Source organism: Nicotiana sylvestris, chromosome 9, assembly GCF_000393655.2.
Source record: "Nicotiana sylvestris chromosome 9, ASM39365v2, whole genome shotgun sequence".
Lineage (NCBI taxonomy): Eukaryota > Viridiplantae > Streptophyta > Magnoliopsida > Solanales > Solanaceae > Nicotiana > Nicotiana sylvestris.
The window spans coordinates 37640672-37711946 of NC_091065.1; the positions used below are offsets into that span (position 1 = coordinate 37640672).

Here is a 71275-nt window from a genome sequence, read left to right on the forward strand (position 1 = left end):
TTCCACTGTCGATCAGCATTGTTCTTGCCATTTCTTCCAGAGTTTTGTTCTTCCTTTCTTCTACTCTATTTTGTTGGGGATTTCTGGGAGCTGAGAAGTTGTGAGTGATGCCATTTTTATTGTAGAATTCATCAATTTTGACATTCCCATGATCTGATCTAATGCATGTGACTCTAGACTCCATTTTCACCTGGATTTTCTTCACAAAGGCCACAAACACCTCAACAGTTTCATCTTTGGTTATGAGAAACAGAGTCCATGTGAATCTGGAGTAGTCATCTATTATCACAAAAATGTATCTTTTTCCTCCTCTGCTTTGCACTCTTATAGATCCACACAGATCCATATGCAGAATCTCTAGTGGCTTTGAGGTGCTCACATCTCTTTTAGACTTAAAAGAGGACTTCACATGTTTTCCTCTAGCACAGACATCACAGACTTTTTGCATCTTTAATTGTGACATAGGCAGAGGCAGACCATAGACCAGGTCCTTCTGAATTAGTTTGTTTAGAAGAGAAAAACTTGCATGGCCCAGTCTTCTATGCCATAGTTCAGCATCATCATCAACAGCTTTCCAACAACTCAGATCACCACTCTGTAAGGACTCGAAATTAGCGACATAGATGTTCTTGTATCTTTTGGCCACAAGTACGATTTCACCAGTCACAAGATCAGTGACTGCATATTTTTGACAAGAATTCCACCTTGTTTCCTTTATCGTAGATTTGAGAGACACTCAAGAGAGTGTACTTAAGGCCATTGACATAGTACACATTTTCAATAGAATGAGTGAATGACTTCCCGACTTTTCCAACTCCAAGAATGTACCCCTTTTTACCATTGCCAAAGGATACACTCCCTCCTTGCTGGGCTTTTAGTGAAAGAAAGTCAGTTGTATTCCCAGTCATGTGCTTTGAACACTCATTATATAAACTATTATTGACCGCTTCCTTTCACTGTTCCCTCTTTATTGCTATTGTCTTCATTATCATCTGATTGAGCTATCAAAGCAAAAGTTGAGTCATATCCAGTCTCCTCGCCTTTAACTACCATCATGGAACTATCACCAGTATCAGGTTCATCTTCAGATTTACCAGAGGAACCCCCCCATGCTACAAGAGCCTGCCTCATCATATTGTCAGCGGATCTTTTTCTCTTGAAGTCCTTAAAGGAACCGGGTTCGTCTTAGCTATTTTCCCATGGTAGTTCTTGGAGAATTCTTGTTTCAAGAGAGGACAGTCTTTCATGAAGTGTCCAAGCTTTCCACACTTGTAACAAAGATCACAGTTTTTGGGACTGTTAGAGCTGTCCCTTTTTAGCATTTCTCCATTTCTTCTGACCATCTTCTAAAATCTTTTAGTTAAGTAAGCCATGTCACTATATTGCTCACTTGAATCATTGTTATCAGCTTTAAGTACCAGGTTCTTTTCCTTCTTTAGTTCTCTTCTTTCATAGTTTATCTTTCTCTTCAACTCATAGGTCTTCAAGTTTCCGATCAGCTCTTCTATGGTCAGCTCCTGTAAGTCCTTTGATTCAGTAATATCATTAACTTTGCTTTCCCAAGAGCTAGGCAGAAAGCTGAGGATTTTCCTTACTAGCTTGTTTCTGGGAATAGTTTCACCAAGTGAGTGTAACTCATTTATGATGTAAGTGAATCTTGTGTGCATATCTTGAATGGATTCATCATCCCTCATTTTGAAGAGTTCATACTCGGTAGTGAGCATATCAATCTTAGACTATTTTACTTGTGTAGTTCCCTCATGAGATGTTTGCAAAGCTTCCCATATCTCCTTGGCAGTGTCACATGTGGAGATTCTATTGTACTCTTCAGGTCCTATTCCACATACAAGATTGTTTTTGGCACGAAAATTCTTCTCCACAACTTTCTTATCTGCTTTAGTATACTCTTTGCTGGTTTTTGCCATTGAAAATGGAAGTTCCTCTAGTACCTTGGTTTGAGCGTAAGGACCATCGCATATGATATCCTATAACTCACAATCATCAGCCATGATAAAATCGTGCATTCTTGTTTTCCACCACCCATAGTATTGTCTATTAAACTTGAGGGGTGGATATGTAAATTGACCTTCTTCAAAATTTGGTGGAGCAGCCATGAGGATCCTTCCTAGGTGTTAGCCTGATAGGAGGAACCTGCTCTGATTCCAATTTTTAGTTTATATGAGTCCACCAAATAGTAGAGTACCTGGTCATCTACAAGATTCTGCTAAGAATGCTAATAAAACAGTACGTAAATAAGACAGAGGATTTTTTACGTGGAAAAATTCCACACAAGGGGATCAAAAAACCACGACCTACACCTGTAGCCTTTCAACTTCACTAACTTGTAAAGAACCTATTACAAGCCACTTTGTGACTTCCTAGTTACAAAAACTTTTACTAACTTGTGATGCTCTCACCATAAGCCACTTTGTAACCCTACAATTATAAAGACTTTTGCTTATGACTGAATCTAGTCACAACATAAACTCAAGGAGTTTATGGATTTACAAGAGGATTCCTAATCAAACGCTTCTAGCTAAGCAGCTAAGGAGATACAATAAGTACAATTACAAAGTTATAACTCAACTAGGACAACAACAAGCTATCTTTTAGGAATTGGTCCATAGTTGCGTTCAACTTTGTTCTTCAAGCTTGTGAGGATTGATTATGTTTTTGGCAAGAAGCTTGAATGAGAAACTGAAACCTTCAAGTGATATTTTGTATAAACTCATTGTAGGTAAACCTTGATCACATCACTTGAAATAATGTGAGCACTTTATTTGGTTAGAGAATGAGTGGGTACTGGAGATAGTGCAGTGCGGCAGAAACAGTACAGTCAATCACTTCATTTCCAGCTATGACCAATTGACTTGTACTGTGATGAGAGAACCACAAGGGTATTAGATCCTTGTTTGGGTTCCTAGCTCCCGAAGCTGTAGCAGTTCACCTTTAGCCTGGAATTCGTTAAGATTGCAGTATAGTCCAAGTAGGTCAGGTTCCCTATCTGGTTCTTAACAGTAAGTTTGTTAGATCATCAAAACATTAGGCAAGAACATTTAAAACCTATCAATTCTAATATATCATTAAGCTAAGAGAAAGAATTGAAAAAGGTACCAAAATATTATGATATATGATATAATTATGCAAGTGATGTCTGGATATAATTATATATTTTTAGTGCATTACTTACCATACATTTTGGTATTTTAATGCTAAATTGTACTGTGTTTGTGCTTAATTGAGTTTATTTTATGTGTAGTTACTTTGGAGATAAAATTGGGAATAAAGTATATTATGTATATTTTATACACTATAACAATGGATTCATGATTATTTAATTATTATATATATAATGATTACAGTTTAATATTTCAAAAGAAGACAAAAGAAACAATTGCAAAGAATAGAAAAGTTAAGGAAAAGAATGAGAAATGAAGCAGAAGTTAGGCAGCAATTGAAAGAACTCCCAAGCAGACATGAAATGTTTTTGGTTTTAGCGCCAGGGCTAGCACCTCATGGTGGCCTGGACCCTGTGTGCTTGATTTTTCCTATTTCGCCCGGGACAAGGTTATTTCGGTCTTATACGGTCCCAACTCGTATAAAATGGGTCCCAAACCTAATTTGGAGGATATCTAACATACTTTGAAGGCAAATTCACGTGGAGGAACATACACCACGCTTGGAGGAGGCTTCTAACTAGTTTTTCTTCTCTTCTCTTCCTTTAATATCATAGTTTATTAGTTCTAGAGTTTTGGGTGCTACATAAACATTGTAGTTTGAAACTTGAATTGTTCTTGTTATTTTATCATATTGGTTTATTTATTCAATCTTGAACTTAATTATTTGATTGCTTGATCACCAATTGAATACTATTTACAAATCTAGGATTGAACGCGGGAGAGAGAATTTTACATTGCATATAAGATTGAGTAGAGCAAGATCTTGAACTTGAGTATCGAGAACGGATTTGCGGTTAGGATAGGGATATACCTAATCGCCTTGCTTGGTTACTATATAGGAATTATTAATGCGTTCTTATTAATCCTAATTCCATAGGAATATAAGTATTAGGTTAGCTTGAATAGAGGAGTAGTACTTCGGGAGAATACTACGAGTAATATTAACCTTGTCAATCAATAAATCAGATAAATTAATTAGACAATTTAAGTGGAAGAATCAATGGGATTGTTAGCTAACTCATAACTCTATAATACTTTCTCCCATTGAATTTGTATCTAAGCTTGTTGGCGTATTTTCTTTAATTTCTTAGTTTTTGACTCTAGATTAGTTGTATTTAATAATCTTTAGAAAAGTGCTTGAATAGAATAATTGTCTTAGTTTAATTTAGTAAACAGTTAATCACAAGTCCATATGGGTATTATATTTGGACTTACAATCCTTTATTACTTGTCAACCATGTATACTTGCGTTGGTACTATGATGAATATTTCTGATTAAGGGAATATGTGAAACGACGTTGTTTACTAACAACGTTGGTGAATGATTGGTCTAAGAAGAGAGTTGATCTTGCACAAGAATTTAATAGGTGTGGCTTGGTTTTGCGCAACTTGGATGTAGATTTGAGTCAAAGGTTGATGCGTATAATGCCCAACAATTTAGTGATGAGTTGTGTGAAGCTGAAAAAGATCTTCTAGACCAAATTGAGGAGCTAAAATAAGAATACCAATCATTAGACCATGTTCTTGTTGATGATCCGAGGTTGAGGGAGTATATATTATTGAGGATGTCAAAAATAATGCAGTTTTAGAGTTGGGGCATGTTGGTCCTCATTCTAAATATTTTTCGACATTATGTTTGGATGGAGACATGAAGATTAAGCTTTTGGAGAGATGTATAGATGAAGAAAAAGACCTGTATATTCTAAAATTTGCAATATTAAGAAGACAAAATGACATACCTCACCTAAAGGCTAAGAAGTGAAAGATGTGATATCTATTGCTTGGTTCCCTTATTTTCACACTATCGCCCCAGGAACGTGACAGAAAAATTGATACAAAACTGGGGGCGCAATTCATATCCTCAAAGGGGAAGAAAAAGCGGTGAAAGTGATTGTGTCATGCCACAATGTTAAATCAAGCACTTGTTGGGAGGCAACTCTACTGTTTCTTTTTTTTATTCTTTTTTTGTGTTATTTTTGTGTTTTGTAAGAGTAGGAGCATGGAATCAAAGCTAGTGGGCATATGCATAAACGAGCAGGAGGTTGAAACTAAGTATGAGGTACCCACACAAAGGATCATACTTGGGAGAAGTCAGAGTATCCTGTGAACTGCTAATGCTCCAGCCTTTGGCCTACTAGGGAGTTTTTCTTTACACCTCACTTGTTTTTCATTATTTTATATGCATTGAGGATACTGCATAAATTAAGTGTTGGGTGGTGTACCGACTTGGCTGGTCGTTTCATGAGTTACCGCTCCGTTTCCCCCATTTCTGCTTCTTTATATGTTGTTTAGTTATATTTCAGCGCATCGTGTTAGTTAGTTTGGGTTCGGAGTTGTTTTGTAGAAAATTAGACAATTAGTCTCTTAAGTTGGCCTTTTAGTTGAAAAAGTCAACCGGAAGTTGGCTTGTGAGTAAACAATATCGGAACTTGGTTTTTATGATTTGGATAGCTTCGTGAGGTGATTTGGGACTTAGGAACATGATCGGAATGTGTTTTGGAAGCCCGGGGTAGATTTAGGCTTGAATTGGCAAAATTAGAATTTTGGCGTTTTCTGGTTGGTAGTGGAGATTTTGATATCGAGGTCGGAATGGAATTCTGGAAATTGGAGTAGGTCCATTGTGTCATTTGTGACATGTGTGCAAAATTTCAAGTCATTCGGATGAGGTTTGGTAGACCTTTTGATCGAAAGCAAAATTTGGAAGTTTTGAAATTTCTTAGGCTTGAATCCGATGATGATTTGATGTTTTGATGTTTTTTGGGCATTCCGAAGGTTGGAACACGTTTGAATGATGTTATGGGATGTGTTGGCATGTTTGGTTGAGGTCCCAAGGGCCTCGGGTGAGTTTCGTGTGGTTACACGGATCAAATTCTTGTTTTGAAAGTTGCAGATTTCTTCAGTTCTATGTTGTAGAGTTTTGCTCTTCGCGTTTGCGAGAGGGTCCTCGCGTTCGCGAAGAGATATTGAGTGAGGCAGGAGAATTTCCCTTCATGTTAGCGATGTTGGTCCCGCGTTCGCGAAGGGTGATGCGGAGTGTGCATCGTGAACGCGAAGTAGGTCACGCGTTCGCGTAGAGTAATAGGAGCAGCTGGGTCCCCAAGATTTTGTGCTTCGTGTTCGCGTAGGTGTAGTCGCGTTCGCGAAGGCTTGGACGGTTGAAGTATCGCGTTCACATGGAGTATGTCGCGTTCGCAAATGAGGAATAAGTGGTCAACGGATTTTTGTGCTTCGCGAACGAGGCTTTGACCGTGTTTCCGAAGAAGGAAATTTCACCTGGGCAAAATGTTTAAATAGCCATTTTCGCGATTTTTGGTCTATCTTCTACCATTATTGGGCGATTTTGAAGCTTTTTTTGAAAGGGATTGAAGAGGGAATCGAAGGGTAACACTTGGAGGTAACATTTTTTGAACTCAATACTCGACTCTATGATAATTTCTAGCTAATTAGACAAGAAATTTGTGGAATCTAAAGCCTAAAATTGGGGAATTAGGGCTTGAAATTGGAGACCTTAATTTGAGAATTTGAGGGGACGTTTATGGTCGGATTTTGATGTATTTGGTATGTATGAACTCGTGAGAGTGTAAGGATTCTAGTTTTGTGATTTTTATCGAAATTCGAGACGTGGCTTCGGGGGTCGGGTTTGGCCAATTTTGGGATTTTTGATGTAAATTGGTTATTTTTGCTTGGGCTTTGTTCCTTTAGCGCGTATTAATGGTATGTACTGTTTTTGGTTAGATTTGGAGCATTCAGAGGCCGAGTCGAGAGGCAAAGTCATAACGAACTAGAGTTTGGACCAGATTGAGGTAAGTAATAATTGTAAATGTTGTCCTGAGGGTATGAAACCCCGGATTTCACATTGTTGTGCAACTTTAAGGTCACACACACGCTAGATGACGAGCATGGGGTCGTGCACCATTGGGGATTGTGACCAAGTCTGTCCCGTACGACTGTTAAGTCGCGTATTTGATTGAAAACTGTTTGATATCACTGTGTTTTGGAAAGTATTACCATGTTTTGGGCTGAATGCCATATTTGGGCCTCGCGCCAACTGTTGTGGACCCTTAGGGGCTTTTTACTACTATTCCTCACTGTTTTAACTTTATATTTTTACTCAGTTATGCTGTATTCTACTATTTTCATAACTCAGCCGTATTTACTCCATTTTGATATTTAAATGATATTTTGGGCTGAGCATCATGTTTTACTGTTGCCCAAGGGGCTTGAGAGATTTCTGACTGAGTAAGGCTGATGGCCTATGTTGTGAGGATATTATGGGATCGGGTTACGCGCCGCAGCATGTTGTTACTGATTCATGATTATGAGGCTGAGGGCCTGATTTGTTATGCCACGAGATGGCTTGTGATAGCGCTTGGGCTGTAGGAGCCCCTCCGGAGTTTGAACACCCCCAGTGAGCGCGGGTACCCAGTGTGAGATGTGATATTTCCCGAGGGGTTGTTGTTGTTTCATGTTATTACCCGAGGGGTTGATTACGAGTGATTGTGAGATAGCCCGAGGGGCTGGTTCTGTTGATATTTTGCTCGAGGGACGGTTGTGGTACATGTTTTGCCTAAGGGGCTGTCTACGCTTCTACCATTTTCTCACTGTTTTCATCACTCGTTTGAAACTATTGAAAGATGTTTTAAAAAGGTTTTACTGAACTGAGTTGTTTTTATAAGTTTTATTGCTTTACTGCATTGTTCTGAACATATATTGTTTTGTTGTAGCGTTATGACATGGTTTACGTATTTTCTTACTGCCCAGCTACTTTTACTTTTATTACTTACTGAGTTGGCGTACTCACATTACTCCCTGCACCTTGTGTACAGATCCAGGAGTCTCGGGGCGTGATAGTGAGTGTTGATCAGTCTTCCAGCAGGTCTCCCGAGTTGACTAGGTAGCTACTTTGGCGTTCGCAGCCCAGTGCTTCTCCTTCCTACCTTATCTAGAATGTCGTAGAATTTTATTTCAGACTATGTTGTCCTTTCCTATTCCTAGATGAGTTTGTAGTTGCTCATAACTGGTGACACCCTGATGTCGGGATGTGTTATGTTTTCGCACTGTTTATTTTAACTTATATTATGGGATGTTTGCTAATTAATGACTTAAAATGACTTATTATAAATGTCTGGTTGGTTTTGGGGCTGTGTCGGCTGACCTAGTTTCACGATAGGCGCCATCACGACCGGGTCAGTTTTGGGTCATGACAAGTTGGTATAAGAGCCTAGGTTACATAGGTCTCACGAGTGATGAACATGTTTAGTAGAGTCTCGCGGATCGAAACGGAGACGTTTGTATTTATCCTTGGGAGGCTGCAGAACCTTTAGGAAAACTTCATATTCTTGAATTCTTATCGTGCGAATCTGTTGATCCTAGTACTAAACTTCTGTTATTTTATTCTCTCACAGATGGTGAGGACACGTGCTACCGATCAGGATGGACGACCACTAGTACCAGCAGCTGGGGCCACCAGAGGCCGAGGACGCGGTAGGGCAGGGGTGTAGCCCGCACAACAGCTAGGGCAGCACTTACAGATCTACCAGCCACTCCAGTTCATGATCAAGTCCTAATTGTGGACGCTCCAACAGCACCAGCTCAGGCACCGCTTGTGCCTACTGTGATTCCAGGCCTTCAGGAGGCCCTGGACTAGATTTTATCAGTATGCACTGGCCTAGCTCAGTAGGTCTCAGTTACTACAGCCGCAGCTACTTCTCAGGCCGGAGGAGGCACTCAGACTCCCACTACTCGCACACCTGAGCAGGTCGTGTAGGGACTTCAGACATCGGGGGTTACCTCCAGCCCAGCCGGTTGTAGCTGCTTAGAACTATGTAGCTCATGTTATGCCAGAGGACGAGCAACACAGATTGGAGAGGTTTGGTAGACTTCAGCCTCCGACTTTCAATGGTGCAGAGGGCGAGGATGCCCAAGGCTTCTTGGATAAGTGTTAGAGGATGCCTCGGACCGCAGGTATTATGGAGACCAGTGGGGTCTCATTCACTACTAAACAGTTCTCTGGGGCTGCACTTAGTTGGTGGAGGCTTACGAGAGGCATAGGCCAGTTGGCACATCACCCCTTTCTTGGCAGCAGTTCTCCGCTCTCTTTTTGGAGAAGTTTGTACTAGAGTCTCACCGAGAGGAGCTGTGCAGGTAGTTCGAGCAGCTTGTTAGGGTGACGATATGTTACATAGTATAAGATGCGGTTCTTTGAGTTGGCTCGTCATGCGGTCTGGTTGGTTCTCACAGATCGAGAGAGGATCGGGAGGTTTATAGATGGCCTTGCTTTTCAGCTTCGGTTTCTTATAACCAGAGAGAGAGTATCTGGTGCTACTTTTGATGAGGTTATTGACATAGCTCGATAGATCAGAGTTCATCCCGTGCTCCATCAGTTCAGGGCTTTCCTATGCCAGGTTCTTCTGCTAGTCATCCCGGTACTAGGGGTTCCCTTCAGTCCCCATCTCCAGCACCAGATGGTTGTTATGAGTGTGGAGAGTTGGGTCACGTATGGAGGAAGTGTCCTCATCGTCTTGGGGGTTCATCTCATCAGAAGAGTTAGCCATTGACTTCAGCACCAGTTACCTCACCACCCACAACCCAGCCAACTAGGGGTGGAGGAAAGTCAGCTAGGGGTTGCCCCAAAGGGGGAGGTCGATCAGGTGGTGGTCAGGCTCGTTTCTATGCACTACCAGCTAGACCCGATGCTATTGCTTCCGATGCTGTGATTATAGGTATTGTCTCAGTCTGCCACAGAGATGCCTCTGTGTTATTTGACCCCGATTCCACTTTTTCATATGTGTCATCATATTTTGCTCATTATTTTTATACGCCCCGTGAGTCTCTTGTTTCATCTATTCGCGTATCTACTCCGGTGGGCGATATTATTATTGTAGACCACGTATATCGGTCGTTTGTGGTGACTATTGGGGGTTTGGAGACCCGAGTGGATGTTTTGTTCTTTGTATGGTGGACTTTGATGTGATATTGAGCATGGATTAGCTATCTCCCTATCGTGCTCTATTGGACTGTTATGCTAAGTGACGCTGGCTATGCCGGGTGTACCACGGATTGAGTGGCGAGGTTCGACTGATTTTGTCCCCAGTAGGGTGATTTCGTTCTTGAAGGCCCAACGGATGGTTGGGAAAGGTTGTCTTTCATACTTAGCCTTTGTGAGGCATGTCAATACAGAAACTCCTAGTATTGATTTTGTTCCTGTAGTGAGGGATTTTCCCAATGTGTTTCATGCAGCCTACTGGGTATGCCACCGGACATGGATATTGATTTGGTGTCGGGCACTCAGCCTATTTCTATTCCACCATATTGTATGGCACCAGCGGAGTTGAAGGAGCAGCTTCAGGAACTCCTTGATAAGGGGTTTTCGGCCTAGTGTGTCGCCTTGGGGTGCGCCTATTCTATTTGTGAAGAAAATGGATGACACGATGAGGATGTGCATTAATTACACGCAGTTGAACAAAGTGACAATCAATAACAAGTATCCTTTGCCTAGTATCGATGATTTATTTGACCAGCTTCAGGGAGCGAGAGTGTTCTCCAAGATTGATCTCCGTTTAGGGTATCACCAACTGAAGATTAAGGACTCGGACATTCTTAAGACAGCTTTCAAGACCCGTTATAGTCATTATGAGTTCCTTGTGATGTCTTTTAGGCTGACCAATGCCCTAGCAGCATTTATGCATTTGATGAACAGCGTGTTTCGGCCTTATCTAGACTCGTTTGTGATTGTTTTCATTGATGATATTTTGGTATACTCCCGTAGGCAGGAGGATCTTGCGGAGCATTTGAGAGTTATGTTGCAGATATTGGGGGAGGAGAAGCTTTATGCAAAGTTCTCCAAATGTAAATTTTGGCTCAGTTCAATGGCTTTCTTTGGGCACGTGGTGTCCAGTAAGGGTATTCAGGTTGATTTGAAGAAGATAGAGGCGGTTCAGAGTTGGCCCAGACCGTCCTCGTCCACGGAGATTTGCAGCTTTCTTCATTTGGCGGGTTATTATCGTCGGTGCATCCATGGATTTTTATCTATAGCATCACCCTTGACCAAATTGACTCAAAAGGGTGCTCCATTCAGGTGGTTGGATGAGTGTGAGGCGAGCTTTCAGTAGCTTAAGACTGTGTTAACCACAGCTCCAGTGTTAGTTTTGCCATCAGCTTCAGGTTCATATATAGTGTATTGTGATGCTTCGAGAGTGGGTATTGGGTGCGTGTTGATGCAGGAGGGTAGAGTTATTGCTTATGCTTCTCGTTAGTTGAAGCCCCATGAGAAGAACTACCACGTTCATGATTTGGAGTTAGCTGCCATTGTTCATGCGTTGAAGATTTGGAGGCATTATCTTTATGATGTGTCTTGTGAGGTGTTTACTGATCATCGTAGCCTCCAGCACTTGTTCAAGCAGAAGGATCTCAATTTGAAGCAGTGAAGATGATTGGAGCTGCTAAAGGACTATGATATTACCATCTTGTACCATCCGGGGAAGGCCAATATAGTGGTTGATGCTTTAAGTAGGAAGGCGGTGAGTATGGGCAGTCTTGCATTTATTCCTGTTAGGGAGAGACCTCTTGCAGTTGATGTTCAGGCTTTGGCCAATCGGTTTGTGATGTTGGATATTTCATAGCCCAGTTGGGTCTTAGCTTGTGTGGTTTCTCGGTCTTCCTTCTTTGATTGCATCAGAGAGCGTCAATATGATGATCCTTATTTACTTGTCCTTAAGGACAGAGTTCAGCATGATGATGCCAGAGCTGTGACTATTGGTGATGATGGGGTGTTGAGGATGCAGGGCCGGATATGTATGCCCAATGTAGACGGGCTTCAGGAGTTGATTCTGGAGGAGGCCCAGAGTTTGTGGTATTCCATCCATCCCGGTGCTGCAAAGATGTACAAGGATATGAGACAACATTATTGGTGGAGGAGAATGAAGAAGGACATTGTGGGATTTGTAGCTCAGTATCTCAATTGTCAGCAGGTGAAATATGAGCTTCAGAGACCGGGTGGCTTGCTTCAGCACTTAAATATTCCAGAGTGGAAGTGGGAGCGTATCACTATGGACTTTGTGGTTGGGCTCCCACGGACTTCGAAGAAGTTCGATGCTATTTGGGTGATTGTGGATCAGCTGACCGAGTCTGTGAACTTCATTCTTGTATGTACTACCTATTCTTTGGAGCGGTTGGTAGAGATCTATATTAGAGAGATTGTTTGCTTGCATGGTGTCCCAATTTCCATCATTTCAGATAGAGGTACTCAATTTACTTCACAGTTTTGGAGGGCCGTGCAGAGAGAGTTGGGTACTCAGGTCGAGTTGAGCATAACTTTTCACCCTCAGACGGACGGGCAGTCCGAGCACACTATTCAGATATTGGAGGACATGTTGCGCGCTTGTGTCATTGATTTTTGAGGGTCATGAGATCAGTTTCTACTGCTCGCGGAGTTTACTTATTACAACAATTATCAGTCGAGTATTCAGATGGCTCTATATAAGGCTTTGTATGGGAGAAGGTGTAGATCTCTAGTTGGTTGGTTTGAGCCGGGTGAGGCTAGGCTATTGGGTACAAACTTGGTACAGGATGCTTTGGACAAGTTGAAGGTGATTTAGGAGCGGCTTCATACAGCGTAGTCGAGACAAAAGATTTATGCAGACAGGAAGGTTCGTAATGTGTCCTACATGGTTGGGGAGAAGGTTCTATTGAAGGTTTCACCCATGAAGGGTGTTAGGAGATTTGGGAAGAAGGAGAAATTGAGCCCTCGGTTCATTGGGCCTTTTGAGGTGCTTCGGAGGATTGGGGAGGTGGCTTATGAGCTTGTTTTGCCACCCAGCTTATCGAGTGTGCATCCGGTATTTCATATTTCTATGCTCCAGAAGTATATTGGTGATCCGTCTCATGTTTTAGGTTTCAGCACGGTTCAGTTGGACGGTGATTTGACTTATGATGTGGAGCCAGTAGCTATTTTGGAGCGTCAGATTCGAAAGTAGAGGTCAAAGGATATAGCTTCAGTGAAAGTGCAATGGAGAGGTCGACCCGTGGTGGAGGCTACCTGGGAGACTGTACGGGAGATGTGGAATAGCTATCCTCACCTATTTGAGGCTTCAGGTATGTTTCTTGACCCGTTCGAGGACGAACATTTGTTTAAGAGGGGGAGGATGTAACAACTCGACCGATCGTTTCATGAGTTACCACTCTGTTTCCCCTATTTTTGCTTCTTTATATGTTGTTCAGCTGTATTTCATCGCATTGTGTTGGTTAGTTTGGGTTCAAAGTGGTTTTGTAGAGAAATGAGACACTTCGTCTCTTAAGTTGGCCTTTAGTTAGAAAAGTCAACCGGAAGTTGGCTTGTGAGTAAACGATCTCGGAAGTTGTTTTTATGATTCGAATAGCTTCGTGAGGTGATTTGGAACTTAGAAGCATGATCGGAATGTGTTTTGGAGGCACGAGGTAGATTTAGTCTTGAATTGGCAAAATTTAAATTTTGGCATTTTTCGGTTGGTATTGGAGATTTTGATATCGGGGTGAGAAAGGAATTTTGGAAAGTAGAGTAGGTCTGTTGTGTCATTTGTGACGTGTGTGCAAAATTTCAGGTCATTCGGATGAGGTTTGATAGACTTTTTGATAGAAAGCGGAATTTGGAAGTTTTGGAATTTCTTAGGCTTGAAACCGATGATGATTTAATGTTTTGATGTTGTTTTGGGCGTTCCGAAGGTTGAAACAAGTTTGAATGATGTTATGGGATGTGTTGGCATGTTTGGTTGAGGTCTCGAGGGCCTCGGGTGAGTTTCGGGTAGTTAAACGGATCAAATTCTTATTTTGAAAGTTGCAGTTTTCTTCAGTTCTGTGTTTTAGAGATTTGCTCTTTGCGTTCGCGAGAGGGTCCTCGCATTCGCAAAGAGATATTGAGTGAGGCAGGAGAATTTCCATTTGCATGTGTGATGCTGGTCCCGCATTCGCGAAGGGTGAGGCGGAGTGTGCATCGCGAACGCGAAGTAGGTCCCGCGTTCAGTAATTGGAGCAGTTGGGTCCCCAGGATTTTGTGTTTCGCGTTCGCGTAGGTGTAGTCGCGTTCGTGAAGGCTTGGACGGTTGAAGCATCGTGTTCGCATGGAGTATGTCGCGTTTGCGAATGAGGAATAAGTGGTCAACGGATTTCTATGTTTCGCGAATGCGAGGCTTTGACCGCATTCACGGAAAAGGAATTTTCACCTGGGCAGAATGTTTAAATAGTCATTTTCGCGATTTTTGGTCTATCTTCCACCATTGTTGGGCGATTTTGAAGCTTTTTGAGAGGGATTGAAGAGGGAATCGAAGAGGAATACTTGGAGGTAATATTTTTGAACTCAATACTCGATTTCTATGATGATTTCTAGCTAATTAGACATGAAATTTATGGAATCGAAAGCCTAAAATTGGGGAATTATGGCTTGAAATTGGAGACATTGATTTGATGATTTGAGGGGCCGTTTGTAGTCGGATTTTGATGTATTTGGTATGTATGCACTCGTAAGAGTGTAAGGATTCTAATTTTATAATTTTTATCGGAATTTGAGACGTGGGCCCGGGGGTCGGGTTTGGCCAATTTCGGGATTTGTTTATGTAAATTGGTTATTTTCACTTGGGCTTCGTTCCTTTAGTGCGTAATAATGGTATGGTACTGTTTTAGATTAGATTTGGAGCATCTGGAGGTCGAGTAGAGAGGCAAAGGCATCGGGGCTAGAGTTTGGACCGGATTGAGGTAAGTAATGATTATAAATGTTGTCCTGAGGGGCTGTCTACGTTTTGCCCGAGGGGCTGTCTACATGTTTTTCCTGAGGGGATGTCTATGTTTCTACCTTTTTCTCACTATTTTCATCACTCGTTTGAAATTATTGAAAGATGTTTTAAAAAGATTTTACTGAACTGAGTTGTTTTTAAGAGTTTTATTGCTTTAATGTATTATTCTGGACATATATTGTTTGCTTGTAGCGTTATGACATGGTTTATGTATTTTCTTACTGCTCAGCTGCTTTTACTTTTATTACTTACTGAGTTGGCGTATTCACATTACTCCCTGCACCTTGTGTGCAGATCCAGGAGTCTCGGGGCGCGATAGTGAGTGTTGATCAGTCTTCCAGCAGGTCTACGGAGTTAACTAGGTAGTTGTTTTGGCGTTCGCAGCCCAGTGCCTCTCCTTCCTATCTTATCTAGACTATCGTAGCATTTTATTCAGACTATGTTGTCCTTTCCTATTCCTAGATGAGTTTTTAGTTGCTCATGACTGGTGACACCACGATGTCGGGCTGTGTTATGTTTCTGCACTGTTTATTTTAACTTAAATTATGGGATTTTTGCTAATTAATGGCATAAAATGACTTATTATAAATGTCTGGTTGGTTTTGGGATTGTGTTGGCTGGCCTAGTTTCACGATAGGCGCCATCACGACCGGGTCAGTTTTGGGTCGTGACAGGTGGGGATTCTCTGGATCATGTATATAGTAGGTTATTGCTATTCAGTATTTTTTTTAAGTTGTAGTAATTTTTAGCTTAGCTTCTTATTTTTTTAGTTGTATTTACCCTAATTGAAAAAAGTATAAAATACAGAAAAAACAAAAAAAAATTAGACTTTTCCCGACGATGGATCTCCTAGGCACTTTCCTTGAGGGATTAAAGTCTAAACAAAAAAATTGAAAAAATAAAAAAAATATATCTTTTAGTTTTTCTTAGGTAGCAATAATCCCTCGTAGTTTTTCTTTGTGCCTCAGTTCTTTTTCATGGGATGTAGGTTGAATCGGGTAGTAATTTTTTAATTTTTAGAGTAAATTAGGGTTTAGGAAATAAATGGAGGAAGAAAGATGACATTCCTAGGCGCCTTGACTTGTTTGATAGTAGCATATTTAGGCTTTGACATGTGTAGTATCTTCCCTATATTTTAAAATTGATCATGACGCCTTTATATATTAGATAACATGGTTTGTGACGCCTATATCTTGTTATCTTGACTTATATTCACTTTGTGCTAAATGTTTAATATCTTGTGGCTCTGTGAATACTTGCATTGTCGAAGAGTTAGAATGAGACCGTCCTTATTGAGTCACATGCTATGTGTGAAGTGAGATTTTGTGTAGTTCATATTACTGTGATTGAGTTTAGAGCTTACCCGGTATATGAGTTGAAGCGCAATTTTAGGTGCTCGATTTGAAAAATGATTTTAGGCTTCTTTGTTCTTTTTGAGCGTAACTGCTTATCACAAATAAAATCTATCTCTAGTTAGCCTTTTTGAGCCAGCAGACCATTTATTTGGCACCCACATTACGAGCTTATACCTTTTTGTTCTTAATTGATTTATTTTGATCATATTACCTCTGAAAGCACTTTAATTGTGAAATGAGCGCTAGAAGTAGTAAGGACTAAGTGTAGGGTGACTTTTGAGTGGAACCAATGAAAGAAAGAAAGATGCACTTGTTTTATAAAGGAATACACCACTAGCAAAAATTGTAGAAGAAGAGAAAATTGTTATTGAAAGAATAAAATGTTGAAAACAAATATATAGATGAATAAAATGAGATCTTGTCTTTGCTAGTGAGTGAACTAAAATAGTGCTTAAAGAAAGAGGGAACGTTCGAGGTGATTTTGCTTATAAAATTGAAGTTGGGATTGAAGAATATGCACTAAAACTGATTATGTGATGTGTTAAAGTGCTTAAGAGGGTGAACCATTATTCCTAAATATATCCTAACCGTCCATTAGGCCACATTACAATCATGAAAAGTCCTAATTGATTTTAGATCGAGTGAGCCTACATTAGTGGAGATTTAAATTATGGGCAAGCCTATGGTATTAATTGCATGCATATGACTTTTTTGTGAGAGTAAGCGAATTTCTTTGATGTATGTGAGCCCTTAAAATATATTGAGCATGTGATTTGAATGTGTGGATTAAACTTACTCTCTTGTTCTTGTTTTGAGGACACATGGTTTCAATAGGGATAGGTAACATTATTAGACTTCTCTATGATGTTGGGTATTTAAGCCATGAGCGCATAGTGACATTGAGTCAATTTTTCAGGCTAGGATGGTTATGAGAATGTTGTCTTTATTTGAATATTTTAGAAGTATTGCATAAGTAAAAGGGAGATGTGTTTTGAATGGATATGCTAAGGTTTAATTGTTGCTATCAATCATAGTCAATATTAGTATAGCGTACTTCTATAATTATGTGTAAATTATTGGTTGACTTGAGGACGAGCAACATTTAAGTGTAGGGTAGTGATGTCTGGCTTGAAAGTACAAGAGGGGAGGGGTGAATTGTACGCTTGTTAAAAATTTGGTCGACTATGGTATAGACTTAGTCGACTAATGCGGAGACAGCCTGCACAGAACTGTTAGTCCTTTCGATTTAAACAAGTGTAAATTACAATAAATAGTAAAGGAGCAGAATATAATATGACAGCAATAAAGTAAATGATACCAGAATTTTTATATTAGTTTGGAACCAATTTGGTATCCTAATCCAGTCCTCTTGGCTTGCAAGAGTGTTAACTTTAGATTTCTTTGTAAATTGAATTGAGTACAACCTTGGTGGTTTTCAGCGATCACCACCAACGTAGACAAGGCTGGTTTTCACTCGCTCACCAAGAACGAACAAAGGGTTGGTTTTCACTCGCTCACCAACAACGACACTTTGGTTTTCACTCGCTTACCAAAAAAACGAACAAGGACACAACCTCTTAGTATTTTTTCCTTTATCTCTATCTTTAATGCACTAGTAAACTTAAGAATATAGTACTTGACTAAGATGTAGAAAGAGTAGGAATGTTGTCTGCAAAGCTGGTACTTTTCTTCTTTAATAGAGCTCCTTTTTATAGCCTTTTCAACTTGTTCTAACTATTGCATAACTTCAGAGAATTTTGAGAATTCTTCCAATCTTCCTTGTATCTATTTGATGATTGTTTCCTTGAATCTTGGGGTAATATCTTCTTTCAGATCTCTAGACCGTTGCTCGGATATCTCCTGCCAATGTAAGCTTTCCTTTTGAAATGGACCATTTTAATTAAGGATCTTTTGCATTCTTTGGAATACTATAAATATCTCTTGATTGCCGCTCCATTGTACTTCCTTAATTAGCACAGTCACGATCCACCACTACCTTCACTTCCTTGTGCAATAATTTTTTTATTCAATAAGCCTTCTTTCCTTCTAAGAGAGTTCATAAGAACAACTTGTGTAGAGTCATGTACTATTTTGTTGCATTTGAGATCTATTGATATTTTGAATTACTTCAGACGTGACATTTCCTTGTAGATAATCCATAAGACTAGTCTTCTAGCTGTAGCTCCTCATTATGGAATAATCTTAGATAATTCTTCTTTATTCTTTGATGAACTTGGACCTTTTCATGTGCACTACATGAATTTGGCATTCCCTTAATTTAAGGGAAATTTTCTTTCCTTCATAGAGTAGGTACTGGAAAGTTTTCGAAGTCTTCTTTGGTCTTGCTATTAATTTTCTCCATATTATATATAGGGTGATGCCTTGTATCACTAGTAGATATTTTCCATCCTTTTGATAGTCACAATATTCCTTGATCAACGTAGCACATTTTCTTATTGAAATATTCCATGTTATCTCCTTCAATCTTCTGATTTCTTTTTTTTTTGTTTTTCTTGTACCAATCTTCTAAAGATCTTCTATAATTCTTTTTCATATCTTCTTCGATATATTTTGAACCTTTTTTCCAGCAAGGTAAATCATCCCAATAAATCTCAATAATATCCTCTATAAAAGAGTGTGCATTGTAGATTTTTTCTTCCTCAACTTTGTAGTAAATTAACCATCATTCTTCCATCTGCTTTCCATAATAAACCTGTACCAATAAGATAAATTTACCATAAATATTTTTTGATTAAAACTTATGTTGGTTTGGTATCATCAAAATCAATACGTGAAACCTTGGGCCTAACAATCTCCCTCTTTTTGATGATGGAAAACCATTGAGTATAAAACATGAAACTTAATCAAAGACTTAATTAAAGCGCAATAAAAGGATAAGTTAGATAAATTAGTTACTTCCCTAAAATATCGAGCTAATGTTGAGCTTTCTCTTCCACGTATAAATGCCATGGCAAGTAAGTGCTCCCCCTTACTATTAGGGTTCTTTAGTTATGCTCTCCCTGCCTTCAAGTATCTTATCTAAAATATTCACAAGGAAAGTTTTGTTTTGTACAATATATTTTCTCCCTCTTTTGTCATCATCAAAAGGGTGGAACCAAATATTCAATCCACAGAACATAGTAAACCTTAGAGATGCACAGTCTTAGCAAAATAAAAAAAACCATACAAGCAATCATGCCATAATTATCACCTATAGAATCTCAAGTTAAAAACTTAAAAAATGTTTAAGTAAATTGAAAACTCTTATCCGATCAAACAGTCAAAAGTTTTATTCCAAGACTAAGAGATTGCACGGTCTAAAAGACAAGTTTTTAAACAACAAAGGAAAACTATTTTCCTTAATAAAAATATAGAGTAGCATAAAATACTTTGAGTCCATTAAAAAGTTTCGTGACTCGCTCAAATATTATCAAAGACTTGCAAACTCACTGCCACGAAAGTATACAAGATGACATCATTACCATACCAACTTCTTTCATAAATGTGAGGAAATATCTGCAAGATGATGGTCAATGTCCTCCAGACAGATTTTAAAACTTTTTTTTCCACAAGCAATCTAATGACATGTGTTATATCTTGTGCTCTACTTTTATCTTTTTCATGACATGAGAATTTAAAATAAGTTTCCATGCCATTTTTTTCTATTTCAGTCCACTTGTTACCTGCAAGGTTTGCGTCTGAAAATATCCTACTAGATCAAAGCAATTAGTTCTTGCATACAATAATCCATAATTTAAAATCAACCAAAGATCTTTTGTGACACTATAAAGAGATATTATGGGATCAGGTATACCAAAATATTTGTCATAAAAATACAATAGAGAGTCGGTCATACCTTGGTACTTTATTCGATCGTTGGACTTACTAATTTTTTCCTTGCTTCGCATTATATGAAGATGAAGGTTAATTCTCCATCATACTCATTTTCAAACCGATCATCTTCTAGAGGCTTAAAAATGCTTGACATGCTTTTGGTTAGTATTACCAAAAAAATATTCTCTTGTAGATGCTTCTTTGGAAGAAATAATCGTCAGATGATAAACATAAATTTGTTTCAAATGATAACTAGTCTTGGTCACAAGAATGTGATTAAAAAAATCTTCAATTCTAGATAGAGGCTAGAGAATTATGTTATACAATTTTGAAACAATTTAAAAAAATATTTCAACATCAATACAAAAATAGTTTACAAACTTCGTAATATGCACATGAAAAACGATGTTCCAACAAAACTCTCTAGGAAGAAACAAACTTTCTTGTTGTGAAACCTTGGGCTACAAGTTTACACATAATTTTCACAATCTTACCAATCTTATCAGGCTTTAGATATCCATGATTGCAGCTCCTTTGCCTGGTACTGGATTCCCATACTTTTGATTCTTTCAGCTTTTCTCAACAAATCTTGCATTGCTAGAATGCAACATTCATCATTTAATGCTTCTTCATGACTGTCTAATTCAACTAGTATAGCAGTTTACTGCAAGTTCTCCCTCCTTATACACAATTTGCTTAGAAAGGTATTAGTGTAAAGAAAAAAAATACGCATGTTGAGATTTCTCTACAACAATTATTCTGAACTTTATAAAATCGTAAGTAGTAATGAATAAGGAACATGTCAATTGTCTTACCCAGACATTTACAACGAAAGAAAATAAAATAATTTAAAATTAATTTTTCTTCCTTCCCATAGCTCAGACAAAATTTCATTCAAGATAAGATCCAGTAAAAAATATTAAAGCATATATAAGCCAATGATGACAATTTATGCAAAAAAAATTATGCTTTCTTTTCAAGTCAGCTTTCAACTGAGACGCCAAACCAAAAATGTGAAAGATCATGCTTGTTGCAAGAAAGTGTTAAACAAATACTATTAAAACTCACATCGATTATCACTGCAAATGCGTCATTTACGTATTAAAAAATACAACCTACGCAAAAGTAAGGATAATCATCAATAGAGACATATATATGTACCTTCCAAGCTTTTGAGTCTTAGGAATAGTTGAGTATCTCCACATGCACAAGTTACCGAGGCATTAAGGTTAAACAATCTTCTCAGATTTGAATGAAATATTAAAACTTTCATCGGGAGAATGGATATAATAAGTAACTCTCTTCACAAATTATCTTAATCTTACAACTACATGAAAGGAATGCATGCATGCTTGCTTATCCTAATGCTTATACAAATGACATGGTTCATGCAAGATATAAATTCGTTCTATTCAAAATCTCAAAGTCAAGGATAAGATTAACACCAAACATAATAGTAGTATGTTGCAGCTAGTCGACTCAAGCAATATGTAGTTGTACATATCATATTATACTTAACCACAAAAATATTACTAGATACGTATCACCTTATAAAGAATCCGAAGGAACTTGAATAACCTTTAGTGATATCAATCACTTAAGCTTTACCATCGCGTGTAATAGTTCCTTCATCATTTATAGAGTATGTATTGAAGCATCTTTAAGCATGTTCCTTGACTAGCCATTATGCAAATGTCAATTATCTCTTTTTATGGCTGGACTCAAAATTTCTGCAAAACAAATTAATTTATTTTTGGTACCCAAATCTTTTTGGGTCCTTCATGGTTAGTAGATTGTGTAATTCAAGGTGCATGTAACTGTTTAGGTCTCCAAATATATTTTAATGTAACATAACTTTGGCATAATTGCATGCAAATACTTTATGTCCAGAATTGCCATAATAGTGGCATGTAATATGAGAAGAGGAGTGTTTACCTGCAGCTGCCTTATTAGTTGACTTGGAACTTTTCTCAAATAACTTTTTCAAAGTAGGACATTTACCAGTAGATCCCTTTTCAGTCGACTTATAGCTGTTAAGCCAAGGAGACGATTTTGATCGATCAAAATAATGGCTGGAGGATTTGTGCAAGCTGCCTATTTGTTTGCGAAGCTCAAAATTTTCTTCTTGAAGTAAGTTGTTCTCCATCAGATATTCTTTAAGCTGAATATCCCAGTCTTTCTTTTCATTTTTCAACTTGTTATATTCTTCAAGTTGGATCTCCCAATCGTTTTTCTCTTGTGTCAACTTGTTATATTCTTCAAGTTGGTTCTCCCAATTCTTCTTTTCCTTCCTCAACTTATTATATCCATTTAGAATTTTCTCAAGGTCATTGAGAACCAATATGATATTATCCTGCAATTCATCACATTTATCGCAATACGTAATAGAAGTGGGACATACCTTGTTAATTTCTCCCATTGCCATGAAATATTGATTCTTCATTCTTTCGTGAATATTTTCTTCTTCAGATTCATCCTCGTTGCTCTAGTATTTGTGATTCTTTTTCTTGAGATCACAATCCAGAATAGCATTAAAGCACACCTCGTCAGTTTCTCCTTTTTTCTTGAGACATATGTTTGTCATTTCTTCTTGATCATCCTCGTCGCTCCAAGTTGAGATTCTATAATTTTCTTCTTGAAGCTAGGACATTTTAATTTCATATGTCCAGGTTTACCACATTTGTAGCAGCATATGTTCTCTTGTTGTTGAACCTCATTCTTCTGATTCTTTTGATGATTCTGGATGGATTGAGATTTTCTATTCTGATTCTTTCTACTCTTCCTTTTTCCCGTCTTGAGTATCACAGCCAAGTCTTCTCGATCTTCATAATTTTTGAATTCTTCAAGAGTTGACGTTGATTCAATTTCCTTAACCTTTTTGGTGTCCCCATGGATATTTTTCAATCTGTCCCATATATCTTTAGTTGTCTCACAGGTGGATATTTTCTCATATTCTTCTTCACTAATCGCACAATAGATCATGTTGATTGCTCTAGTATTTGTTTGCATAATATCCAACTGTTCTTTTGTGTGGTCAAATATGGATGCCCTTTTTACAAGTTTCTTTTCATCACTGTTGTTCGAAATAACTCTTGGTCCACTCTGAATAACTAGCCAAGCTTAATAATCTATTTATTGAACACAAAACTTCATTCTTTCTTTCCAATGGCTATAGTATTGACTATTGAAGTACGGTGGCCTTCTTGTTAAGTATCCCTCTTGAAGTACGGTTCCAATAATTTGATGACCTTTCATGGATGTTTTCTCACTTGCGGTTAAGCAAAAAAAAAATATGTGAGACCTGCTCTGATACCAATTGAAAGTACAAGAGGGGAGGAGTGAATTGTACGCCTATTAAAAATTTGGTCGACTATGGTATAGACTTAGTCGACTAATGCAGAGACAGCCTGCACAGAACTGTTAGTCCTTTCGATTTAAATAAGTGTAAATTACGACAAATAGTAAAGGAACAAAATATAATATGAGAGCAATAAAGTAAATGACACTAGAATTTTTATACTGGTTCGGAACCAATGTGGTATCCTAATCCAGTCCTCTTGGGTTGCAAAATTCTTGTCTTTAGATCTCTTTGTAAATTGAATTGAGTACAGCCTTGGTGGGTCTCAATGATCACCACCAACATAGACAAGTTTGGTTTTCACTCGCTCACCAACAACAAACAAAAGGTTAGTTTTCACTCGCTTACCAAAGAAACGAACAACGACACAACCTCTTCGTATTTTTTCCTTTCTCTCTATCGTTTATGACACTAGTAAACTTAAGAATACAATGCTTGACTAAGGTGTAGAAAGAGTAGGAATGTTGTTTGCGAAGCTGGTACTTTTCCCATTTAGTAGAGCTCGTTTTTATAGCCTTTTCAACTTGTTCGAAATATTGTATAACTTCAAGGAATTTTGAGAATTCTTCTAATCTTCCTTGTAGTTGTTTGATGATTGCTTCCTTGAATCTTAGGGTAATATCTTCTTTTAGATCACTAGACCATTGCTTGGATATCTCCTGCCAATGTAAGCTTTCCTTTTAAAATGGACCATTTTAATTAAACATCTTTTACATTCTTTGGAATACCATAAATGCCTCTTGATTTCCGCTCCATTATACTTCCTTAATTAGCAAAGTCACGATCTACTACTACCTTCACTTCCTTGTGCAATAGTTTTATATTCAATAAGCCTTCTTTCCTTCTAAGAGAGTTCGTAAGAACATCTTGTGTAGAGTCATGTATCATTTTGTTGCATTTGAGATCTATTAATATTTTGAATTACTTCAGATGAGGCATTTCCTTGTAGATAACCCATAAGACTAGTCTTCTAGTTGTAGCTCCTCACTCTGGAATAATCTTAGATAATTCTTCTTTATTCTTTGATGAACTTTGACCTTTTCATGTGCACTACATGAATTTGGCATTCCCTTAATTTAAGGGAAATTTTCTTACCTTCGGAGAGTAGGTACTGAAAAGTTTTCCAAGTCTTCTTTGGCCTTGCGATTAATTTTCTCCATATTGTATATATGGTGATGCCTTGTATCACTAGTAGATATTTTCCATCCTATTGATAGTCACAATATTCCTTGATCAACGTAGCACATTTTCTTATTGAAATATTCCATGCTATCTCCTTCAGTCTTCTGATTTCTTTCCTTTTGTTTTTCTTGTACCAATCTTCTAAAGATCTTTTATAATTCTTTTCCATATCTTCTTCGATATATTTTGAACCTTTCTTCCAGCAAGGTAAATCATCACAATAATATAATATCCTCTATAAAAGAGTATGCATTGTAGATATTTCTTTTCTCAACTTTGTAGTAAATTAAGCATCATTCTTCCATCTGCTTTCCACAATAAACCTGTACCAATAAGGTAAATTTACCACAAAAAAATGTTTTTGATTAAAACTTATGTTGGTTTGGTATCATCAAAATTAATACGTGAAACCTTAGGGCTAACATGGCTATAATTATATATTTTTAATGCATTACTTATCTTATATTTTGATATTTTAATGCTAAATTATATATGTTTGTGCTTAATTGAGTTTATTTTAGGTGTAATTCTTTTGAAGATAAAATTGAGAGCAAAGTAGAGATTTTATGTGTATTTTAAAATTACAAAAATGGATTCATGATTATTTAATCATTGAATATATAATGATTAAAGTTTAATATTACAAAAGAAGACAAAAGAAACAATTGCAAAGAACTGAAAAGTTAAGGAAAAGAATGAGAAACGAAGCAGAAATTAGGCATCAATTGAAAGAACGCCCAAACAGACGTGAACGTTTCTAGTTTTAGCGCCAGGGCCAGCGCGAGCAAGTTAGGCAGCAATTGAAAGATCAGCCAAGTAGACATGAAACGTTTCTGGTTTTAGCGCCAGGGCTAGCGCGGATTTAGGCATCAATTGAAAGAACGCCCAAACAGACGTGAACGTTTCTAGTTTTAGCGCCAGGGCCAGCGCGAGCAAGTTAGGCAGCAATTGAAAGATCACCCAAGTAGACGTGAAACATTTCTGGTTTTAGCGCCAGGGCTAGCGCGAAGTTAGGCATCAATTGAAAGAACGCCCAAACATACGTGAAACGTTTCTGGTTTTAGCGCCAGGGCCATCACGAGCAAGTTAGGCAACAATTGAAAGAACGCCCAAGTAGACGTGAAATGTTTCTGGTTTTAGCGCTAGGGCCAGCGCCTCACGCTGGCCTGGACCCTGCGTGCGGCCCGGGACAAGGTGATTTCGGTGTTACACGGTCCCAACTCGTATAAATGGGTCCTAAACCTAATTTGGAGGATATCTAACATACTTTGAAGGAGAATTTACGTGGAGGAACACACACCACATTTGGAGGAGGCTTCCAACAAGTTTTTCTTCTATTCTCTTCCTTTAGTCTCATAGTTTATTAGTTCTAGAGTTTTGGATGCTACATGAACGTTGTAGTTCGAAGCTTGAATTGTTCTTGTTATTTTATTATGTTGGTTTATTTATTCAATCTTGCGCTTAATTATTTGATTGGTTGATCACCAATTGAATACTATCTAATCTAGGATTGAACTCGGGAGAGAGAATTTTAGATTGCATATAAGATTGAGTAGAGCAAGATCTTGAACTTGAGTATCGGGAACAGATTTGTGGTCAGGATAGATATACCTAATCGCCTTGCTTGGTTACTATACATGAATTATTAACGTGTTCTTGTTAACCCTAAGTCCATAAGAATATAGGCATTAGGTTAGTTTGCATAAATGAGTAGTACTTCAAGAGAATACTACGAGTAATATTTCAATCAATAAACCAGATAAATTAATTATACAGTTCAAGTGGAAGACTCAACGGGATTGTTAGCTAACCCATTGCTTTTGAATATTTTCTCCCATTGAATTCAAATCTAAGCTTGTCGACATATTTTCTTTAATTTCTTAATTTTCGATTCTAGATTAGTTGTAGTTAATAATATTTAGAAAAGTGCTTGAATAGATTAATTGTCTTAGTTTAATTTAGTAAATAGTTAATCACAAGTCCATGTGGGTACGAATCTTGACTTACCTATATTACTTGTCGACCACGTATACTTGCGTATGCATTTTCGAGCAACAGCAAGCTACGAATAAAGCGATGTAGTCAGGGGGAATTTTGAAGCGAAGAAGAAGGAGCAGATCGGTGTTGTGATGGTTGCTCAATTGGGCGGATTGGGCTGGTCAAATGGATGTGGGCTTATATTGCCACCTCTAGTCAATTTGATTACTATTTAGAGCTCAACGTATTTATTCGGAACCACCTTTTACAGAGGAATTTCAGTCACATCAGTTGTAGAGTTTCTAAGTGCTTGACGAAATATTAGTATTAGATTCCATTCCAATAAGTTATTACGATTCAATTATTGTTAGAGCATCTTGTTTACCTACTACCATAAAGCCAAATTGGCAGTTAGTTAACAGTAAATGTTTTTCTCCCTACTGCCGGCTGCCAGCCATCTGCATGTATAAATTGTATACCGTCCCCTATATATTACTTGAGCCAATTTGAAATTTCATCTTCGCTTTTTTTGTTCTTTTCGAAATCAAGAAACTTCCTGGCTAATTCCTATATTTTGAAAAATCAATTCATCGACATTTACTCACGTTTCATTTCCAGAAATTGCAATTTAGCCTCCGTCCATCTTTTTCCTGGTCAAATATAAACCTCACCTAAAACCCCCAGACCAAAACCTCATAGAGTAATACTATAAATATGCATGGATCACCAAATAATGAGAAACTATTCGCTAACTACCAAAACAAACGAACTCAATCCTAGTTTAGTGTATACTTTCTCATAATTCTTCAACAAATGGCTAGGATGTCCGGATTCATGGGCTTCATTTTCAACCATAACATGTGACAGACAATCTGAATATGGGGCATTTGTTCTAGTAGCATTTTCATTGTTTGATTTGACAATAATCTGTTGTAACGATCCGGTCGGTCGTTTAAGAATTAACGCCCCGAGCCCCTATTAAATGCTTTTCTCGTGTTTGTTTTTGCTATTTGATTTGCCGGGATGATTTGTTTTGAGTTTCGGAGTGTTTTTGGGATACTTAGTCCCTAAAAGAGAGTTTAAGCTTTAGAATTTGGACCGTAGTTGGAGAAGTATGTAGACGGCCTCGGAATGGAATTCCGTCAGTTCTGTTAGCTCCGTTGGGTGATTTCGGGCTTAAGGGCGTGTTCGGATTGTGTTTTGGAGGTTCGTAGCTTAATTAGGCTTGATATGTCGAAAGTTGAATTCTTGAAGTTTCCGGTTCGATAGTGAGATTTTGGTATCGGAGTTGGAATGGAATTCCGGAAGTTGGAGTAGCTCTATAGTGTTGAATGTGACGTGCTTGCAAAATTTCAGGTCATTCGGACGTGGTTTGATAGACCTTTTGATTGAAAGCGGAATTTGAGAGTTTTTGGAGTTCTTAGGCTTGAATCCGATGTTAATTTGGTGTTTCGATATTGTTTTGAGCGTTCCGAAGGTTGGAACAAATTTTAATGATATTTTAGGATTGGTTGTCATGTTTGGTTGAGGTCTTGGGGGCATCGGGTGTGTTTCGAATGCTCAACGGGTCATTTTTGGACTTAGAGAATTGCAGAAAATGCAGCAGGTCTCCAGTTCTGGTTTCCTTCTTCGCATTCGCGAGTGGGGTCTCGCGTTCGCGAAGAGGAGCTGGGGCTGGTGGAAGCTTAACGCTTCGCGTTCGCGATGATGGTCCCGCGTTCGCGAAGCTGAGAGGTTATATACCTACGCGTTCGCGAAAAGGGTCTCGCGTTCGAGTAGGAGGGGGAAAGTTGCTTCCACGTTCGCGACAGGTCATCACATTTGCGATGAAGGAATTCTGGGCCAAGCGAAGTTGTGCTTCGCGAACGCGAGGGGCCTTCCGCATTCGCGAAGAAGGAATTACGTGGGCAGATTATATAATTTCAAAATCGAGGGTTTAGCCATTTTTATCAAAACTAGAGTTTGAGAGCTCGGATTTGAGCGAGATTTTGAGGGATTTTCAGAGATATCAATTGGGTAATAATTCATAACTCCTTTTTACTTATAATCCATTAATCTAAACGTGAATTCATCATCTAATTTCGAATTTGGGGTGAGAAATTGGGAAAAAATTGGAAAAGTTCTTAGGCCTAATTTTGGGGTTTTGATTAAGTTTTGGCATCGGATTTGGATAATTTTGGTACGAGTGAACTCGTGAGTGAATGGGGATTTATAACCCGTAACTTTTACCCGATCCCGTGGCGTGGGCCCGGGGGACTTTTTGGGCATTTTTCTTAATTTCTCGTGTTAGCTTCGAATTAATTAGTGGAATTAGTTACCTGAAGTTATATTTACATTATGCAATTGATTTGAATAGATATGGGCCATTTGGAGTCGAGTACTCGTGGCAAGAATGTGATTTCGAGTTGATTGAGCTGGTTCGAGGTAAGTGGCCTGCCTAACCTTGTGTGGGGGAACTCCCCTTAGGATTTGGTATTGTTGATATATGAAATGCCTTGTACGTGAGGTGACGAGTGCGTACATGTGCTAATTGTTGAAAATCCTGTTTTCATTGAGTAACTATATATTGTTTTTTCTTCCCTGTTTATACTACTTGTAATTTAAGCCTACTGTTAGGTTAGGGAAGCATGTCTAATTGACTTAATTGTTTTACTTGCTCAAACTGTTTTATTTAAATTCTGTGCAGCCCGCTAGGTTAGAAATACCTATTTTACCTTGGTATGAAATTGGTTTGAATTGAATATTCTTTGTGTTGCTGTTGTGTGTTTACTTTGGGACTACGGGCGATATCCCGGTAGATCTCCCTTGCCTGTTTATTTAGGACTACGGATTGATATTCCGGTAGTGTTACACCTCGTAAGCTTAACAACCTTGATACCGTTATATATGTACATTTAGTATGGTATTTTGAGTGGAATATTTTTGTAAAATAATAATAATAATAATAATTTGAAAAATATGATTTTATATAGTTATTAATATTACTACTTTCGAATATGTTTTAAATTATACACATAATATGAGAAATGTTTACGAGATTCTCTTTAATATAAAGATAGAAATTATTTTGTCACAAGAAAAGAAGGTTATTTTTTTTACCATTTAAAAAAAATTATTAAGCGTACGAAAAAAAATTGTACTCTTTATATGAAACTAGAAAAATTAGAATAGTGAGAAAATATATTTTTACATGGATGTTTTAATAAATAATAGTGTATGTATTTATTTTATATGGTACCACATGATCATGATAGTATGGTGTATAAAGTGTATTAAAAATAAGTAGAATTTTAAGTAATTTGAGATAATTCTTAATTAAGCGAGTAATTAGTTAATTACCGGGTACCGAGGTACTATCAAATTAATTAATTAATTAATTAATTAATTATTGGATAAGCTAAACCCCTCCCTTTTAACGTGGCAGTATTAATTAGGTGTCAAGCTTTAAAGAAATGTGGGCTAGTCTTGAGTTCACATCGATACAAATTGTCATGTTATATCTTAGAGGGTGTTTGGCTAAGCTTATAAGCCAGTCAAACTGGCTTATAAGCACATTTTAACTTATTTACGTGTTTGGTAAAATTAAAAGTGCTTATAAGTCAAAAATAAGTCAAAAGTCTTAAGTTGGTCTTCCCTAACTTATCAAATTTCAGCTTATAAACACTTTAGGTTTGACCAAAATATTAACTATTCTATCCCTAAAATACTTCTTTTTAAAATAAAACTCTTTGCATACCCAATTCTTCAGCTGCTTATTATTAATTTCAGCACTTTTATCCAAACATATAACTGCTTATTTTTTAAATTAATTTCAGCACTTAAAAGTGCTTTTCGGCACCTAATGCTTATCAGCTACTCTAAATCAGCTAAGCCAAACGGGCTCTTAGTCATATATATGGGTGTTTCCTATATTTGATACTCTCTGGAAATTGTTCCTTTTTGGAACCTTCATGTCCCGCCGAATACCTTTCAGGTCACCTCTCTCCTATTTGTGTGTACTTCTCCATCTGGGATGGTTGATTCTTGGATTGTATGAATTTATATAATATATGTCAAATTTCTCGTAAGAGTGATAATGGATATACTATATCAGTTTCTAGATTAGCAATTAGTGATACGTCTTTGAGAATTTTGCGTAGTGTGGTGTGACAGATCTCTACAAAAGTCCCATGGGATTGTCTGTACTAATTGATTAATTGATATTTATAGTATTAATGCTTCTGATTGTGTCATTTTGCACTTTGATGTTTGAAGGGGGCCGGGGGTGTACATTTTATTCAAATTGTCATCTTAAATATTAGTCTTTGGATATGACAAGATATGGGATAAATAATCCATGGACTCTATATTGCTAATTCTCGACAAATCTTGCTCTTGGGATTTATCTGAAGGAAAAGTCTCATTTTATCTTGCTGTTACTTTCTATTATTTCATAAGTAGTTAACTCTTCTTCGGATTGATTATAATTTGCTTTTCTGCGAATTGTATTTGCGAGATGTGATTTTTTTTTTGGAATTTTCATTTGATTACTGAATACAAGCATTTTGTTGTGATATTATGTCCACACTTGGATATAGTAATTTTCATTTTCATGAATACTAGCAGAGTATGTTCTCAGTTGTTCCCCAAGTCTTTACAAATTCTCGATGAACGTCACGCCTCCACAAGACCCTAATCTTGGTGCCTTCGATCAGGAGGAACCCAACTCCCCCTCCTCAGAGAATGAGGGACAATGGTAGCATGCACAACCCTAATCTCCTTGATATGATGCCTTATCCAGTTAACTTTATCATTTGGAACATAAGGGGTGGTAATATCGATGCTTTTAGGGTAAATTTTAGAAAAATGATTGATACCCATAAACCTAGTGTTGTGACTCTACTAGAGACTCGCATGGAAAACCATGTTTCTCTCCTTAGTGATTTTCCATTCACACAAATGATTGAAGTCCTAGTTGAGGGACAATCTGGAGGAATGATCATCCTTTGAAAATCAGATATGGTTACAGTGAAAGACTTTGTGAGAAGGAACCAAGAGATTCATGCTAATATTGAGGTACGTCCATCAAATTTTTCTTGGCTTTTTTCATCTATATATGCTAGTACTAAAGGTAACCTTATATCTACTGTTTTAAATTTTCCTTATCCAAAAAAAGGTTGAAGGTTCTATATCTACTGTTAAATGTTTGAAATGAGATATTTATACGGTCGCTAACCTTTAAACCGCTCCCTCCTATTTAAAAGGAAAACACACACACAATTGTGCTACTTTGATTATTTAGCCCCGTTAATCGCGAGCTTTTATAATGTAGTCTCGTTATTCGTCCTGCATATGGATAAAAAATGATCAATGAAATCACGAAATCTGCACTCTTGTTAAAGTTAACTACTAAACATTGTTGTTTATAGTACTATGTACTTTCATTTAGTTTCTAAATGTGCAAATTTTTTTGTGTCCTATTATTTTATCATCTGTTCGTGAGTCTCAGGATAATACACAGTTGAAAAAGGTTATCCGGAAGGAATATTGAGATTATTAAGTATTTTTCATGCATTTCACCTATTTATACATGTGCATTGACCTATAACCAGATGTCGTTATATACGCGTATATATATATATATATTAAAAGTGGGAAGAGTTTGAGTCAAAAGTTAATTTACGAATTTACCCATTAAAAATTTGAGTGACAATTTTGCCCTTGAGCCAAAAAAAGCCTTCTACTATATTAAATGAGAAAAATCACCGAGTAAATTGGGGGGGGGGGGGGGGGGATTGTTTCATCTGCCACTAATTATTGTAGGTTACAAATTTTCTTAATCATTATTTAGAATATCGCCTTTTCATTTTCCAACATTTACTGGTTTGGTCCTCTGAGCAACCTGCGGATGAGATTTAACTCAATTATTCTTCACAAACCAGTAAACTAAATTAGTACATTTAACCAAACTTACGTTAGCCTATCTCTTCATTGCTACTAAATATATTTGAAGAAAGGAAGAGTTGCATTCCAGTGAATTAAATGAATACATTAACGAAACGAATCTCTTTGTTGCCACAAAGAATATGAAGAATTTTGAAGAGTTGCATTAAATAATTAATTAGACTAATTCAATTAATTAGACAAGTGAAATGGTAGCTCAAGGAACGTAACCAAGGAAGAACTATAAGAAGGCAAGAAAGGTTTCCATTTCCCTCAAGTCTTCCCCTCCATCTTTATCGACTCTAACGAATGGGATGTTTTTTAGCAGATTTTCTTTAATCTTCCATTTTATTTTCTTTTTTCTTTCCTTTCCTTTCTTTTTCCTCGAAGGGAAGATTGCAAAAAAGAAGAGAAGATTGAGAGATGGGCGAAGTACATAAAGTAGTTGTTGGATGTTGAATTCAGAAATGAGAATAGTAGTCATATTCGTTCTCGCTACCCTCTCTTCTTGCTAGATCATTAGAAGTGTAGAACAACATTAGTTACGTTCTAAGACATGCAGCGATCTTTATATATCATTGTCGATGAAAATTTAAGCATGTTCCATTAGCCAGCATTAGCTTTTTTGAATATCTTTATTTTGGATTTTACTATAATTGGAGAGGAAGCATATACAAATGGAGAAAAAGTAGTATTGTTGTTTCCATGTTTGGATTGGTAAAGAAATCTTATATTTTAGTACTCCAAGCTATTGTTAGATATTGATATTGTACTAAATAGTCTTGTAGTATTGATGAATTAGTATATCCTATTAAATTAAAACAAAATAGACCTTTCAGTATTAATATGCAGAATGTAAAAGCGCTTGGATTCAAAAGAGTGCAATTCGACCTTTTTTATTCGAATTGGAATCCCTTTGTTCGACAAATATGGAATAAGAGTAGCTTGACTTAAAAATAGAAAAATATGGATATGTAATGAACATTTCGACCTAATTTGTCTGTATTATTCCTTTGTAGTCAAATCTAGAATCCTAAAATTATTCTCTCACTATATCTCTTCTATGTGTTTGATTTGAAGATATCTAAAAATTGTTGTATTATGAAATGACAAACTGGAGGTATAAAATATAAAATACTAGATATTTTAGATGTACAACAATCATTTTTATATTTTGATCTTGCAGTTTACATTTTATATATTATTTCTATCTCACATATGTTATTATTGTTGTGATATCGAAAATGTTTATACCGATTGGGATGAAATATACGTGCAGTGCACGTGATCAAAATTATATACTACTATTTTGCCTTGTACTTGAAGACTACTCATGTAATTATTGTACGAAAAAAATTTTAATCTCCAATAAATGGTAAATAAATAGTACATATACAAAAGTAGAAGGTGAAATCAATTCATGCAGCTTGCTCAATTCCTTATCATTGTGACGTTTTAATTCTATATATGTAGGTTTCATATTTTTTTAAAGCTAATTCCTTTAAGGCTGAGAGATTCAATTTATGTAGCTTATTCAATTCCTTAAAATTATTTTCATCTTTCAATTCCGTATTATAAATGTATATTTTATCTCAATCATTTAAATGTTCATTTAAAATTTATTTTTTCCAGTTTCAAAACAGTAATTATGTATTCATGTATATTAGCCTTTTTCCTTCTATCTATTTGTTAAATCTTGAGAAGACATGACCTCCACTAACTAATTCTTTTATGTCAAAATCATTGTCAATGGAAAAAAATTCTTTCCATGAAAGAACATTGTTTTTTATACTGCTTATCTGATCATCATCTCCAACACGCCAAATCCATCCGAAAGTGTTAAATTAGGTATGTTCATTTCTTTTCCAATTAATTTCTGCGGATGCTTTAATAATTTCATAACTTTTTATTTCATCCATTTGACTATATAGGGTAGTTACATAAGACTAAAAATTTTAATATACTGGTTGTCATATTTGGACAATAATTTTGAATATCAAAAAACAAAGGCAGACCAATTTTTTGGGACTGAATTAGTAGGAGAAATAATTAATTAATTATCAGCTTCATGATATTTTAATGTACTGGTTATCAAATTTGAACTATATATTCGTTATCAAAGAAGTAAAAGTCGATCCCATACATAAATAGCTGTCTAATCTTCTTATTCCTACACATATGTCTTGGAATCAGAATTTGAAGATTCCAATAGGTTCGCATAATATGTATGTATGTTCGGATCAAATCTCAAGTTGCTCAGAGTTGATTCAAAATTTTTACTCGGGGATATATAGGCAGCCTGAATCAGTTCAGTCATATCACATCAATTATGTCATTTTATTTTTTCACTATATCATCAACTGCATTCTGACATGATTTCTGTTTCAGCATACGCCGGCAACCTAGAAAAGTTCGATCATAACCAATAGGGAAATCCATTTGTTTTGTCGTCTTCTTCCCTTAAATTTATGATAGGAAAAGCTGTAAATTTATATATTCAACACTACAAGTTTAGAAGATACCTAATCTTTGTTTTCAATAATCAAGTCGATCAAATAGGATCAACCTCAATCATTTTGAACTTGTATTTTTCTTTTAAAATTAGTATTACTTAATACAAAAATGTTTTAATATTATATTATATATATATTATTTTATACTGATTAATATGGAACACACGTGCAATGCACGTGTCCAAAAACTAGTATATGTAAATATACACATATGGGATATGGGAAAAGGTTAGGCGTTATATACGCACCACCACCTGATCAGCTGGTATACGTTGATGATTTTGTCCACAGTGGCACCAAATGGTGTTATATATATATATATATATATATATATATATATGGGATATGAGAAAAGATTACAGCGTTATACATACACCACCACCTGATCAGCTGGTATACGTTGATGATTTGCCTACAGTGGCCGAGATGATGTGATGGGGTGCCTAGAGGCTTTATGATGTTATGAACACATGTACCTATGCACGACATGACATACATACGCATATGCATGATACTATGAGTATTTCATTATTTATAAAGTTATTCCAGTTCTAAAAATGAAGTTTGTTCTCAGGCAGGTTCTTTTATTTCTATGGTTTGCCAGTTGATGTGATTTCAGATATATGAGTTTCCTTGTTGCAAGATAACAGAAAATACATGACTGATAAAGAGAATAAATTTAAATGTGCATTATAGTATTGGTAAATTTTTCTAATGAAAAGGGAGTAGTAGTTGTTGAATAGTAAGTATAGGAGATATAACTTCCAAAAGTGCAAGTGTTGATTTTAAAATTTCAGTCTTTTTTTTTGTGGGATAATGCCTTTAATAAATCATTATGATAACGTTGCAGACCGAATTAGTAATTTAGGTCTTACATGTTAGCCAAAATTATTTGAAGCTTTATTCTGTTGTCCATAGTTCCATTTTTAATATTCTAGATTATTTTGCATAGGCCTGAATTTTTGTCATAATATGTCTTCTATTAATGTTGAATTATGGTTATGTTTTAGTTCTACCTTACGTACTCAGTACATTATTCGTACTGACGTCCTTTTATTGGGGATGCTGAATTCATGCCTGCAGGTATAGATAATCAGTTTGACGAGCCCTCATCGTAGACGAAATTGGTATTCAGCGAAGGATCGGTAAGACTCCACCTCATTCGGAGTGCATCCGAGTTTTATGAGTCATCGTGTCAGGATATTGCTACACACTTATGGGTAGGCCAGTACCATGTCCTATTTGATGTCAAATAATCTTAGAGGTTTTATAAACAAAGGTTCAGTTTGTACAGTATTGTCAGAGGCCTCAACTGCCCATATATATTCATGTTTTTAAGAACGGTAGTTTCATTAATACAGAGTTGTGGCCATGTGAGCCCATGATAGTTACAAAAGGAATGAGTTCAGCTAACTCGACCTATATATGTTCCAGTTTTGGTCGGACGATCATGAGTTACATAGTGGTTCGCTCGGGCCAGCACAACACCGAGTGCCAGCCATGCCTCCCCAGGTTTGGGGCGTGACAGGTAGATCCCCCTGCACATTATATTGGAACTACATGATTGCACCCGGTAGATTCTCCCAGTACTGGGTATTTACATTTGGGACTACGGATTGGGATTCCGGTAGATCCCCGTGCACTATGAGTCGGACTACGGGACGACACCTAGGAGATCCACTAGATATTTATATTTGGAGACTACAGGACGGTATCCTGGGAGATTCTCGGTTGCTATCTCTGTGTGGAGTTACATTCTTATATGTAATTTTCTCTCCGTTGTATTTGTTATTATTCTTATTATCCCGTGTTACTTCATACTGTTAGCATTTAATTATATTGCCATATTCTATACTATTTTACCTTATTTTTTCAGCTAAAATCAGTAGGGCCCTGACCTTCCTCGTCACTACCCGATCGAGGTTAAACTTGGCACTTACTGAGTACCGTTTGGTGTACTCATGTCGTTCCTGTGCATGTTTTTCATGTGCTGATCCAGGTTCTTCGGCTCAGCCCTACTATCCTTGAGGCGATGCGATTCTTCAGAGACTTCGAGGTATTTCTGCTGCGTCCGCAGACTGAGGAGTTTTCGCTCCCCTTTTTTCTCGCGAAATTTGGCTTGTGACATTTGGGAGGACAACTCGTTCCCTTTTGGGAATTCGATTTTGGAATTTGAAGAGTCGCCACCTAATGATTAAGTGCATTAGGACACTAAGAAGGGTTTGAGTTTGAAGAACCAGAGTTTGGGTAAGGGCTAGAAATTATCTCGAGGGAAGGTGTTAGGCACCCCTCAAGATCCACTAGTGTGGTTCCCGACCATGTTACAATTGTGACTTCACATAATCAAATAAACAATTAAGGGCTCAAGTAAGAAGGGGTTCACACATTATTGCAAGCAAATTGAAAGTTTGAAGAGAATAAAGAAAGCAGAAATTTTAAGGAAATAGTTCGGACAATAAAACAAGTTAAAAAGAAAGGGGGTCCTAGGTTTACAAACAATATGGATCACATCAATGGAATACCCGGTAATCACTCCTCAAAAGAGGGGTTACACGTGGTATTAGCGCACCGGTCATCAAATCCATATCTACCCTTTCTCACCCCGTTAAGGTATTAAGCGCGGAATATTATCATTACTTATTACATGCTAGTACCCGCCCCAATCCTATCAGTCCCGGAGACATTTGGGACTACTAATCTTAAAGGGGAGGGAGATTTGGCTTTTCAGAGTTTTAAAAGGATAAAATTCTAGGGTGATAATCAAAACATATAAGGCAGGTATGGGAGAACACGTAACAGTTAAATGGCTCAAACAGGCCTCCTCATTTAAAGAAACAAATTGGCTAGCATGACTTACAAGTATTGGTTATGGTCTGAATTAAATTAAAGCGTAGGATAGGCTGATTCATCACATATTTCTCAGATAATGAGTCCGAATTAGCCTTTTCTGGTTGTAATTTATCAAAGACTGATGAAGTTAATTACTTACCTAATGGTTTGCCTAAGTGAGATCTATAGTCATGATATCTAACAGAGCTATATTGATTTTAAGGAAAAGTTTGCTAGTTTTATGAAAAGGATCTGCAGACTTTAAGACTGGTTTTAGATTCAAAACGGGACTGGTTCAGTTGATTCATTCCTATAAGCATGATCTCTAAGTGTCATTGGTTTTAAAAAAAAGCTACATAAATGCAAGAACCCTATAGCCATGATATCTAGAATGGATTGGTTATTATTAAACCTAAGATTGTTTGCCTAATGGCGGGTATATGCAGAAGTGCAGAAAAACTTATAGGCATGTTTTCTATATGCAGAACCTATAGGCATAATCTCTAAGATGCAGAACTTATAAGCATTCTTTCTAAAATGCAGAAATGCAGGACTTATAGGCATGTTTTCTAAATGCAGTAATGCAGAAGTTATAAAGACTTATAGGCAGGGTTTCTAAATGCATGATGAAACAATCTTATAGGCAGAATTTCTAAATGCAGATATATAAACGAAAAATGTTGTGATTGCAGAAATAGAACCTAAAACATGATATCTACCCCATATGCATAACATAAGAGACCCTCCCCCCATTCTTACTATACACCCCATAGTTATTACAAAATATTACAGACCAGAATGAATCAAGAAAAATAAGTAAAATTACATCAGAAGTTCCAGCTACATCTAAACAGCCTAATTCAGACTCGAAGTCCAACAATATGAGATGAACCAACTTTCAGGATCAGATTTCCAAAAGACTTTCTTATATTTGGAGTGTGTCAAAGTTTGGGACTCTGGGCAATGCTTACACCCCAAAACATTGCAAAATTAAGAACATAGTGCAGTGTGGAAATGTCAGCCCTCAGATGTTCAAGTTCAGGGGGAACTCAAGGTCCCCAAAGCAAGGCTCATAAGAGAGGGGCAGAACTTAAGAGTCTAAGAATAAGTGTAAGTGCAAAGGGGGAAAGGAATTAGGGAGAGACATGGAAGGCTGGTGGTCATGCCCAGCAATTGGAATGCTGGCACACCCCCTGACCAACCTGCTAGCCAAACATTGAGAGTTAGGATCCATTGTGGATCAGGTTATGGCTTAGACAGTAATTAGGATACTGTCAGGTCAAGACCTTAACTCATGCATATAGAAGGGAATAGGGGTAGGGATTCATAACAGAAACAGAAGCAAGGAAGAAATATATTTAGCACAAATTACTAAACATGAGCAGTAAAGTAAACCAAAGTCTGAAACAGTAGAGTGAACACATAGGGGTGAGGCCGAAAATTAAATAAGAGACATACCAGTTTCAAAGGAAAATAAATAAGAAAATAGTAGCCTTGAGAGAGCCAAGTTGCAAACAAAGTAATTCCAAAAGATCTCAAGAAAAGCCAAGTATTGAATTCAAACAGTATTGCAAGACAGTAAGTAATTAGAAGTGTTTTTATTCGTGTGTATTTCTGTGTGTGTTTCAGTGTGTATTTCAGTGTGTAAAGAGGGAAGACTAGGTCTTTATATAGTTTTGAAAACAAGTAATACATAGGCAAAAGATGCACAAACATGGAAATATCAATCAATTAGTGTCAATTAAGACAACTGAAATCCTTTAATTAAGGAGTCTAGCTCAAACGGTTAGTCAAGACAGAATAAGGAAAGAAATTAGTTCAATGGGGCTAATTAGGGCACAGAAACCACATAGTGCATAAACAAGGTCAAATACATAATGGGTAATTAAGGAAAGTTGGAATAATAGTGTATTTATAAGTAAAAATAGGGCATCAGTTCGAAAATCAATCAAGAGGATCCCGGATTCAATTGTAATCACAAGGAATCAAGGTAATAAAGGAAAGAATCATATAAGTATAGAAATAATTCAAACATTGGTGCAGAATTACAGAAGGAATACACGAGACCATGTATTTAAGGAAATTATCACAAGCATACAATCTCTACACAAAAATATCAAAATAAATAGCCAGTAGGGTAAATGAGGTTCAATCGAAAGAAATCAGTAAGGAATCATTAGCCAATCACTTGGTTGTGAAAACCCTTTGAAAGAGGAGTTTTTATCCTATATAAAGCACCTAAACCAAACAAAAGAGTCGTTTACCCTAGAAAAGTGTTACTGAAAGTTTCAAAGTCACAAACAAAAGGATTCTAGTTCGATTACAGGCTTATAGTGAGTCTGCAAACCTAGGGTCCCAAAGTGGAACCCTAGTGCCACTTATCAAAGAAAATCCCCAAATCTTTAAGGTTTCAAATAGAATCAGAGGTGAGAAATCAAAGTCATTGAGAGAGGCTTAGAAGCCCCTTTCAAAGGCTTGTGAGAGGCAAACATACACAAACGAATTCAGAAGAAAGAGAAGCTATGAGTTTTAAACAAAGTAGGTAAAAACATGCTTAGTAGGAACATAAACAAAATTTAGTAAGATGAAACAAAATCAAAGAGCTCAAACTTAAACACATATAGCAAAGAATGAGGAACAACATACCGAGTTAACATGTGAGCATGAGAGTGACAAAAAGAACAGAAAGGTCTTTCATAATCAGAAAAGAAACAAAAGAGAGCAAACTCGAGCATAATAAGAAATAAACATACGAGTATAAACACACATAAAGAGAGAACAAAGGAGTCAGAAAACATTTAAAGAAACTTTCTAGAAACCCTAAAAATCGAATTTGAAAAGGAAATTTTGGGGAAAATCTTAAGACGTCAAGTAAAGACCAGGCATGGCACAGATCTAAGAAAAAAAGTAAGTATAGAACCTTAGACGGCTTAAAATCAATAGAGAAAACCCTAGAATGAGAAGGTCTTAAGGAAAGTCGGATCCTGAGTCGAAGAGACTCATATTGCTCGAATACGCCGGAAAATGGCCGGAGAGGCCATAGATCTTACAGATCTGAGACAGATCTAAAGGGATCCATTGAAATCAACCTTCAAACCTCGAGTGGCTTAGGTTTAATAGTGAGAGAGAGTGAGCACAGGCCATCCATGGCCATAAATGCCATGGATTCCGGCGGAAACATGACAGAAGTAGGTGGGAGTCGATTAGGGTTTTGGGGAGGGATATAGAGGATCTGGGAGATGAAGAGAATTCAAAGGCGGCGACTTTGATACAAATGAGTTAGGGTTAGGTGGTATGGGAATTAAAAAAGGAAAGAACAAATCACGACCGTTGATCAAAATGATCAACGACCAGAATTAAAGGGGAGGCCGGGCGGGTCTGAAAACGGGTCAAGGGGTCGGGCTAAAATTGGAATTGGGTCGTTTTTAATTGGGTTGAATTGGGGATTAAATTGAGGTTAAAATTGAAATAGAAATGGCTATGTGTTAAATAGCCAATTTTCCCCTCTTTCATCTTATAAAAATAGCTAAATTGATTTAAAAACAAATTAAAAGCACTGAACATAGTTAATAATATATAAATAATAATCTAAAAATATTGGAAACGATTTTATAGTTTCAAAATGTTATCAATCGTAGAACAAGCTATAATTGCAATTATATGCAATTTAGTTTTTAAAATACCAAATAAATTTGTAAAAAATATGCAACAATTATATTAACTATATTTTGGTCTAAATATTGGAATAAAAATAAATTATTCACCAAAATTGATGATTTTGGGAATAATTATGGATTTTGTACTGCTAAAATGGATAGTAAATTGATTTAAAAACTCTTCAAAAGATTGAAAAAATACTAAAACACTTGGGTATGCTTATGTATGCATATATATGTTATTTTGAAAGTATTTTGTATATAAAAATACGTAGGGAAAAATTGGTTATCAACAGCTGCCCCTCTTTAACCGGGAAGGATGAAAGAGTTGCCGGGTAAAGATATGATGACCAATTTTGACCGAATGAAATGATTTGAAGAATTTTGACTGATCTGTGGTTCCTGAGCTGCCTACATATCTTTTGTCTTACAGGAATCAGGCCATATATAGTTCAGGATCCATTGGCGGAATATACCGATAGAGATTTCGAAAAGCGGACGCGATGTTTGGGTTGAGAAGGATGGTTGGAGTCTGATAAGCTGCGGGAACTGGAGAGAGATCTCCCCTGCTGAGACGGCCGTTGCTAGCCGGTTTACCTGCAAATGAGCATATATTGTGCATAACTTTAAACGTGATGCAAGTTCCCATTGGACCATGAATGTTATCTTCGGACGGTTAGGATGACATCCTCGGACTATGACGTCCTGGGCCATGAAGTGTATGATGAAGGATTCGCAGGCTATGAAATGATGTTCTCGGGCTATGAGAATGATGCCTCTGAACTATGATGCCTTTGAATAATGATATGCAAGAGATAAAATGGGGTCCTCAGGCCATGGCTTGGCGTTCTCGGGCTATGCAAATGGTCCCTCCGAACAATGACGCCTTTAGACAATTTGGCGATCTTTCAGCCCATAAAATGTAGAAGGTGGCAATATTTCAGCCGATGCAAGACGTAAATAAAAGGTGGCGATATTTTTGCCGATGCAAGACGTAAATAAAAGGTGGCGATATTTCAGCCACGCAAGAGTGATAAAGTGGCGATATTTCAGCCATGCAGGATGGAGATAGAGCTTAGTCTCAGAAGGCAGAATGGTAGCCTTATGCAATGCAGAAAAATGCAGATGGAGAAAATGCTTAGTCTCGGAAGGCAGAACAGTAGCCTTATGCAATACAGAGCAATGCAGGATAGAGACAGTGCTTAGTCTCGAAAGGCAGAAAGGTAGCCTTATGCAATGCAGAGAAACACAGATGGAGGTAGAGCTTGACCTCGGAAGGCAGAAAGGTAGCCTTATGCAATGCAGATGGAGACAATGCTTAGTCTTGGAAGGTAGAAAGGTAGCCTTATGCAATGTAGAGAAATGCAGATGGAGACAATGCTTAGTCTCGGAAGGCAGAAAGGTAGCCTTATGCAAGGAGTAAAAAGGAAAAATGATGATAGAATTTTCTTAGCTAATAGCGGATCGAGATATTGTGACTGCTGGGGATACTGTGTCTGCTGTGAGCACTGTGTGCGGATAGCAGCTGTGAGTAAGTGCAACGGTTCTGAGAGTTATATTACTAAGCAATGTGAGTCTCGTGAGTGCATAGTATATTTGATGATTTTGCAATTCAAGTGCATGTATTCAAAGAAAAATCGTGAGTTTTGTATAGAGGGGAGGTTAGTTCGTATTCTCGCTGGCTCTGCTTGACCTGCTCGGCTCCGTTCCGATGATGTTGGGCGTATCATTGGGGTAGCGTTGCTAAACAAAGCAACTTCCGTAACAGACATGTATGATTTAGTGACAATAAATACATAATTAAAAATAGTTTTCTTTAGATGAACTAACGACTGCGATGTGGTCCAAGATACTGCAACTTCTCTCGCTCCGGAATTTTGAGGGTCCTCCTCAAAATTCTGCCCCAGTTAACTGGGCTGCTGCTTCCGACGACTACTTGCATCGAATGGCTGAAATCACTTCGGAATTTTGAGGGTCCTCTTCAAAATTCTACCCCAGTTTCCAATAGGGGGGGGGGGAAAATGAAATTTTTATTGAATTATGACCGAACCTATAGGGCTTCCTACATATCCCCTCTTAAACGGGAATCAGGTCAAGCGTAGTTCAAATTACATCATATGAGGAAAGCATAAAAGTTACACATAGTATCGCTTTACTGCATCTGAATTGATTGGCTTCGGCTAAACTTCACCGTCCATTTCTGCAAGTATGAGGGCTCCTCCGATGAGGACTCGGTGAACCATGTATGGGCCCTGCCAGTTGGGAGAGAACTTCCCTTTGGCTTCCTCTTGATGTGGGAAAATCTTCTTTAACACCAGCTGTCCCGGTATAAACTGTCTCGGCTTGACTCTTTTGTTGAAGGCTCTGGACATTCTATTCTGATAGAGTTGACCATGGCAAACCGCATTCATTCTTTCCGTCTATAAGAGGTAGCTGCTCGTAGCGACTCTCTACCCACTCTGCATCGTCAAGTTAGGCTTCCTGTATGATTCTTAAGGAGGGAATTTCTACCTCGGCAGGAATGACTGCTTTTGTACCATAAACCAACATATAGGGAGTTGCCCCGGTTGATGTGCGGACTGTGGTGCGGTATCCCAACAAGGCAAATGATAACTTCTCATGCCACTGCTTATTCTTTTCTATCATCTTCCTCAGTATCTTCTTGATATTCTTATTGGCGGCTTCTACAACTCCGTTCATCTGAGGTCTGTAAGTTGTAGAATTCTTGTGTTTGATCTTGAAGGTTTCACACATGGCTTTCATCCGGTCACTGTTGATATTGGAACCATTATCAGTGATGATTGACTTCGGAATTCCGAACCGACAAACAATGCGGTCGCGGACAAAATCTGCTACCGCTTTCTTAGTCACTGCTTTGTACGATGCTTCTTCAACCCATTTGGTGAAATAATCAATTGCCACCAGAATGAACCTGTGCCCGTTTGATGCGGAAGGCTCGATAGGTCCGATAACATCCATTCCCTAAGCGGCGAACGGCCATGGCGAGCTTGTTGCCATAAGCTCGTTTGGAGGCACCTTTATCATGTTTGCATGTATCTGACAGCGATGGCATTTTCGGACATACTGGATGCAGTCCATTTCCATAATCATCCAAAAATAACCAGCTCGAAGTATTTTCTTGGCTAAGACAAAGCCGTTCATATGCGGACCGCAGGTCCCTGCATGAATTTCCTCCAATAGCCTGGATGTTTCCTTTACGCCGACACACCTTAGTAATCCCAAGTAGGAGTCCTCCTATACAGGATTCCTCCGCTATGAAAGAAGTTGTTAGATAATCTTCGAAGTGTGCGTTTATGAGTAGGATTTGCGAGTTCGGGATATTCTTCTTTCATCAAATATTCCTTGATATCATGAAACCAAGGTTTTCCGTCCACTTCTTCTTCTACATGAGTGCAGTAAGCTGGCTGATCATAGATCTTTACTGGAATATGATCAATGAAGTTCTTGTCTGGGTGCTGTATCATGGACGATAGGGTAGCCAATGCATCAGCAAATTCATTCTAAACTCTGGGAACATGTTAGAACTTTATCTTTGTGAACCTTTTCCTCAATTCCTGTACATGATGCAGATAAGGGAGTATCTTGGAGTTCTTGGTTGCCCATTCTTCTCGGACCTGATGTATAAGCAGGTCTGAATCTTTGATCATTAGCAATTCCTGAATGTTCATGTCAAAGGCCATCTTGAGCCCTAAGATGCAGACTTCGTACTCGGCCATGTTGTTGGTGCACGGGAACCTGAGCTTGGCAGACACCGGATAATGCTGGCCGGTTTCTGATACTAGGACCGCTCTTATGCCAATTCCTTTGAAGTTTGCTGCTCCGTTAAAAAACATTCTCCAACCATCATAGGATTTTGCAATATCTTCTCCTATGAAAGATACCTCTTCATCAGGAAAATACGTCTTTAGAGGCTCGTATTCTCCATCCACGGGATTTTCAGCAAGATGATCAGCTAGTGCTTGCCCTTTGGTTGCCTTCTGAGTCACGTAAACAATGTCGAATTCACTCAGCAGGATTTGCCACTTGGCTAGCTTGCCAATGGGCATGGGCTTCTGAAAGATGTACTTCAAAGGATCCATTCTTGATATGATGTAAGTGGTATAGGCATAGAAATAGTGTCTCAACTTCTGAGCTACCCAAGTCAGAGCACAACAGGTGCGTTCCAATAGAAAATATCGGGCCTCGTACAGGGTGAACTTCTTGCTAAGATAATAGATGGCCTGCTCCTTTCTTCCCGTTTCATCATGCTGCCCCAGAACACAACCGAAAGCTCCATCCAATACTGCGAGGTAGAGTAATATAGGTCTACCAGGCTCGGGCGGGACCAAAATTGGCGGCGTTGACAGGTATTCCTTGATTCTGTCGAAGGCTTTCTGACAATCATCAGTCCATTTGGTAGCGGCGTCCTTCTTCAACATCTTAAAGATTGTCTCACAAATGACAGTGGATTGAGCTATGAACCGGCTGATGTAGTTAAGTCTTCCCAAGAAACTCATAACCTCTTTCTTGTTCTTCGGCGGTGGAAACTCTTGGATGGCTTTGACCTTTGACGGATCCAGTTCTATTCCTCGACGACTCACAATGAACCCAAGTAGTTTTCCGACAGGAACCCCGAATGCATACTTGGCGTGATTCAGCTTCAAGTTGTACCTTCTTAGTCTGTTGAAGAACTTCCTCAGATCTTTTATGTGGTCAGTGGCTCTCTTGGATTTGACGATGACATCGTCTACATACACCTTGATCTCTTTGTGTATCATGTCATGAAAAATATTAGTCATGGCCCTCATGTAGGTGTCCCCAACATTCTTTAATCCGAACGACATCATCTTATAACAATACATCCCCATAGTGTAATGAAATCCGTTTTCTCCGCGTCTTTCTTATCCATCCATATCTGATGATACCCAGCAAAACAATCAACAAACGACTGCAGTTCATGCTTGGCGCAGTTGTCAACTAGAATGTGTATGTTCGGCAAGGGGAAGTCATCTTTCAGACTGGCTCGGTTGAGATCCCGGTAGTCGACACAGACTCTAACCTTCCCATCCTTATTTGGCATTAGCACAATATTGGCTAACCATGTTGGATACTCTACTACCCTGAGAACCTTGGCTTTGACTTGCTTGGTGACTTCTTCCTTGATTTTCAAACTCATGTCAGGTTTGAACTTCCTGAGCTTCTGTTTTACTGGTGGACATGTCGGATCGGTTGGCAGTTTGTGAGCTACAATAGATGTACTGAGACCAGTCATGTCATCATAAGACCAGGCAAATATGTCCTCATATTCTCTTAGAAATTCCGTATACTCTTTCTTTTCTGATGGTGACAGATGAACGTTGATTCATGTTTCTTTGACATTTTCTGCATCTCCCAGGTTGACAATCTCAGTTTCGTCCAGGTTAGACTTAGGTCTGTTCTCAAAATCCTCAACCTCTTTAATAACCTCTTCTGGTATATCATCTTATTCTGAGTCCACATACATTTGTTGCGTTGCCTCGTCGCACGTCACAATCGTTGGTTCATCAAGATAAGTAATAGTAATGTTGTATAAATAAAGTAAACGATAAAAAGTAATAAGAGCAAGATTTATAAGAAACTGAAATACTTTGATAAATTTCATAATTGTTTTGAACATTGGAGCTCTTATTTCAATATTAAAAATGCGGAAAGAAAGTCAATTAGTGAAAAAAAAAGATAATGCATGGTGCTTTGTTCAGCCTTGCTACCCTGAAGCTTTCCGGGTCCTGGTAGTTCTGATGGACCAATTATTGAGGCGTGCTCCTCGGCTCACGGCTTGTATAGAAGGGCTTTCCTCCCCCTCCTCCTCAAAAATGACACAACAATCCATATTATCATCTTCCAAAAACAAATTCCTCATCGCCGCCAGTGCTTCCTCTTCTCCCGACCCATATATGATATTGGCGGGCTGGAAAGTCTGTTCCAAGCGAGGTATTGGATGCTCCAGTGGGTAGTAGGGACTGCGCCATGGTGGCAACCAGTGGTTGAATTCCTCCCAAGTGTATTCATATCCCAAACCGAAAGTGGTACCGTGTTTCTTCAACTTGATAGGCTTAGCGATTCCTTGGAGATTCTTGCCAAGTCCCTTTCCAGGTTCGTATCCACACCAATTCAGTATATCCCACCATTTGTCCTTGTCCACGGCGTTGACTCGCTCAATGTGATGGTAGGTTTCTCTGCCTATCTTCCTTCTTCCTCCAATTGCTGGGATGGTCTGGCGACTGTATATGGGATTGCTACTGTCGCCGTGAATAATTACCTCTTGCTGTTGCGCCCCCTTTTTCTCGCGAAATCGGGCTTGTGATATTTGGGAGGACAACTCGTTCCCTTTTGGGAATTGGGTTTTGGAATTTGAAGAGTCGCCACCTAATGATTAAGTGCATTAGGACACTAAGAAGGGTTTGAGTTTGATGAACCAGAGTTTGGGTAAGGGCTAGAAATTATCTCGAGGGGAAGGTGTTAGACACCCCTCAAGATCCACTAGTGTGGTTCCCGACCATGTTACAATTGTGACTTCACATAATCAAATAAACAATTAAGGGCTCAAGTAAGAAGGGGTTCACACATTATTGCAAGCAAATTGAAAGTTTGAAGAGAATAAAGAAAGCAGAAATTTTAAGGAAATAGTTCGGACAATAAAACAAGTTAAAAAGAAAGGGGGTCCTAGGTTTACAAACAATATAGATCACATCAATGCAATACCCGGTAATAACTCCTCAAAAGAGGGGTTACACGTGGTATTAGCGTACCGGTCATCATATCCATATCTACCCTTTCCCACACTGTTAAGGTATTAAGCGCGGAATAGTATCGTTACTTATTGCATGCTAGTACCCGCCCTAATCTTATCAGTCCCGGAGGCATTTGGGTATACTAATCCTAAAGGGGAGGGAGATTTGGCTTTTCAGAGTTTTAAAAGGATAAAATTCTAGGGCGACAATCAAACATATAAGGAAGGTATGGGAGAACACGTAACAGTTAAAGGGCTCAAACAGGCCTCCTCATTTAAAGAAACAAATTGGCTAGCATGACTTACAAGTAATGGTTATGGTCTGAATTAAATTAAAGCATAGGATAGGCTGATTCATCACATATTTCTCAGATGAGGAGTCCGAATTAGCCTTTCCTGGTTGTAATTTATCAAAGACTGATGCAGTTAATTACTTACCTAATGGTTTGCCTAAGTGAGACCTATAGACATGATATCTAACAGAGCTATATTGATTTTAAGGAAAGGTTTGCTGGTTTTATGAAAAGGATCTGCAGACTTTAAGATTGGTTTTAGATTCAAAACGGGACTGGTTCAGTTGATTCATTCCTATAAGCATGATCTCTAAGTGTCATTGGTTTTAAAAAAAGCTACATAAATGCAAGAACCCTATAGCCATGATATCTAGAATGGATTGGTTATTATTAAACCTAAGATTATTTGCCTAATGGCGGGTATATGCAGAAGTGCAGAAAAACTTATAGGCATGTTTTCTATATGCAGAACCTATAGGCATAATCTCTAAGATGCAGAACTTATAAGCATTCTTTCTAAAATGCAGAAATGCAGGACTTATAGGCATGTTTTCTAAATGCAGTAATGCAGAAGTTATAAAGACTTATAGGCAGGGTTTCTAAATGCATGATGAAACAATCTTATAGGCAGAATTTCTAAATGCAGATATATAAACGAAAAATGTTGTGATTGCAGAAATAGAACCTAAAGCATGATATCTACCCCATATGCATAACATAAGAGACCTCCCCCCATTCTTACTATACACCCCATAGTTATTACAAAATATTACAGACCAGAATGAATCAAGAAAAATAAGTAAAATTACATCAGAAGTTCCAGCTACATCTAAACAGCCTAATTCAGACTCGAAGTCCAACAATATGAGATGAACCAACTTCCAGGATCAGATTTCCAAAAGACTTTCTCATATTTGGAGTGTCTCAAAGTTCCCAAGAGTCTCAAAAGGACTCTGGGCAATGCTTACACCCCAAAACATTGCAGAATTAAGAACATAGTGCAGTGTGGAAATGTCAGCCCTCAGATGTCCAAGTTCAGAGGGAACTCAAGGTCCCCAAAGCAAGGCTCATAAGAGAGGGGCAGAACTTAAGAGTCTAAGAATAAGTGTAAGTGCACAGGGGGAAAGGAATCAGGGAGAGACATGGCAGGCTGGTGGTCATGCCCAGTAATTGGAATGCTGGCACACCCCCTAACCAACCTGCTAGCCAAACATTGAGAGTTAGGATCCATTATGGATCAGGTTATAGCCTAGGCAGTAACTAGGATACTGTCAGGTCAAGACCTTAACTCAGGCATATAGAAGGGAATAGAGGTAGGGATTCATAACAGAAACAGAAGCAAGGAAGAAAAATATTTAGCACAAATTACTGAACATGAGCAGTAAAGTAAACAAAAGTCTGAAACTGTAGAGTGAACACATAGGGGTAAGGCAGAAAATTAAATAAGAGACATACCAGTTTCAAAGGAAAATAAGTAAGAAAACAGTAGCCTTGAGAGAGCCAAGTTGCAAACAAAGTAATTCCAAAAGATTTCAAGCAAAGCCAAGTATTGAATTCAAACAGTATTGCAAGACAATAAGTAATCAGAAGTGTTTTTGTTCGTGTGTATTTCTGTGCGTATTTCAGTGTGTATTTCAGTGTGTATTTCAATGTGTAAAGAGGGAAGACTAGGTCTTTATATAGTTTTGAAAACAAGTAATACATAGGCAAAGGATGCACAAACATGGAAATAGCAATCAATTAGTGTCAATTAAGACAACTGGAATCCTTTAATTAAAGAGTCTAGCTCAAACGGTTAGTCAAGACAGAATAAGGAAAGAAATTAGTTCAATGGGGCTAATTAGGGCAGAGAAACCACATAGTGCATAAACAAGGTCAAATACATAGTGGGTAATTAAGGAAAGTTGGAATAATAGTGTATTTATAAAGTAAAATTAGGGCATCAGTTCGAAAATCAATCAAGAGGATCCCGGATCCAATTGTAATCACAGGGAATCAATGTAATAAAGGAAAGAATCATATAAGTATAGAAATAATTCAAACATTGGTACATAATTACAAAAGGAATACACGAGACCATGTATTTAAGGAAATTATCACAAGCATAGAATCTCTACACAAAAAGATCAAAATAAACAGCTAGTAGGGTAAAGGAGGTTCAATCGAAAAAAATCAGTAAGGAATCATTAGCCTTATTAAAGGGATTTCGGAATCAATCACTTGGTTGTGAAAACCCTTTGAAAGAGGAGTTTTTCTCCTATATAAAGCACCTAAACCAAACAAAAGAGTCGTTTACCCTAGAAAAGAGTTACTGAAAGTTTCAGGGTCACAAACAAAAGGATTCTAGTTTGATTACAGGCTCATAGTGAGTCTGCAAACCTAGGGTCCCAAAGTGGAACCCTAGTGCCACTTTAAAAAGAAAATCCCCAAATATTTAGGGTTTCAAATAGAATCATAGGTGAGAAATCAAAGTCACTGAGAGAGGCTTAGAAGCCCCTTTCAAAGGCTTGTGAGAGGCAAACATACACAAATGAATTCAGAAGAAAGAGAGGCTACGAGTTTTAAACAAAGTAGGTAAAAATATGCTTAGCATGAACATCAACAAAATTTAGTAAGATGAAACAAAATCAAAGAGCTCAAACTTAAACACATATAGCAAAGAATGAGGAACAACAAACCGAGTTAACATATGAGCATGAGAGTGACAAAAAGAACAGAAAGGTCTTTCATAATCAGAAAAGAAACAAAAGAGAGCAAACTCGAGCATAATAAGAAATAAACATACGAGTATAAACACACATAAAGAGAGAACAAAGGAGTCAGAAAACATTTAAAGAAACTTTCCAGAAATCCTAAAAATCGAATTTGAAAAGGAAATTTTGGGGAAAATCTTAAGACGTCAAGTAAAGACCAGGCATGGCACAGATCTAAGAAAAAAAGTAAGTATAGAACCTTAGATGGCTTAAAAACAATAGAGAAGACCCTAGAATGAGAAGGTCTTGAGGAAAGTCGGATCCTGTGTCGAAGAGACTCATATTGCTCGAATACGCCGGAAAATGGCCGGAGAGGCCATAGATCTTACAGATATGAGATAAATCTAAAGAGAGCCATTGAAATCAACCTTCAAACCTTGAGTGGCTTAGGTTTAATGGTGAGAGAGAGTGAGCACAGGCCATCCATGGCCAGGAATGCCATGGATTCCGGTGGAAACATGACAGAAGTAGGTGGGAGTCGATTAGGGTTTTGGGGAGGGCTAGAGAGGATTTGGGAGATGAAGAGAGTTCAAAGGCGGCGTCTTTGATACAAATGAGTTAGGGTTAGGGGGTATGGGAATTAAAAAAGGAAAGAACGAATCACGACCGTTGATCAAAATGATCAACGGCCAGAATTAAAGAGGAGGTTGGGCGGGTCTGAAAACGGGTGAAGGGGTCGGGTTAAAATTGGAATTGGGTCGTTTTAAATTGGGTGGAATTGAGGATTAAATTGAGGTTAAAATGGAAATAGAAATGGCTATGTGTTAAATAGCCAATTTTCCCCTCTTTCATCTTATAAAAATAGTTAAAATGATTTTAAAACAAATTAAAAGCACTGAACATAGTTAATAATATATAAATATTAATCTAAAAATACTGAAAATGATTTTATAGTTGCAAAATGCTATCAATCGTAGAACAGGCTATAATTGCAATTATATGCAATTTAGTTTTAAAAATACCAAATAAATTTGTAAAAAATATGCAGCAATTATCTTAACTATATTTTGATATAAATATGGGAATAAAAATAAATTATTCACCAAAATTGATGATTTTGGGAATAATTATGGATTTTGTACTGCTAAAATGGATAGTAAATTGATTTAAAAACTCTTCAAAAGATTGGAAAAATACTAAAACACTTGGGTATGCTTATGTATGCATATATATGTTATTTTGAAAGTATTTTGTATATAAAAATACATAGGGAAAAATTGGGTATCAACAGGAGTCTCTCTCCATTCTCTCTTGTAGTTACAGCCCTTCCGTATTTACTTTAATTTAGACATTCTGGAGTTAGAGCACTATGTAGTATCCTTAGCATGTGATTTTATGAGATTCCGGGTTTTGGGAAGTTGTTCAGTTTTTGAGATCTTGTATTAGTATATGCCGAACGGCATCTTAAACGCTTCTATATTCGTTTATCTTCAGTTTTTATTAGTTTTCCGCATTTTATTTTCTTTTTCCACAATTGTTAGGCTTATCTAGTCGTAGAGACTAAGTGGTGTCACGACAGTTCACGGAGAGCAAACTTGGGTCATGACATCTGCAAACTTTATTCCTTGCAATTCCTATACCTTTTGGGCATTTCTCTAGGTTTCTTTTGTTAGGAATTTTTGTACTCTATTCATGTATTATTTTGTTCTTTGATTACCTCTAATAGCACTATTATTCAGTGCTGTTCCAACAAATTGAATATCTTTTATCAATTGGTATTTCCAACTTTTCACCTGATCACTGGTACCGTGTCAAAGAAGGGTTCCTTGTGACCCTGTGAAAAATGGGATTAATATACAAAATTCAAGGTGTGATCTGGTAAAATGTTCATTGAAGCCTTAAAGAACTTCTCCTTAGCCACAACTCATACATAACCATATAAAAGGCATCAAAATCTACAGGGGACATATGCCACTGGAAGTGTTTTCTCACCTTCAGAACATTGCTATGCAACATCAAGTACTCCTGCTGAGTTATGCCTTGAAGGATTTTCTTCAATAAAGGGATGTCTAACGTGGCAACGATGACTGAAAAATGCTTCCAATCTAATATGTCTGCAAATGGAAGATCATAATGGTTCGCAATGATCACAGGTACACAGCCATAGAACAAGGCATCAGCAACGCGAGCGGTGTTCACTTCATAGCCTTTGACATGAAGGCAGAATTTGCTATCAAGTAGTTCTTCGGTATAAGATCTTTCAAGGCGACCAAAGTGCACAAAGATGTCAGAATCATTTCCCCACCACTCTAGAAGCTTTTCACGTACAGGAGAATTTATTGTTCCAGCAAAAAATCCTAGCTTTTTCCTGAAAACATTCAATAAAATGAGTATATTGATCTCTACACAAGAAGAAGCCCCCCACATGGCAAATAAAGATCTGAACAATATATTCATCCAAAAGCTTCTCTAACAGTGCAAGTGATTATTATCTAAGATAGTGAAATCTAATAATTTTTACTGACGGCAAAACCAACAGAAAAAAAAGAAACACTATCAAAGAAGTTTCCGGTGAGTGGTAAACAGCTGAAACCTTCGTCCATGAGCTTCCTATCTAGTAGCTACACGGCACCATATTCATATATACACATTTTCAGGTCAGGAGTTCTTACTGGTGGTCACTAGAGCTTCAACGTTCTTTAGTCTAGCTTGAAGCATACAGCTTAACACAGTCAACTGAATGTATAAAGGGCAAGTTAAAGGAAACCTTCTCAAGCTTGGATTAGCCCCCTCCCCCCTTCTTTTTGTCTTCCGTTACCTTTTTTCACTGTGTGTACAGAATCACACTTCTTCAAACAATATGAAGACGGCTATAACAATATCGGAGAACTACCAGCCGACTCAAACTGCTTGCTCATCTACCAAAGGTTGCTAGGAGGAACAGCCTCTTGCATACACCACAACAAATCAATTGTACCTTGTTGAATGGAATCCTCGAGCAGAAGGAGAAAAGAGGAAAGTATGAAGAAACCAGGTGCGACATACAAGCGAAACAGTGCTAGCCAGGAGCAGAACAAAGAAGCGGCACTTACCACTGACCAAGTTCTGAGTAAATCTTTCTCTCATCAAACAATTTACAAATGAGTTGGTGATTGTTTAAACCATCCCATAAGATATTTGAACTGCTTAGTCAAGAACAGGAATACCGAACTTAACCAAGAGACAACAAAGGTAAATCAAAAGGGAAAATAAATTGGAGTACCTAACAACGCGTCTTCACAGACCAAGAACTACGAGATCACCCCTTTCATTCTTCCCTTCTTTTGTCCGTCCACGAGGCTGTAAAAAGAAAGAAAGGGGCGGCTATCTAGCGGGAGTTGTTTTGGTCAGTGTTGTCTAAGGCGCGCTTAAGCCCTAAACCGAGGCTCAAAACATATTGAGCACTTCGTCTCGCTTTGCGGGCGCTTCAGTGTTGCATCAAGGCTCCAAGGCATACTTTCCTAGCCAATGAGTGTAATCCTAAAAATGCAATACTGAACAATTGATATTTCACTTTATCGTTATTTTTTCTTCAATTTTTTTGTCCATATATTTGTTATTCATGCTTATAATTATTGGTCTTGGACTACATATATATATTTTTACTTTTTCCTCCAGTTGCACCTTTTTTCATTAAAGCCCTCGCTTTATTTGCGCTTTGCGCTTAAAGCCCCAACGGACCTTAGGGCTTTTTTGCGCTTTTCGCCTTTGATAACATTGGTTTTGGTTGTAATTCTTTTATGATGTACTTAATAACACGTCTCTGTTCAATAATTTCCACATTTAAGATTCTTATCTTCTCTTTTACCTAAGCCATTGTATTCTCATTTACAGCCAACTACAGAGTTTAGAAAATCTCTTAACAGTAAAATTTGCCCTTTGTCTCATCTGACTCTCATATCTACTCTATTTTCCCCATGAATCTCACCTCCACTGCTCCATCTTTCTTCCACAGCTACATTCTTGTCAAAGATATCTGACATTTATCATTCAGAAAAATAGTGCTTATCTGGTGGCAGCAGTGTGTATGGAGATTCCATTACAAAGCATTTGGGTGATGGTGCAGGGCCAACAATGTCACCAGGATTCTTTGTGCACTTGTGTCAAATAGGCAGGACCATGGACACAAGTATCACTACCTCTAATGAGTTCTGCAAAATACACTTAAACTTTCTATAAATTGGTCCCCCTATGTTCGATATCCTTACAGGTTCAGCGAACTATCCAAGTCCAAGTAATATATGGGAATAGTCACAATAACTGATGAAACGAATATCCCTTTAGGCTCTGGTGGGAAGTCCAGACCTAACTAGTTTCTTTAATATGTAGTAGAGATATTTCGTACTAATATGCAGACACCAAGTGGTCGCCGACCCTGAATGAAAATCTAAAAGACCAAAAGGAATAACCAAAAAGTCTTTACAACATAGACCATATTTAACCACGGAATTGGAATTAAGAATCTAAAAAGGTTAAACCTATAAAAACATCTAGTTGGCAAATGGATTTGATTACCTCAAAGTTTTTTGAACAGGCTCCCGTACAAGACACGTCAATTTGCAGGTTTCACATGAGGTATACAATCTATTACGATTTAATATGCACATGGGAGCACAGAAGAAAGACATATGATGAATGCCAAAAAAAGCTTTCCAAAGGATGGGCATATGATGAATGCCAGTAAAAGCTTTCCAAGATACACGAGAAGATAAACAAAATTATCTTGTAAGATTCCATGTGCTTATCAATAGACAGGTCATAATTTGGAAATTAACCCCAGCTAAGTAGTCCGATTTCTGAAATACATGCAGTAAAATAAGCTAATACAATTCAAAAAGACTCAACTGACCTTTTATAAGGTGCAAGATTTGGTTCACTTCCTAGCCTTGGCCAAATCTGGGGCAAGGATGCATCTTTATGTGGAATATATGCTGATACGAAATAACTTGAAGAACACACAACTTGGATCGCGTTAATCTTAACATCAATTGCTTTCTCCATGGCAAAACGACCAATGGAATGACAGGCAACATAGAAATGGTCAGCCCCATTGGAGTAGTTCCAGTAAGGGTACTTATGACTAATATTGAAGATGTAGCTTTTTATGAAGTCTTTAATACCATCAATCCCCACTCGTGGATCATGCCGCAATCGTGCAATTGAGAAAGGTAGAAAGAAAAGATCTGCATTGGAAGGATCCTTTGTTGTGAAGTGGCTAGTCACAAGAACTTTCTTGAAGTAACTTTCACTAGCATAGTTTCCGCCTGGCTCAAAATCAACAGCCAAGAGTACATTGGAAAAGGGATCAGCCTTTTGGTGAGGATAAACATATATCTTCAAGCTCTTATTCATTTCTTTGTAGTCGTTCATAAAGGTATCTCTGTCATGGAATACCGCGTTGTCATTAACATACTTTCCTGAAAATAAAAGCCAACTATTTCTAGATCCAGAAAATAAGGGACAAAGCTCAGACAAGACAGTAATCAGGGCTATAACACCCTGCCAAAATGCCAATCAGGACAGAATATTATTGGGCTGCAGGCAATTAAATTTGCAGTAAATAATATAGCATTCACATACATAGTTACTTCAGATAATAAACTGACTAAAAATCATACTTATCAGAAAATAACCACGGCAGTTATCGATATGGCAAAGAGTTACAACTTATAGAAGGCCAAAATGACATGGCTGGAATCCACAATTATATTACACTACTATCTATTTCATAGTTCAAAGATACACTGGGCCGAAGATACTGGTTTAGCCATGTATGAATGACTTCTAAATATAGGAAAACCAATGGACAACTGGAACAAAATTAAGCTGGTATATCAACCTACAGCCTGCGGTTAATCAACATAAATACGACAGGCTACAACAAGATCAGAATCACCCCAACGGTGGGATAATCTTGAAATGTCTCCTTTTCTCAGTCCCAAACAGGAAAACTGGAAAACAGCTAATGCGACCCCAACTCCCAAGGTGGTAGTAACTCATACGACATGCCTCCAAGCTGGGAAGGGTTACTTATAACAATTTCAAGCATGTCAAAGTAAGAAAAAGACTGCACTCCAGGTCTAATAAAGTATAAAATATTAACCTAGAACTGCAAACCGGGAATTGATGTGAAGACCTTTCACCAGAGACCTCGAAAACAAAAATGTTTGGTGCCAAAGTTTTATATTACATAGAAATAATTTTTCCCATAGTTTCTTGCACTCCCCTCAGAATAATAAAGAAAAAGAAGAATAAAAATTGAGAGAACAACTAGGTTTAGATGATAGAAGGCACCTTAAGAGAAAATAATGACTCTGCAACTTTTCCTGTTTCATCTATTTAGATACCTTTCCAAAGTAAGCATGCCAAACTTAAGATTCAGATTATTATATTCATACTTCATTTTCGAGGTGAAAAAGCAAGAAGCAAAAGAGAATGAAGTGAAATCTCCAAAAAGTTAAATCTTTTATTTTCATTTCATCTACCGTATCCTTCTATGCATATGCTTAAACATTGTCCATTTACTAATTGGACATCATTTCTCTGAAACCTTTTACTTTCATTTAAATTTATTTTTTTCCTTCTTTAGATGTTATAAGCATTCACTAAGGGTGGATCCAAATCACCAACTCACTGAATAAATCAAACAATCAACTGAAATAGCTTCTAATGCGTCTAACGTGCCAAATGATGAACTTGGAAACCTATGTCGTTGAATGTACGAGATTCCCAGTTCTAAATAACTACGTCCTTTAAGCATCATCATGTGCCCAGTACCATTAAATCAAAGAATAAAGCATTATTCTTTAAGCATCAAATCAAATCGTTGAACATACGAGGTTCCCAAATGATGAACTCGGAAAGCAAATCATTGAACTGTACAAGGTTCTTAATTCTAAATAGGTAAGTCCTTTAAGTATCATCATGTGGCATTAATTCAATGAATAAAGCATATGATCCTTTAGAACAAAACTCAATCTTCACACAGTCCCTGGTATCAAAAACCTCGAGCAGTAAACTTAGTGTAGCAAATTCAGCAATTCTTTTAAGTTCTCAATGCAAAGTGCTAAAGAATAAACATCCTAACAACATAGCCACTTCCTAAAATCCTCTCTCCCTGCTACAGTTTTTGGCCCTTCTACCTTTTTCATGTTCACATTTGGTCAATTAGAATTTAATTCGAGGATAGAAAATAATATATTGTATTATATTTTTTCGGGCAAAGAACAGTACAACCCTAGCCAACCCCAAATGGTCATGCAACTCGCCAATCGGTTTAGGGAAAACCGGCCGGCCCTTTAACTCATACTGAACAATCTCTTACATTAGACCTTCTTCATAATGGAAATTGGAATACTAGTTTCCTCTCCTTTGAACTCCCCGCAGATATCTCACTTCTCATCCATAATACTTAATTTAATCCCACTTCCTCATGCACAGATGCCTTCTGTTGGTTTCCGAACAATATAGGCTCCTTTTCTCCTAAATCCACTTATCAATTATATCTTAACACCCGTTGCAACCTTCCTTCTAATCCACCTGATGTCTAATGGGTTTGGTCCCTCCATATCCCACCTAAAATTCAAACTTTTCTTTGGCTACTACGTCTTAATCGGCTATCCACTGCTCCATATCTTTCCTTTATTAATATGCTTCCCCACCCTTTCTGTCATTCCTGTCCTAATAAAATTGAATCCCTCCAACACTTATTCTTTGAATGCATCAATTCTCATACTGTATGGAACTTCTTCCCTATTAACTTGCACGCAGCATCTTTCTCTGAATAGCTTAAAGATCAGTGTACATGCACCCATCAGTCATTCATCTACCGTGGAATTGAAGTTCCTACAGCTCAACTTGTCCCTTTCATTCTGGCACGTTCGGACTACTCGCAACCATAACCTCTTCCACAATTTATGCAACACTGCCTCTGTTCCATGTGATAGAATTTCACTATCTAACAGCAACCCCTGCCTTATCTCACATCTCGACTGCTCGGTATATTAAATGGCACCCACCCATGCCACATTTCCTTAAATTAAATATTGATGGTGCCTTTAACTCCACCACCAAAGCTGCGGGTGCTGCGGGAGTGTTTCGAGACCACCAATGTCGATGGATCCGAGGTTTCTCTACTCACCTCATTTGCTCATCCGCACTTGAAGCAGAACTACATGCTTTGTTGATAGGATTGCAAATTGCTCAGGACTTTCACTTCTACCCACTACAGATAGAAACAGATCCCTAGGTTATTGATGACACAGCTGCGACAGCCGGAACTTAAGCATATATATCGCGAAGCAAACGATGTAGCGGATCTCCTGACAAAACATGGCATGACCTTAGCTCCTTGTACTGGCCAACACCGTTGTCATCCACTACATTACGAAGAACCTCCGCATTATGTTTTACTTGATTTCAATAATGGCTGTTCAAACATTTGTATAAGAAGAGCAGTCCCCTTATGTACAAACTATACTACCTGTCTTTCTTAGCTTTTAATAATATTTCTGTTTTAGCAAAAGAAAAAAAAAACATTTTTCCATTTTATGTAATGTTGTTTGACTGGGCACCAGTTTAATAAGTAAATAAAAGATTTTTTTTCACAGGTATTTGTGTGTCAATAAATATATATCATTATAAAATAAGAAGTTGAAAGTCAAATTGTTTCTAAATGTAGACTTTTTTAGAAGGAAAAATTACTCTTTTTGGGACAGACTGTAAAGTAAATTACATCACATAAAATTGGGGCTGAGGAATTAACTAATAGTAAAATTTTACGAAGTCAACGATTTTAAATTCTTTTCTTATCTTACCATTCAGTTCCATATGCCTCTGGCTCTGAACATTTCCAATTCCCCCAGTACCAAAACTTTGCATAGAGCCAAGAAATGAAATGTTGACCGGTTTATGGGAGGTGGAGCTAAAGGATGAAAAATCAGAAGAACGAGTGAATGTGAGATGGGTTTGGTGGGAATGAGTGAAGAATTTGGAAATGAAGGAAATGTAGAAGAGAATTAAGAGAGAGGTGACGAGAGCTAAGGCTGTGGGTATGAAAAAGAAGAAGGATTGTGGTGAGTTTGAGTCACGACGGTGTGTGAGAATTTTCAGCATTATCGACAATGGAGTACTCGCCATTCAAGCTGCTGCCTGCTTCTTCAACAGTAAGTGCACATTCCGAGATGTATTGCAGGATGTAGGTGGAAGCATAAATGATGAATAGTTGCGGTACAAGTATTTATGGGTACAGTCACTTAAAATGCTGTTTTTTTTTCTCTGACAAGTAGCAATGTCAACTGGAAATGACGCATAAATTCCTCGTTACATTCTTTCCCAGGCTAAAGTACAAATAAATCCCATATGTTTTGACAGTATCCAAACGGACCTTTGAATAGTTTTTGGAAAACAAATGAATTAATAAAACACATTAGAGAAAAAAGTTCCGAAAAATTGAGAAACTACTCCAGAGGTACTGTTTAGTTTCTGCAAACACAAATAGTATTTGGGTAAAAAGAATTTTGAAAACGATGAAACAGATTTTGCAAAAGAAATTGTCTAAACACTTTGCTTTTCTTCTTCTTCTTCCCTTTGTATGGTTAGAATTTAATTTTTTAATAAGAACATCACAATTTCTTTTTTTTGTTTTTGAAGTCATAAAGTTCTTAAATTATGTTTTGGTTTAATAGATGTTATTTTCTAATAATGCCAATATATGTTGTGTGGTTTAAGTAGATTTTTTTTTTTCTGAGTATATCTGACTATTAAGTCAATTGTCCAAATTAATTTTCTCAAAAATACCAAACTTTAAATTTTAATCTTTCCACCCCAATTTATGTGTCATACTTTTCTTTTCAATTTATTAAAAAAAATCATACTTCCATATTTAAAAATAATCTAACTTTAAACTTCTCATGTTATGCTTGCTACGATGATTCATAGCCACATTATTTTTATGGCTTATTTTTTACCGCAAGTTTCAAAAGTTTTTATTATTTTATTAAGTTTTTTGCATAATCAAATATTGCCATATAAATTGGGACTAAGGGAGTATCACTTTGCATGTTTATCATGTGTTTGTGTGTTACAAAAATAACAATAACAACAATCGTGCCTCAATCTCAAATAAATTGGGTCTCAAATAAATTAGAGTCGGCTATATAAATTTTCACGGGCTATATTTCTCCAATTAAAATTCTTCTCAAATGAGCATTATACAAAATAAATATAAAACATATTAGTAGGTCTCTATATTTTCTATTGTTATAAAAATCTCTAGTATGGCATAAGACTCCTAGAAAGTATATGATCTAAAGCAAAAATACTCGCATGACTAGAATATATGTTCAATTAATTGGTATCACTTATATAAATTAACTTCCTTCATTGTCTCCTACTTCTCGCTAAATCTGCATGAATTCCAATATAACATATATTCCCTCTGGTCTACTTTAACGATTTTTAATTGTTTTCACACATACTAAGAAATTCATCTTTTAACATTAATTAACAAGACCATATTAATCTTTATTATTGCCATGACCCAAAAACCATCATCCGGGCGTGATGGCGCCAAACTTACTTGCTAGGCAAGCCAGGCATAAGAAAAGGCGAACAAGATAATGGAATTAACGAAAATAATACAAATCTAAAGTCAAATGTCATAAATAAATTGCGTCAATACAAAAAAAATTTCGGAACTGGCAATACAGAGTCATAAGCTCTACAACAGAAGCACAATTCTGAAAATACAAAATGAAAATATTGTCTGAATAATAATAACAGTAACTAAAATGGAAAGGGACGTTAATGACTGTATTCTGAATGCAACTCTACCTCGTCTCTCGGCAGCTCATAGCAAACACGGTACAGAGTATAATATAAGTACAAGCGACCCCATATACTCAACAAGTATCATAACTAACCTCAGTGGCATAATAGTGGACTAATGATACTTACTAATAACCTATTCAGTTCATGAATTTCGCAGGTACACAGCAATGGTACCATCTAATCATAAAAAATACATAAAAATCACATCGGTGCACAAAGAGATAGTGTGTCAAGTCCTGCATGAGTTAACAACCCAGTATATAGAGAAGATATGCATATATGATCAAGTCTCGTGTGCACATGTAGACTTATATAGAAGATATGTATCATACTTGATGATAGGCTATAATTACGTATTTTAGTCACTTATTGCACTATAATTTATCGCACTTTAATTGAGTATGAGCTTTAATCGGTAGTATTTTGCATTACGTATTTTATGCCTTGTAGGAGTAATTCCGAGCTATATATATGTTACGAAATGAAATCGAGCTATTTGTAGCTTTGAAGTCTGAGTAAAAGCCCAAGGTATTAAGCCGGGATCGCGTTCGGGGGACGGTAACCACATCCGGATGTCAAAAACCAAGGAAAAAGTTCACTCTAAGAATCCACCACAGCCGCGGCGCATGGGCAGCACGTGGCACGTCATGGCTGCCTATTTTCTGTTGTTGCCAATTTTGCATGCTCTCTGATAAAGTCCACTACCACACCGTATGGCGCATCTCCGCATGCAGTGCGCCTGTGCAATTTTTACAAAGTCCAAATCCTATTTCGCGTAGGAAAAGGATTTTCGTCTAGGTCCGACCCTACTTGGTATAAATATATGTAAAAATGGTATTGTTGAGACTTTTTACATACTTTAGACCTAGGGACACACGAGAGCATTTGGGAGCAAGGATATCTCAGATTTCTTCATCGGTTCTTAGTATTTTCAATTATCCAACACTTATAAATTTTTTTGATACTATTATGAGTGGCTAAAACCCATAGTTCTGGGTTGTGATTTAGCCATGAATATTGTTGATTGAATTTGACTTAACCTTGATTATAATTCACTAATATATGATTGTTTCTTCAATTCTGTGATAAATTGCTTAATTGTCTGACCAGCAGTTAGGTTCTATTTACTATCTATGTTATGCTTGGGGAAAGCCATATTTTGATTAGAGAAGAATTGAAGAGAGCACGATCTTAAATCTGGGAGGAGGTTGGATTTGTGGTTATGATAGGAATATACCTATTCACAATGTTTAATTAAATATCGTAATTTTAATGCATTCTTAATAGATTGATTTTAGAGGAATATAGGCGTTAATCTATAGGTGAGTAGTATTTTGGGAGAGGCTATGAGAGCAATTGTTCAATTATTTAGCAACCATGGGTGAATTGTATGAAAGGTAGAGTTAACTAGGACACAATAGGATTGGTAAATTGATCACAACCCTGGAATATTTGTCTCTACTAAATACACAATAATCATTTTACTGCTTGATAATTTAGTTACTACTTAGAATTATTGTGTAGTATAATTACACTCTTGAACTCGAATTTGCTCGAATAAATAGCAATCTTAGTGAATTTAGTGGGTAGTTGATACAAGTTTCTATGGGTTCGACACTCAACTTATCATTTTATTACTTGTGCGACCATGTATACTTGTGTGTGCGTTAGGGAGCAATAAGTTTTTGGCGCCGATGCCGGGACTTGAATATTGACTACTTTCTAGTTTTTGCTTTCATTGTTTATTTCGTCAAGTCTAATGTTACTTGATTGTTGCTCTAATATCGGGAACTTTGATTGAATGCGCAGGGTCAGAAGCCAGGATAAACTTCAAGACTTTGACCCCGAACCTGAGAGAACATTTCGTAGGAGGTTGAGGGAAGCAAGGGACACAAATAATCTTCAGGCACTTGTTCAATTTCCTATGAACATGGCAGAGGAGAACATATGGTTGTTCAGGAGGTGGAGATGCCCAACATTGCTAATGTCACCTCCAACATTGTGAATCACATAATCAACTGGGCATTTTGAGCTAAAACAGAGCATGATCCAGCTACTACATGCAAATGAGCAGTTTATGGGCCTTCCACATGAGGATCCACAATAGCATAGCCTAAATGTCTTGGAGATCAGTGATACTTATATCACTAATGGATTCACTCCAAACGATATGAGGCTCACACATTTCCCGTTCTCTTTGTTGGGCGAAGCAAAGCGATGGATGAAAGTAGACCCGGCTAATTCTATTACATCATGGAATGATCTAGCAGGAAACTTTTGGCAAGGTTCTTCCCTTCAGGCAAAACTGCAAAGATCAGAAGTGAAATAGTTGCCTTCAAATAGAAAGTGGGGGAGTCTTTATAATCAGCTTGTGAGAGGTTCGAAGGGCTGCTCAGAGACTATCCCCATCACAATTAGACAAATGAAGTGTTAGTTCACACTTTTATAGAAGGGCTACATCCTGAAACAAAAATTGTGGTAGATGTTGCAGCTGGAGGCCAAGTGTTGGAGAAAAGCTGTGATGAGATATATGTGTTATTGAACAAATTCTCCAAAAGCAATCCTGATTGGCAAGAATATATGGGCAGACACACAGTGCAAAAATCTGCAGGGGTTCTCAAGTTAGATGTCATCTCGGCATTATTAGCGCAGATTTCCACATTGACCAACCAAGTCAATCAGATGACCTTAGTTATTAACAAGCAACAAGCCCAGCCAGTGCAACAGGTTCAACTATTTTGTGAAGTATATGGAGAGGGTCATGCGAGTGACTTATGCCCAACTAACCTAGAGTATGTCTGTTTTGTGGGTAATGCAAATAGGGTCCAGACAAACTAGTATGGGAACACTTACAATCCCAACTGGAGGAACCATCCAAACTTCTCTTGGGGTGGAAACCAAGGTGCTCAGAATTAATATAGGCCACAAGCACCTCATAATATATATCACCTCAGGCTGAGCAACATGCAAACTCAACAAGGGGTGAAATTCAAAAATAACCAAATTTACAACTGGTCGTTCAAAAATAGCTCAATTTCAAAAGTAATCGAAATTTAGCCACTTTTCATATAAAGATAAATCTGATCGAAAATACTGTTCAAACCCTGGAAAATACACCAGTATATTATGCTGGAGTTCCAGCATAAGTATACTTGAACTCCAGCATATTATACTGGAGTTCCAAAATAAGGATGCTGGAACTCCAGCATAATATGATGGAGTTCCATCATAAGTACACTAGAATTCCAGCATAATATACTGGAGTTCCAGCAAGTATACCGATCCAGCATAATATACTAGAGTTTGGAGCACCGGTGCTCTAGTCTCCAGTATATTATACTGGAGCCAGCAAAGTATACTAGTCCATGATAATATGCTGGAGTTCATACACAGGTGCACCGAGCTCCAGTATATTATACTGGAGGTCATTGTTGCGGCAAAATAGTGGCTATTTTTTATTGACTTGGTAAACGCTGGCTATTTTTGAATGACCAGTCCAAAAACTGACTATACCGTGCTATTTTTACCTCAACAAGTCACCTTGAGGAGATGATGAAGAAATTAATGGCTGATCAGCAGGCCCAAGCCATAACAATGAGAAATTTGGAGCGACAGTTGGGACAACTTGCTAGTGCCCGAAATACTCGACCAATTGGAGCTCTTCCAAGCGATACTGAGGCTAATCCTAAGGCATCTATTAATGTTGTGTCATTGAGGAATGGGAGACAGTTAGAAGAATTCCATTCAAAAAAGAGATAACAAGTGAACTTTAATGATAAGTTGACCACAATAGAGTCAGAATCAGAAAAATCAAATGAGTCAGAGAAGCCAGCTAAAGAGGCGGTGGCTAGGCAACCCCCACCATTAGTTACGAGTCCACCACTTCTGTTCCCTCAAAGATTGCAGAAAGTGAAGGATAATGCCGCCTATAAAAAGTTTCTTGATATTTTTAAGCAGGTACAAATCAATATTCCATTGGTAGATATCCTGCAAGAAGTGCCCAAATATGCAAAATACATCAAGGGCATAGTGGCAAATAAAAGGAGGTTGACCGAGTTCGAAACCATGGCACTGACTGAAGAATGTAGCTCTAGAATCCAAAGCAAGCTACTCAGAAATTGAAGCATCCGGGTAGTTTCACTATCCAAATATCGATTGGTAAGCATGCAGTCAGCTGAGCTTTATGTGATCTTGAGCGAGCATCAATTTGATGCTACTATCTATGTTCAGACAGTTGGGTTTGGTTGATATGTGCCCAACAATGGCAATCTTACAGTTGGTTGATCGCTCTCTTGCTCATCCTGAAGGAGTGATTGAAGATGTGTTAGTTCAAGTGGGTTCTTTCATATTCCATACTGATTTAATTGTCTTGGACTACAAGCCTAATCAAGAAGTCCCATTTATTTTGGGGCATCTATTCTTAGCCACGGGACGAGAGACGAGATATTATTGATGTATGCAAAGGAAAGATGATGATAAGAGTCAATGATCGAGTGGAGGTATTCAATGTGTATAAAACACTCAGATTGCCAGCCCACTATGAAGAGCTATCCATCAATTATGTGGTGAAAAGTGATTCTACATCATTGGTGCCTTATATGAGCCCCATAGATCCTCTTGAACGAGCTTTGATTGGGGATGAAGAAGATAGTGAAGATGAAATGGTGGGAGAAATTGAGCAAGTACTTGACATGTCTTGCAGTTATGTCCATGGGTTTGGGAGATTTGAGGAGTTGGACATGTCTGTCACTCTGACCCCCTCCTAAGCCATCTATTGAAGAAGCTCCAAAGCTAGAACTAAAGCCCCTTCCAGCTCATCTGCGCTATGCTTATTTGAGGAACTCTAAGACATTGCTAGTGGTTATCTCATCCAGCCTAACTAATGTACAAGAAGAAAAATTGCTCAGAGTCTTCGCAAGCATAAAAAGCCTATTGGGTGGACAAGTGCTGACATCAAAAGAATCAGTCCATCATTTTACATGCATAAAATCTTTCTGGAAGATGGACACCACCCCAGTGTTGAGCAAAAAGGAGATTAAATCTCATTGTGAAAGAGGCCGTGAAGAAGGAAGTAATTAAGTGGCTTGGAGCAGGTATCAACTTTCCTATCTCTAATAGCAACTGGGTAAGCCAGTGCAATATGTGCTCAAAAATGGGGGATGACTGTGGTAGAGAATGAGAAAAATGAGCTAAATCCTACTCACACCGTGACGAGGTGGAGAGTTTGTATTGATTATAGAAAGCTCAACAAAGCAACCCGCAAGAACCACTTCCCACTTTTATTCATTGACCAAATGTTAGATTGGCGGGGCATGAATATTATTGCTTCCTTGATGGTTATTCGGGGTACAACTAGATTGTCATATGCCCAGAAGATTAGGAGAAGACCACTTTTACTTGTCCTTATGGCACTTTCGCCTTCAAGCGCATGCCATTTGGTCTTTGTAATGCACCAACTACTTTCCAAAGATGCATGATGACTATTTTTATCGATATGATAGAAAAATTTGTGGAAGTCTTTATGGATGATTTTTCAGTCTTTGGAGCTTCTTATAATGTCTGTTTGAAGAATTTGAGCAAGGTGTTAGCCCGTTGTGAAGAAACAAATCTAGTGTTGAATTGGGAAAAGTGTCATTTTATGGTGCAGGAAGGCATCGTGTTGGGTCACAGAGTGTCTAGAAATGTCATTGAAGTTGATAAGGTGAAGGTGGAGGCAGTTGAAAAATTACCTCCACCCATTTCTGTGAAGGATGTCCGGAGCTTCTTAGGACATGCAAGGTTCTATTGGCGCTTTATAAAGGATTTAGAGGTGTCAATATGGGTCGGGCCGGGCTAGCCCAGCCCATGTGGGCTTTAGCAATTGACGGGTTGGGCTGGGCTAGTCCACCATTTTGATGGGCCTTATAATGGTCAGCCCACCCCAGCCCTATGTGGGCCGCGGGCCTCCACGGGATGGTCCATCATTTTTAAAAATATAATTTTATATTTTTTCTTTAAGTTATGACCTAAAAAAAGATAATTATTTAAAAGTTAAAAAATATCTTATTGGAAAAAATTCACAAAACTTAATAACTTTTTATATTGTTCCAATATATCACAATAAATACTAAAAAAAATAAAAGACGAGACTATATTTCATTCACTAAAAGTCAAAACTTAAAACAAACTATTCAAGAGAACGTTCATGATGCTTATGAGATATCCAACACATCATCTTCATCAAACACATTTGAATCCGCTTGTGACAAGGTTGTCTTAACATCTTCACTTTCATCTACAATTCATATGCAATATTAATTAGTTAAATATTAAAAAGAATTAAATCTTAAAAATTAATAATATTTAAATTCACATAAAAAATATTACCAGTTTGAGTACGGGAAAACCTGTGCAGCCCATTTCGAGTAGTAACAAGTGTTTGGACATTTTCATAATGAATGCAACTTCTGTACTTTGTAAGAACATGCCACCAATGCTAAATGTTGATTCTGATGGTACAACTATAATAAGAATGCTAAGTACATCACACACCATCATTGAAAGATCGGGATATTTTCTAGAATGGTCCTTCCAATACATGACAACATCATCTCTTGAAACTTCTCAAGATCAAGTTTTGGTTCCTCTTAGTAAAGATCCAATTCCGACTTTCCATCTCTAAAGGCAGTATACTTTTTATTTTTTATATATTTTAAATAAATATTTATTTGGCCCACGGGCCAGCCCGACCCAGCCTCAGTCAAGCCTCACGGGCCACGGCCTTACTCAGGCCGGGCTTAAAAGCTTCGTTTTTAAATGGGCTCCAAAAATTCTAGCCCAAACCTGCTAAATCACGGGTTGGGCTGGGCTAGCCCAACGGACCAAGCCCATATTGACGGCTCTAAAGGATTTTTAAAAAATTGCTATTCCTTTGTGTAAGTTTCTTGAAAAGGATGTAACTTTCAATTTTGATGACGCCTGCCTGAAGGCATTTGAAGAGCTCAAAAAGAAGTTGGTGGTTGCTCCCATTATTGCAGCACCGGATTGGTCCTTAACATTTAAACTTATGTGTGATGCAGGTGACCATACTATTGGGGTAGTGTTAGGCTAGAGGAAGGACAAGGTGTTTTATTCTATCTACTATGCGAGTAAGACTTTTGATGATGCACAACTGAATTACACCATCACTAAAAAGGAGTTGTTAGCCGTTGTGTGGGCCTTTGAGAAGTTTCGGGCATACTTGGTGGGAACAAAAGTCATAATCCATATCGATCATGCAACAATCAGGTATCATTTTACAAAAAAAGAATCTAAGGCTAGATTGATGCGTTGGTTTTTGTTGTTGCAGGAATTTGATGTAGAAATACGAGATCGAAAGGTCACAAAGAACCAAGTAGTTGACCATCTATCAAGGCTGAAAAATCATGACCACATGGAGGAGGGTGAAGAAATTAAAGAGGCATTTCCTGATGAGCAACTTTTTGCTATCACCCAAGACCCCCCATAGTACGCGGACTATGTGAACTATCTTGTGAGTAAAGAAGTTTTTACATGATGTGAACTTCTACTACTGGGATGAGCCATACTTTTTCAAGCAATGTGCTGATCAGTTTATGAGGAGATGCATTCTAGAAAAGGAGGTGGAATTAGTGTTGTATGATTGTCATGCATCACCTTATGAGGGCCATCATGGAGGCAATAGAACAACTACAAAGGTATTACAATCCGGGTTCTTTTGGCCAGCATTATTCAAGAATACTCATGTATTTGTTAAGAAGTGTGACCAGTGTCAAAGAACAAGAACAATCACATAGAGACATGAGATGCCTTTGAATAAAATCCTGGAGGTTGAGATTTTTGATGTGTGGGGGATAGATTTTATAGGACCATTCCCATTGTCCAGAGGAAACAAATACATCTTTCTAGCAGTTGACTATGTGTCAAAATGGGTAGAGGCAATTGCATTGCCAAAAGTGATGCCATGGTGGTAGCTGCGTTTGTAAAAAAGAACATATTCTCGAGGTTTGGGACTCTACGTGCCTTGATTAGTGATGAAGGTACACATTATTGCAATTGATTGTTGATAACCTTCTGGCTAAATATGGAGTTTACCATAGAGTTGCTACAACATATCATCCTCAAACAAGTGGACAAGCGGAGGTGTCTAAAAGAGAAATAAAGCAAATCTTAAAGAAGACGGTGAGTGTGAAAAGGAAGGATTGGGATACAAAGTTAGATGATGCCTTGTGGGCATATAGAACTGCATACAAAATTCCAATTGGGACGTCGCCGTATAAGCTTGTTTATGGGAAGGCATGTAACTTTCCTGTTGAACTTGAACACAAAGCATATTGGGCCATTAAAAAGTTGAATATAGACCTTGAAGCCGCGGGTGAGAAGAGACTCTTGCAGTTGAATGGGTTAGATGAGTTCAGGCTACACTCTTATGAAAATGCTAAGCTATACAAAGAGAAAACGAAAAGATAGCATGACAAACGTATCAAGACACGTCACTTCGAGTCAGGCCAACAGGTATTATTGTTCATTTCTAGGCTCAAGTTATTCCCTGGGAATTAAAATGGTGATGGCCAGGCCCATTTGAGGTGGTGAGAGTCATGCCTTATGGTACAATTGAGCTGCGTGCTTTAAATGGTGAAAGGAAATTTTTAGTGAATGGACAAAGAGTCAAGCACTATTGGGGAGGAATAATTTATCGTGAGAAGACCAATGTTGTACCCGCTGATAAGTAAGCGAGGCCCTTGTCGTGCCGCGACGTTAAATCAGGCGCTTGTTGGGAGGCAACCCAGCTTTACTACTTTCTTTTATTTTTATTTTTATTATATTATTTTTGTAATGTTTGTTTTGATTTTTTAGGATTATAGCATAGAAGTCATTGGAAGGGGTGTGCAAAAGCAAGCTAGATGGTGAGAGCTAAGTGTGGGGTGCCCACATAAAGATAACAATCAGGAGAAGTCTGAGTATCTCTGAGCTACTAATTCTTTGGCCTTTGGCCTACCAGGGAGTCTCTTTGACCCTCTGTTATTTATAGCGTGCATTGAGGACATTACATAATTTTATGTGTAGGGTGAGAAGATTGTCTGGGTG

General features: G+C 37.7%; 1 protein-coding gene across 2 annotated transcripts; it reads right to left on the reverse strand.

The window, feature by feature from the left end:
- Positions 1–53045: 53045 nt before the first annotated feature.
- On the reverse strand, positions 53046–60692 carry LOC104243817 (probable glycosyltransferase At5g03795). 2 transcript variants are annotated; one of them, XM_009799078.2, is made up of 3 exons: positions 60178–60692; positions 56211–56778; positions 53046–53690 (listed from the first exon to the last, which is right to left on the reverse strand). In XM_009799078.2, exons 1-3 carry the CDS (start codon positions 60497–60499, stop codon positions 53210–53212), a joined length of 1371 nt encoding a protein of 456 aa, XP_009797380.1. In that variant the 5' UTR covers positions 60500–60692; the 3' UTR covers positions 53046–53209. The 2 variants fall into 2 exon arrangements, with proteins under 2 accessions (XP_009797380.1, XP_009797381.1); XM_009799079.2 differs by having other exon boundaries at positions 56211–56860.
- Between the last annotated feature and the right edge of the window lie 10583 nt (positions 60693–71275).

Bases quoted from the DNA above. Each gene is read 5' to 3' on its own strand.
- LOC104243817 (XM_009799078.2), bottom strand. From the start codon at position 60,499: ATGGCGAGTACTCCATTGTCGATAATGCTGAAAATTCTCACACACCGT. The intron at 56,779-60,177 runs GTAAGATAAGAA...TTTTATTTTCAG, and splicing joins GAGGCATATGGAACTGAATG to GAAAGTATGTTAATGACAAC. The intron at 53,691-56,210 runs GTCAGTTGAGTC...GAATGTTTTCAG, and splicing joins AATCTTGCACCTTATAAAAG to GAAAAAGCTAGGATTTTTTG.